The sequence below is a fragment of the Oncorhynchus nerka genome, linkage group LG14 (assembly GCF_034236695.1).
Source record: "Oncorhynchus nerka isolate Pitt River linkage group LG14, Oner_Uvic_2.0, whole genome shotgun sequence".
NCBI lineage: Eukaryota > Metazoa > Chordata > Actinopteri > Salmoniformes > Salmonidae > Oncorhynchus > Oncorhynchus nerka.
The window spans coordinates 40074012-40146100 of record NC_088409.1 but is presented as its reverse complement, the minus strand read 5'-3'; the positions used below and the strand labels follow the sequence as shown (position 1 = coordinate 40146100).

At 45.5% G+C, this 72089-nt stretch overlaps 2 protein-coding genes and 1 pseudogene across 8 annotated transcripts in view; all 3 read right to left on the bottom strand.

The window, feature by feature from the left end:
* LOC115141045 (sterol regulatory element-binding protein cleavage-activating protein-like) overlaps positions 1–16271 on the bottom strand; it is a 28203-nt gene extending 11932 nt beyond the window's left edge. Inside the window, 12 exon segments of the mRNA XM_029679623.2 lie at positions 1–354; positions 831–1043; positions 1400–1498; positions 1664–1758; positions 2566–2678; positions 3435–3561; positions 4888–5166; positions 7951–8171; positions 8282–8439; positions 8687–8807; positions 12100–12294; positions 15983–16271. The exon segment at positions 1–354 is cut by the window's left edge and continues 41 nt beyond it. Of these exon segments, the coding sequence (XP_029535483.2) occupies positions 1–354; positions 831–1043; positions 1400–1498; positions 1664–1758; positions 2566–2678; positions 3435–3561; positions 4888–5166; positions 7951–8171; positions 8282–8439; positions 8687–8807; positions 12100–12294; positions 15983–16050 (2043 nt within the window). The 5' untranslated portion in view covers positions 16051–16271.
* A 7905-nt stretch (positions 16272–24176) lies between these two features.
* Positions 24177–27800, bottom strand: LOC115142235 (elongator complex protein 6-like; annotated as a pseudogene).
* Positions 27801–35793: 7993 nt separating this feature from the next.
* LOC115141044 (chondroitin sulfate proteoglycan 5-like) lies at positions 35794–71559 on the bottom strand. Of its 7 annotated transcripts, XM_065000067.1 has the most exons (7): positions 69471–71559; positions 60217–61195; positions 46262–46450; positions 41485–41563; positions 39302–39358; positions 37802–37903; positions 36551–36639 (listed from the first exon to the last, which is right to left on the bottom strand). In XM_065000067.1, the coding sequence occupies exons 1-6, from the start codon at positions 69565–69567 to the stop codon at positions 37817–37819; spliced, it is 1488 nt and encodes a 495-aa protein (XP_064856139.1). In that variant the 5' UTR covers positions 69568–71559; the 3' UTR covers positions 36551–36639; positions 37802–37816. The 7 variants fall into 7 exon arrangements, with proteins under 7 accessions (XP_064856137.1, XP_064856141.1, XP_064856135.1 ...); XM_065000065.1 differs by lacking the exon at positions 37802–37903 and having other exon boundaries at positions 35794–36639; positions 69471–71549; XM_065000069.1 differs by lacking the exon at positions 37802–37903 and having other exon boundaries at positions 35794–36639; positions 41485–41560; positions 69471–71548.
* Positions 71560–72089: the final 530 nt, after the last annotated feature.

The window sequence follows — 72089 nt, the reverse complement described above, 5'->3', positions numbered from 1 at the left end:
CCAGTGTCTGAAAGACAGCCTCCTCCAGCCCTCCTCATCCTCCGCCCCCCAGCTGATCTGGGGCACCAGGGGTGGGGCCTGGTGGGGTACTCCTTCCCTGGGAGCCCCGTGGTGACCCTGGGACTGGTTCTCTGGAAGTGGGGTGGGTTCAGCGGGGGCAGGGAGGACACTGAGGGTGCTGGCGGGGTCCCCTCCTGGTCCAGGGAAGACCGAGGCTACTCCCAGGTGGGGGGGCAGACCCCCGGCCCCGCCCTCCCCCAGGGGGCTCTGTTCAGACACCTGGGCTGCCAGGTAGGTACGGAGGCCAGCGGGGTCCGTGTAGGCCAGGATGCCAATCCAGATCACTGTACCCACCTACAACAATACAGGGATAGAGGGACATGTCAATGCATACAGAGAACTACTTCAAGGAAGTACTGAAAACGTTCACACAGTCATACAGAGACAGACAAATACTGACAGGCGAGACAGAAGGTAACACACACAGACACGACGGCCCAACAGGCAGACTCTCTGTGAAAAGGCCTTGAGACAATCACCCTCAAGGCTTTTTCACACTGCATGTTCTTAGCCCAGTGCTAACTCACCCTCCTTTCACATAAGCATTTGTTAACACTGGACTATGTGAAACTGGGGTCGGAAGATTCCGGTAACTTTCCCCAAATTCCCAGAAAATCCAGTTGGGAAGATTCCCGGAATCAGATGGGAATAAGCAGGAAAAATCAGGAATCTTCCAATCCTAATTTCTGAAAAGCCTGTGCATTTAGCAAAATAATCGTGCAACCCTAACTTAAACTGTCTTTTCAGGAAGTGCCTCTAGCCAGTCTCACCATGATGAAGCGCTGGGCCAGACGTGTGCGGGCCAGGAAGTAGACCACACGGAGCCTCTTGGGCAGACGCAGGTTCCTGAAGGCGGGCGTCTGCAGGGTGATGGTGTAGGGCGAGGGCCGTGGGGGAGGAGGCGCCTCCCGAGGGCGCAGGGGGCCCGGTTTGGGAGGGGGCATCCCCGCCTCGGCCGGTAGACGGCGGTTCAGATCGGCCAACTGTGTGTGTGAGAGGACAGTTTTAGGGTGCGCGGGTATGTGGGAGAGTGTAACATGTATGAGAGTACATGTGTATGGTACATGTGTATGGATTAGTGTTAGAGTATGCATATATCTATGACTGTAACAGAGGAACAAGGTGGATAAGAGGAACAAAGGTGGATAAAGAAAGACTGTCAATATTTTACTGAGCACTATATAGACTGAGGAAATGACTCATGGATCAAGAGACCTCGCCATCACATGGCAAATGTGTGTGTGTGTGTGTGTGTGTGTCTATGACCTCACCTCCATGCTGTAAATTACTAAGGAAAGCACTGTTGACAGTGTGTGTGTGTGTGTGTGTGTGTGTTCACCTCCATGCGTCGGATGTCAATGGAAAGAACTGTAGTGAAGAAAAACATCTGAAGGAAGAAGTCAGACACCAGTCCCACCACAGCAAAGAGACAGAACTCCTGGAAACACAGAAATAAACATCAGGCCGCTCATAACATGCACAGTAGAAGTGTGTGTGTGCATGTTCTGTGGCAGTACGATCTACTCTGTCTATGTGAATGAAAGTGTGCGTCGACCTGTGTTCATACGCCAGTGTGTGATAGATGTGTGTGTGTGTGTGTTACCTGGATAGCAGGCACCAGGGTGAAATATCCTATGAGGATTATGCACAGCTCTGTGGCCATGTTCTTCATGATAGACCAGCTCTCATTACTAAGGCCTGGAGAGGGACAACACAATACCACATTAACAAATGCTTGGATTTCACGCACACACACATTTTGTTCTTATATCCTCGTGGGGATCTAAAATCAAATCCTATTTTCCCTATCCCTAAAACTTACCATAACCCTAAACCATAACTCCTTTTACACAAATTATTATTTCATGGTACTTTTTTACCCCTTTTTCTCCCCAAGTTTGTGATATCCAATTGGTAGTTAAAGTCTTGTCTCATCGCTACAACTCCCGTACGGACTCGGGAGAGAAGGTCGAGAGCCATGCGTCCCCCGAAACACGACCCTGCCAATCCGCACTGCTTCTTGACACACTGCTCGTTTAACCCGGAAGCTAGCCGCACCAATGTGTCGGAGGACACGGCAAACAGCTGGCGACCGAAGTCGGCGTGCATGCACCCGGCCCGTCACAAGGTGTCGCTTGTGACAGGCCGGGTGCATGGGTCGAAAAATGCCCCGGAAATTGTAGTTTTTCTAGGTTTTTCTAGTTAAGCTTTATTTTGACATATTGCATGTGTATTTTCAAGAATGTTAAACATTTACAATTCTGTAGTTTGAATTTGGCACCCTGCACTTTCACTGGATGTCCGTCCCATCTAGCCTAGAGAGGTTAAACCGCTGCGCCTCTCAGGAGGCCCCCTTGCACTAATTCTAACCTTAAAATAGCCTTTGTCCTCATGGGAAATGTCCCTACAAGGGAGAATTTGCCTTGCTTTTACCATCCTCGTGGGGACTTTTGGGGATTGTAGGTCCCCACAAGGATAGAAGAACCAGCCCACACACACTCTTACCCTGAGCGATGCGTAGTTTGACCTCCAGGTCAACAGGGGTGGACACCACAGACTTGGTGAGAACCAGGACGTTCTCCAGCCCTATCACCACCACCAGATATGGGAAGATCTCACTGACAGAGAGAGAGACACAAGCAGAGACAACATGATTACAAAGCTGTTGTGAATAATACTTCATAATCTCATTTGAGTAACCAGTGCTCTCAGAGCGCTTATTCGTGGATCAGGTGATAGATGCAAGTTTGGATGTTAGGGTGGGAGAGAGGTCAGGTTTTTCAATTTGATAGTCGTCAAATTGTCGCACAAATAAAAAACAGGTTAAAAATAGAAAAGGGGATATTTAGTAGACAAGAGTACAGATGATGAAAGAGAGAAGGGACGATTGAAGACAGACAAACCAGAGATATGCTATCATTACACGTGAAGATAAGGGTTGGAGGTCAGTACGTAACAAAACTACGCCACAGAAGATAAAGACCAAACACACGTGTTATTACTTCAACAGGCTTTATAGTGTGGCCATTGTGTCAATATGCACGACAGTGGGTATGTAGGTCTGTGTGCGTGTGGACCCTGGAATCTTGATTGATGGTTGGTGAGATTTGGATGGTGTGAGATGGTCACGCCATCCTCTACATTCCAATAAGCTGGGTGTGATTGGCCAGGTACGCCACATCAATATCTATCCCCGCCCTCTTAAGAATCCCTCCTCCCCTTTGAGTCCACATCTGTTGCCCTTGGTAACACAGTCCCCTGTCACTCACTGTACATTAATGTCTGCAGTCCCACAGTAGTCCATACAGATCAATGAGCAGGAGAGGGTCAGGGGCTTTTAGGATATATGTAGAGTGTGTGTGTGTGTTTCTTACCCTCCATTGAGTGTGGGCGTCAGGCCGAACAGGGTGCAGAGCCCCACAGACATAAGCAGAGAGCTGAGCACTGTTACCACGGCAGCCAGCGCCAAGCCCCATTTTGACTTCACCATGTCAATCTTACCTGGAGAGAGGAAGAAGTAGAGTTAGCATAGACAGAGTTTACACACACTGGGAGGAAAGAGTTAGCATAGACATAGTTTACACACACTGGGAGGAAAGAGTTAGCATAGACAGAGTTTACACACACTGGGAGGAAAGAGTTAGCATAGACAGAGTCTACACACACTGGGAGGAAATAGTTAACATAGACAGAGTTTACACACACTGGGAGGAAATAGTTAACATAGACAGAGTTTACACACACTGGGAGGAAATAGTTAACATAGACAGAGTTTACACACACTGGGAGGAAAGAGTTAACATAGACAGAGTCTACACACACTGGGAGGAAAGAGTTAACATAGACAGAGTTTACACACACTGGGAGGAAAGAGTTAGCATAGACAGAGTCTACACACACTGGGAGGAAATAGTTAACATAGAGTCTACACACACTGGGAGGAAATAGTTAGCATAGACAGAGTCTACACACACTGGGAGGAAAGAGTTAGCATAGACAGAGTCTACACACACTGGGAGGAAATAGTTAACATAGAGTCTACACACACTGGGAGGAAATAGTTAACATAGACAGAGTCTACACACACTGGGAGGAAAGAGTTAGTATAGACAGAGGCTACACACACTGGGAGGAAAGAGTTAACATAGACAGAGTCTACATACACTGGGAGGAAAGAGTTAACATAGAGTCTACATACACTGGGAGGAAAGAGTTAACATAGAGTCTACATACACTGGGAGGAAAGAGTTAACATAGGACTCTGTCTAACACCCACACTACAAAGAAGAATGTCTCTCAGTATGAGAGTTTATGCAGCTTTTAGTTGAAATGAGGTTTGTGCACTGTACATATTGCATGTGGTGTGTATGTGTGTGCATGCCAGCATATTGTTTGTGTTGGCACACATTGGTGAGTCTTATCATGGTAGATTATTATGGTGGACTACAGTGTTCCTGTGTAGGAGATTATCCCTGGACGAGACAGGACCAGCCTTGGCTAGGACTCAGTCACACACACACACACACTAATCTGGACCTTGGCTCTGTGGCCTTGACTGGGCACCTGGGAAGAATATCCCAGTGAAAACGAGACGCCCACAAAGCAAGACATCCGACTTCAGCATTTCTTTTGAAACCAACCCCCCCCCCCCCCCCCCCCCAGCTTTAGTAATGGGACACATTACTTCAAGGAAGAATGGATGGAAAGAAGGATGCATCTTTAACTAAATGAAACTAAGCCAACTCTTTCAGATCAGTGCAGATGAAGGGAAGCTCTTTAGACTATTGAGATGCCCCCGTGGCGCCCAGACTCCAGTCAGAGACTTACGTGTGGAGAAGTAGATGTAGGCGAAAAGTATGATGTAGGTGGTGACCAGGGGGATGAGCTCGGCCATGCCTATCTCCTCCTTGAAGTGCACGTGCACCATGTGGTCCTCGCGTAGGCTGCAGTTCACCGAGGGGTGCAGCTGGCGGAGACGTGCCCGCAGGCTAGACAGGAACCTGGCGTCGTAGCTGCCCAGGACCATGGTGATGGTGTAGGTGACCACCCTCTTCCTGCTGTACAGACTCACCCCTGTGTGTTTCACCGGGACGCCAAACAGCAGGTCTAACACACACACACACACACACACACACTTAGCATTGAACAATATCAGCATTACCAGTCTGCCTGACATTAGTTGGGGCCAGAATATGTGAGCAGTGAGGAGCGTGCCCAATTTGACTGGAACACGGAGCGAGATTCCCAAAAGGCTGGAGCGTCAGCCATCTTGCCCGCTCCAAAAAAGTAGCGCTCACTTCAGGAGCTCAGGGCATGTCCATCCCAGCATGCATTTGTAGTCTACTTGTGTGCTGCTATAGCCCCATGCTTTAGCTACAGCCACGGAGTTCACTAAATATTTTTTTATAAAGAAACTGATAAAACACACAGGTGCAAAATCAAGTTGACTTACAAAGATGAAGAGCAAGAGAAGGAGTTTGTTGATGTAGTGTCTACAACTAGAGAATCATTGTGGAATCTGAAAAGATGCGTATCCCGAAAGCATGACCGTATACTACATCCATATGCTAAAAGAAAGGAACAAGGTTTGTAAATAACTAACTGTGTCATTGTAGCAAAGTATTTATAAACAAAAAAATCTGATCCCTTAATAGAGATAAATTAGGCCACAAATATTTTGGCCCAACAGGCCTGGTACATTCCCACTTTCAAGGAGCTTTCTGTTTTGATTGGGTTAATTTGCCTAAAAACCTTTAGGCCTACCTATAGAACATTTTTAAAACAACTCTACATCTCAGCTCAGCCTGGCAAGAGTGGCCAAAGGGGTGTTTAGCTTCCCCAGTTGCTTTGCAAGTGTGGAGAGGATATTCTCCGCTGCTGGCTCGCTCTCCAGGCACCATCGCATGAGCCTGAAGCCACAGACTGGCGTGTATTCAAAACATTTATTAAAAGGCACTGTAGACAGACTAATAAGGCATTTTTCATTTCGTTTGCATTTAATTCTAAGTAAGTCACAGCCTAAATGCCACATTTATAGACTACAATGATTTAATACAACTAAATGTTGTTTAAATGCTGAGCACTATGTTCCTACCAGCCTGGGGTTGCATTCACAAATGCTTCACAATGTATTTCTTTGTAGGCTGCAGCCTTGAAATAATTGAAATAATAGCCTAAATAATTAGTTCCTTCATAGGCTCCATGTCTGGCTCCTGACCTGTTTAGAGTGTTTATATGCTGTTTAATATGACATGTAGCTTATTTGGAATGATGTTCACTTCTTACATTCATCTTCACATGTTTATTCAAACAGCTTTCAGTCAAATCCATGTGGTTTGGTTTCAACACTTAAAAAACAATTAGTACACCATAGTGCCCCCAAAGCTCATCACTAAGCTGAGGAGCCTGGGACTAAACACCTTCCTCTGCAACTGGATCCTGGACTTCCTGACGGGCCGCCCCCAGGTGGTGAGGGTAGGTAACCACACATCTGATCCATGCTGATCATCAACACGAGGGCCCCTCAGGGATGCGTGCTCAGTCCCCTCCTGTACTTACTCCCTGTTCACCCATGACTGCATGGCCAGGCACGACTCCAACACCATCAATAAGTTTGCAGACGACAGATGTAGGCCTGATCACCTACAACGATGAGACTGTCTATAGGGAGGAGGTCAGAGACCTGGCAGTGTGGTGCCAGGATAACAACCTCTCCCTCAACGTGATCAAGACAAAGGAGATGATCGTGAACTACAAGACGGGGCTCTAGTGGAGCAGGTTGAGCGATTAAAGTTCCTTGATGTCCAATTATCATGATCCAAACACACCAAGACAGTCGTGAAGAGGGCACGACAACCCCTATTCCCCTTTGGAGACTGAAAAGATCTGTCATGGGTCCTCAGATCCTCAAAACGTTATACAGCTGCACCATCGAGAGCATTCTGACTGGTTGCATCACCGCCTGGTATGTCAACTGCTCGGCCTCCGACCACAAGGCACTACAGAGGGTAGTGCATATGGTCCAGTACATCACTGGGGCCAAGCTTCCTGCCATCCAGGACCTCTATACCAGGCGGTGTCAGAGGAAGGCCCTAAAAATTGCCAAAGACTCCAGCCACCCTAGTCATAGACTGTTCTCTCTGCTACCTCACGGCAAGCAGTACCGGAGTGCCAAGTCTTGGTCCAAAAGGCTTCTTAACAGCTGCTACCCCCAAGTCAAATGGCTACCCAGACTTTTTGCTTTGAACCCCCCACCACTACCACCTTTACGCTGTTCCTACTCTCTGTTTATTATCTATGCATAGTCACTTTACCTCTACCTACATGTACATATTACCCCAATTACCTCGACTAACCTGTGCCCCCGCACATTGACTCTGTACCGGTACCCCATGTATATAGGCCATCACTGTAAATAAGAATTTGTTCTTGACTGACTTGCCTAGTTAAATAAAAAGGTTAAATAAAATACAAATAGGTCAAATATAGCCTCGCTACTGTTATTTTATTGTTGCTCTTTAATTATTTGTCAACATTTATTTTTCTTAAAACTGCATTGTTGGTTAAGGGCTTATAAGTAAGCATTTCACTGTAATCTGTTGTATTCAGCGCATGTGACAAAAACTATTTGATTTGATTTGTAGATCCAGGTAGTCACAAAAATAGACGGGTGTTGGTTCAATTGTGATTTTAATGAATGGAGCGAATTTGGCGCGGGTCTTTAGTGGAAACTACATGGAGCGCAAGCACCACTCCATTAGTGATGAGTGGCTCTGCTCACACGCTCTGGTTGGGGATCAATGAGCATTAGCCAAAGGGATACAAAAGGATGATTCCTTTGCTCTGCCCTCCATTTACCTCACCCCTCCCGGCCCTTCCTCCCCTCTCTACCTCTCAGTGTGGCGGAGGTGTGCAGTCCTTTGGGTTCGTGCTGGTGGACGGTCTTCAGCAGGTCGGGGTCAGAGTCAAACAGCTCCCGCTGGTTCTGCCAGTAGTTGCCGGGGGAGACCAGCAGACAACCGTGCTCCGGAAGCACTGTCTGCATACGCCGTAACCCCGGCAACAGGTCCGTCACCTGCAGGCAGAGCGCCTCCAGGCTCCTGACCCCAGAACTGCAAAGAGACGAAAGGTAAGTCCGGTCAAGTCAAGGTGCATTTTAAAACGGTAGAGAAAGCTTGAGGTGGGGGAGAGACATCGGATGTGCGTGTGTAGTTTCCCATACCCGTCGTTGTGTACATGGTTGCGGATCTCCTCCAGCAGGCTGAATACGCGGCCCAGTGGGGAGCGGAACACGTCCACAGGGACCAGCGTACTGTCCCAGGGAGACACAGCTGCCTTCACCAGGACCTGCTGGATGTAGGCCACCGGAGGACCCCGATACTGGAGGAACAGAGCCATAGAGGGTTTTGAAAAACATGACAGAGAAGCGGATGAGTTTGTTATTTTACAGTCCCTTTTTCAGCTGGTATTTCAAACACTCAATGCAATTGGTAACTACCTGGTACCAAATGGTACTTAGTGGTGTTAGGTTTATTTTTTAAAGATCATGATATTACAAATGTACCATGTAAACAGTCAAGCCATGTGGGTACTGTAAGTGGGGTGATCTTTTGACCATGAGTCTTACCCAGTCAGGCCGCTCGCCGAGGTCTCCCTGGGGCTCATGGGAAGGGACGGTATAATCTCGGACCCGTGTGGTGAACTCCACCGGCCCGGTCCCCGGCAGAGGCAGCCGCAGCAGGGGGTAACTGAGAGAGGGGGGAGAGAGCGATGACTTGGGAGAACATGGGAGTGGAGAATAAGTGACAGTGTGGTCTGAATATTAGTTACAGGCTTGAGTATTGTGAATTATTATCCCAGCACTAAAATACACACCCTCTACCAAAATGATAATTTCCTTACAGTTAAACGTACACTGAACAAAAATAAACGCAACATGCAACAATTTCAAAGATTTTACTGAGTTACAGTTCAAATAAGGAAATCAGTCAATTAAAAAAAATTCATTAGGCCCTAATCTATGGATTTCACATGACTGGGAATACAGATATGCATCTGTTGGTCACAGATACCTTAAAAGAAACGGTAGGGGCGTGGATCAGAAAACAAATCAGTATCTGGTGTGACCATTATTTGCCTCATGTAGCAAGACATCTCTTTAGCATAGAGTTGATCAAGTTGTTGCAAAGTTGCTGGATATTGGCGGGAACTGGTACAAGCTGTCGTACACATCGTTCCAGAGCATCCCAAACATGCTCAATGGGTGACATATCTGGAGAGTATGCAGGTCATGGAAGAACTGGGACATTTTCAGCTTCCAGGAATTGTGTACAGATCTTTGCGACATGGCGCTGTGCATTATCATACTGAAAAATTAGGTGATTGCGTCAGATGAATGGCACAATAATGGGCCTCAGGATGATGTCACGGCATCTCTGTGCATTCAAATCGCCATCGATAAAATGTGATTGTGTTCATAGTCTGTAGCTTATGCCTGCCTATACCATAACCCCACTGCCACCATGGGGAATTCTGTTCACAATAGCAAACCACTCGCCCACACGACGCCATCTGCTGGTACAGTTGAAACCAGGATTAATCCGTGAAGAGCACACATCTAATGTGAGCATTTGCCCACTGAAGTTGGTTGCGATGCTGAACTGCAGTCAGGTCACGACCTTGGTGAGGACGACGAGCACGTTCCCTGAGATGGTTTCTGACAGTTTGTGCAGAAATTCTTCAGTTGTGCAAACCCACAGTTTCATCAGCTGTCTGGGTGGCTGGTCTCAGACAATCCCACAGGTGTAGGCTAATTGCACGCTCCCTCAAAACATCTGTGGTATTTTGTTGTGTGACAAACCTGCATATTTTAGAGTGGCTTTTTATTGTCCCCAGCACAAGGTGCACCTGTGTAATGATCGTGCGGTCAATTAGCTTCTTGATATACCACACCTGTTAGGTGGATGGATTATCTTGGCAAAGGCAAAATGCTCACTAACAGGGATGTAAACAAATGTGTGCACCAAATTTGAGAGAATTTCGGGGATCTTTTATTTTAACACATGAAACCAACACTACATGTTGCGTTTATATTTTTGTTCAGTATAATAATACATGTATGTGTATATAAGCATCCCTGAGTGTGCAAGTGTGTGAATGTCTGTGTAAGTGAAAAAAATAAGTCGGTGCCACTGCCTCCTCTGTTGGCAGATTTAGCATTAACTAGAGACCGACCACCCGTTTCCCTGGGAAGAGGTTGGCTCTTACGAAACACACTGAGATTTACAAGATTTAGTAGACCGATACACTCGCACGTGCACAATTGCATGCCCCACACACTGACACAGGAACGAACACACACACTTAATGAGAAAAGGATTGAAGGGGTTTAGCGTTTAATATGTATGCCGATACCATATCCACTCATGAATGTGTGTTTGTAAAACATGAGTCTACTAATGCTCACTAATTCCACCCTAATGCAAGAGTAAGTAAGTACAACCTTTCATCCCAGGTTGTCATCGTCTTCACTCAACCATTCTCCTAGAAATGACCACTTTCTAGGGCCCATTTGCCCTGTGAACAAACTCATTTTAAATGAGGGAAAAAAACGAAGAAAACCAACAAGTGCATTAAGTTCAAGGGCGCCTCCAAAATTCATGGAAAGCTACGAGGCTACTGAGGCTAAGACAAACAGCCAGAGTGACAGTGCTGCATTTGTCTGTCTCTGTTAGGCCATTGGGTACACTTTACCACGACTGGAAATGATGGCGACAGCCTGGCAATACTGTAGCAAAGGGATGAATGTAGGTACAAATTTGGAGGACGCCAACCATAACCAGTTAAAATCTCTTAAAATCTTATTACCCCTCGTGAGGAGACTACCCCACTGTGAAGGGTATAGGCCTTGCTCTGTTGCCTTCGAAGTTGAAGCCCACTTCCATAGACGAGCAAAAGCATTTCAAACCTCTTGAATAATTAACTAAAGATTCCAACAGGGCATTGGGAAATTGATTTTCAGGTGAGGACTGAACACACTGAAACGTTTATGGGTGTTCTATACACTAAACACTGTCAATACTGACTCAGTATCCCTGACCTGCACCACATCAAAATGTGCAGTTTGCATAGTTCCAAAGTATAGTACAATAAATACAATATTTTTGGTCACATACACATATTTAGCAGATGTTATTGCGGGTGTAGCGAAATGCTTGTTTTTTTTAATAGTGACGTGACTGACAGTGTTGCTCAGTATCTAAGTGCTTGAACACTCTTTCATCCTGGTTCTTTGGCAGCCTGTCAGGCCACGGGATACAGATTTCTCTTTGAGGACACTACACCCTCTCTCCCTCTCCCTCTCTCTAAGGTCACTGTACTGCCACAAAGGGCTTTTGTTTTGCAGCAGGAGCCCCCACCTCCTGGGAGGCAGATGGAGGGCCAGGAACACACAGATAGGCCTATTCTCCAGGGGTCACTTTCTCACAGCCCTCTGCTGTGTCTCTCTTTTTAACTCTGCTTCCACCCCTTTAATTCCCTGCACTCAGTGCAGCCGTCAGCCAGCCGTGCTTTTGGCAGTGCACTGCTGCCTCCACGGTTCCATGCTGTACCGTATTCGTTCCATCCTGTCCTGACTTCTCATCTGTGACCTTTCAACTGTGACGGGGTTGACCTCTAATGTGGAACTCTGAGGTGGAAAAGTGTGTGTTCTGTTCCGAGTGCTGATTTATGTGTATGGCTATGGCAGTTTCATTTAGTTGACTGGGTTTTGCAGGGCCTGCTCCTTTTTCTCCCACCTCTGTTGTTGACCTCTTTTTTTATTTTTTTATGTTCATCCATCTGCTTCTCTTCTATTTTACTGACCTACCATCTCACCTCTGCCCATGTGGATAGACAAAATACATACAATCCTTTCAAAACCTGCCAAAAACATGTTCAGAGAAACCAGTACAAGAACTCTCACATATAATCTCTTGAAGATGCACACGCCCATCCCCAGAACCCGCTTCCCTCATAGACACTCCCCTTCCTCAGACGTACCAGCAGGCGAGAATACTGGCAGAGGTGAAGAGGATGATGGGCACCGGATAGGAAGCGCAAAGCAGCCCATGGCGGTAAAACGCCGCCGAGATCTTCTCTCGCAGCCGCTCTCTCACCGTCATCCTGGAGGGCGGGGTCAGCTGCCGGCCATCGGGAGGGCGAACGAGGACGGAGTGCCGTGGGGCATCCAGGGACCTAGGGAACCACAGAGACGAGAGGTGTGGGTTAACACAAACTCAGAGATACCATGGTTGGGGTCAATTCAAATGGAATGCAGTCAATTCAGGAAGTGATTTGAATTGAAAATTAACAAATGGAAAAAGCTTTGAATTAAAGCATAGAACATAGGTGCCCTTTTTAAAATTATTGACCTGGAATGTCAGTTTACTTCCTGAATTGACTGCCTTAATTTTGAATTGACATCAACCCTGGAGGATACTCGGCACTCACCACATAATCAGCTGCTGCTGAATGTAGCCTGTGTTCATGTTGCTTTGGACGAGTCTGCCTTATTACCAATTTATTACACAAAACACCTCAAACCTATATATGGTCACACACTGCAGAAACCAAAGAGAAGCCCTCACTAACTCCCTGTCCCATCAGAAACACCATAGATATCACGTCCACATTTCCCATCCCTAACACCACCACAAGATATTTGGTCTTACCGGTACGTCCCATGTACAACCTCCATTTAGCGCCAACCTTCCCAGATTGGCTAGGCTACATCACAGTATCTTCTACCCCCCACCCTCAGACAAATGCAGCCCTGCCACAGCATCTATCTAGCTAGTTGAGTTACTGTCCCAGACAAACTCAGCCCTGCCACAGCATCTATCTAGCTAGTCTAGTTACTATCCCAGACAAACTCAGCCCTGCCACAGCATGTATCTAGCTAGGGTAGTTATTATCCCAGACAAAATCAGCTCTGCCACAGCATCTATCTAGCTAGTGTAGTTATTATCCCAGACAAACTCAGCCCTGCCACAGCATCTAGCTAGTGTAGTTACTATCCCAGACAAACTCAGCCCTGCCACAGCATCAATCTAGCTAGTGTAGTTACTAGAGGTCGACCGATTAATCGGAATGGCTGAATAATTAGGGCCGATTTCAAGTTTTCATAACAATCGGAAATCGGTATTTTTGGGCGCCGATTTTATTTTACATCTTTATTTAATCTTTATTTAACTAGGCAAGTCAGTTAAGAACACATTCTTATTTTCAATTACGGCCTAGCAACGGTGGGCTAACTGCCTCGTTGAGGGGCAGAAAGACAGATTTTCACCTTGTCAGCTCAGGGGATCCAACCTTGCAACCTTACAGTTAACTAGTCCAACGCAATAACGACCTGCCTCTCTCTCGTTGCACTCCACAAGGAGACTGCCTGTTACGCAAATGCTGTAAGCCAAGGAAAGTTGCTAGCTAGCATTAAACTTATCTTATAAAAAACAATCAATCATAATCACTAGTTAACTACACATGGTTGATGATATTACTAGATATTATCTAGCGTGTCCTGTGTTGCATATAATCTGACTGAGCATACAAGCATACAAGTATCGAAGTATCTGACTGAGCGGTGGTAGGCAGAAGCAGGCGCGTAAACATTCATTCAAACAGCACTTTCGTGCGTTTTGCCAGCAGCTCTTCGTTGTGCGTCAAGCATTGCGCTGTTTATGACTTCAAACCTATCAACTCCCGAGATGAGGCTGGTGTGACCGAAGTGAAATGGCTGGCTAGTTAGCGCACGCTAATAGCGTTTCAAACTTCACTCGCTCTGAGCCTTGGGGTGGTTGTTTCCCTTGCTCTGCATGAGTAACGCTGCTTCGATGTGGTGGCTGTTGTCGTTGTGTTGCTGGTTCGAGCCCAGGGAGGAGCGAGGAGAGGGACGGAAGCTATACTGTTACACTGGCAATACTAAAGTGCCTATAAGAACATCCAATAGTCAAATGTTAATGAAATACAAATGGTATAGAGGGAAATAGTCCTACAATAACTACAACCTAAAACTTCTTACCTGGGAATATTGAAGACTCATGTTAAAAGGAACCACCAGCTTTCATATGTTCTCATGTTCTGAGCAAGGAACTGAAACATTAGCTTTCTTACATAGCACATATTGCACTTTTACTTTCTTCTTCAACACTTTGTTTCTGCATTTAAACCAAATTGAACATGTTTCATTATCTACTTGAGGCTAAATTGATTTTATTGATGTATTATATTAAGTTAAAATAAGTGTTGTTGTAATTGTCATTATTTAAAAAAAGTTAAAATTAAATCGTCCGATTAATCGGTATCAGGTTTTTTGGTCCTCCAATAATCGGTATCGGCATTGAAAAATTATAATCGATCGACCTCTAGTTACTATCCCAGACAAACTCAGCCCTGCCACAGCATCTATCTAGCTAGTGTAGTTATTATCCCAGACAAACTCAGCTCTGTCCCAGTTGCCTTTCTTTAAATCGGAAAAGGTGCCTTTCTGTCCCAGTACCTGTTCAGGGGGAAGTCTGGCTGCCTCTCACGCTCTCTCGTGCCTGTTTGGCCTAAGTCCTCCAAAAGCACCGGATTTTAAAGGTTTCACGGAGATCCCTGGCTTAAAACAACAGAGCCCTATTTCAGGCACCACAGCCAAAGTGTGACTGACTGGCTCAGCTCTACCCCCTGAGTACTCTGGAAACATTCCTGGGGGAATTTAGCCTACCTCTGGAGCGGCTTGATCTTCCACTATAAATACTCTATATACAGTAAACACAGCAGGCAGCAACACACACACATACCAACAAATGGGTAGAGGGTAAACCGACGGTTGAATTGAATCAGAGGCCTCGAGTGCCGTGACTCACCCCATTTCTACGTTGCTCTACATTTTGACCTGATATCTAGCCTGTAGGTCCCATTATGCCCTGTGCGTCCATCTCCTCAGTCCTTCCCTGGTGTTGTGGTGCAGGAAAGCGAGGCCTAAGTTGGCAGGTGCTCAACAACATCTCCGTCAGTGAGTTAATCCGGGATAGGAAACGCCACAACGAGGCTCACAGGTCTACGCCCCCACCCTCTCTACCTCTTTTTCCCTAGTCTCTCCATCCTGCAGCTACACGGGTGAGGAAGACTTAACAGGTCTGTACACACGTCAGGCAGGCAGTCAAGTCAGTCTGCACATGACAGTGAGTTTATTTTAATTTTACCTTTATTTAACTAGGCAAGTCAGTTAAGAACAAATTCTTATTTTCAATGACAGCCTAGGAACAGTGGGGTAACTGCCTTGTTCAGGGGCAGAAGGACAGATTTTTACCTTGTCAGCTCGGAGATTCGATCTTGCAACCTTCCGGTTACTAGTCCAATGCTCTAACCACTAGGCGACCTGCCGCCCCAGTCGCCAGTGCATACCTCAGACTAAGGCATTTTAAGACAAAGAAAACGACTGACCCAGCCAGCAATACCACAGAGACTTTATGATGCCAAGTCTTGAGACATGTGCCACTATGGATTCCAGTAGCCCAGCTCAGGGAGGGGGCAGCAGTTTACCTTCAGTAGGCCTACCTGCTTAACCACTCATACAGCACACAATACAGCTTCTGACAAGACAGAGCATGTCATTATGTTCCAAAAGCACTTTTGCGAGAACATCAGGGACCAAAATGCCTCCCAAAACTATCAACCTCTTGCAAGTTCCCAGGAAATGGAAATACGATTATAATTTAAATGGTGCGTACCGGTAGGCTACATTTTCCCAAAATTTTGCACACGCTTCTCTCAGAAACATGTTTGTTAGCTCATGGAGGAATTGGTAACAGAGTTACACAAGACTAGGCTTAAGATTTCATCATATGCTGCTCGGAAGAAGAGTGTGCCTGAAGAATAATAAATAATAAATGCTTACCTCCTAACGATGCTTCCTAAAATCCCCAGTTTGAAGGCATCGCTGGATCCTATACAGTCCATTGCCATGATCCACACCTGTGTAAAGGGTCTTAAAACCCAATGTAAAAAAGCTAAGACTCCTGGCAAGTAGCACCATAAATGCAGGGATTTTAGGCTGCATTGAGAAGCAGCACGATTGTATTTCAGATCCCTTCTCCCATAGTGAACTGAGCACTTGCTCCTCAACTCTAATGCACCATAACTGTACAGACCATTCTTGAGTCAATGTCAGCTGGGACTAATGCCTGCAGGCTTTATTGCGACAACTCATTTACAGCCACCCATTTACAAACACACAGGGAGCAAATTGGCCCAGTCAATCAGTAACCACTATTATGTCATCGAAAATGGCAAAAACCCGGTCCAAAAACTACAATGAAAACGTTGAGTGACCCGTCACAAAGGCTTTAGTGATGAGACACAATGAACATTTAAATGAGAAAAATCAGTGGGCCTATGTGTATTGTGCACAAAAAAAAACTCCTTAACATTCACATACTGAGTTGAATTAAATATCAGCTTTTTTTTTAAAGAAAATTGTATGTAACGTGAATGTGTGGGCGTGTGTGGCTTGAACATGCATGAAACATACAGTAGGTGAATGAATGTGAGAAGTGTAAAAATGTGAAAGTGCACAGAGTGTCAATAAGTCTATATTTGACTTTGAGTTTCGAATTTGGACGGCAGATGGTTTGACTTCAACTAACCAAGTTTTAAGCAAAGATATAAAAATATAAAAATAGATAGCGCTTGATTGTCTTTGCGACTACACTTGAAGAAACTTTCAAAAGTTTTTAACATTTTCCATATTGACTGACCTTCATGTCTTAAAGTAATGATGGACTGTCGTTTCTCTTTGTTTAATTGAGCTGTTCTTGCCATAATATGGCCTTAGTCTTTTACCAAATAGGGCTTTCTTCTGTATACCATACCTTGTCAAGAGACAACAGATTGGCTCAAACGCATTAAGAAATTCCACAAATGAACTTTTAACAAAGCACACCTGCTAATTTAAACGCATTCCATTCCAGGTGACTACCTCATGAAGCTGGTTGAGATAATGCCAAGAGTGTGCATAGCTGTCAAAGGCTAAGGGTGGCTACTTTGGAGAATCTGAAATATAAAATATATTTTGGATTTGTTCAACACTTTTTTGGTTAATTCATGATTCCATGTGTTTTTTAATAGTTTGGATGTCTTCACTATTATTATACAATGTAGAAAATAGTAAAATAAAGAAAGAAAGAAAAACACTTGAATGAGTAGGTGTCCACCCCAAACGTGTTACTAGTACTGTGTATACACACACACATACACACAGTTGAAATCAGAAGTTTACATACACTTAGCTTGGAGTCATTAAAACTTGTTTTTCAACCACTCCACAAATTTCTTGTTAACTTCTCTAGGGTAGGGGGCAGCATTGGGAATTTTGGATGAAAAGCGTGCCCAAATTAAACTGCCTGCTACTCAGCCATAAAAGCTATAATATGCATAGAATTTGTAGATTTGGATAGAAAACACTGAAGTTTCTAAAACTGTTTGAATGATGTCTGTGAGTATAACAGAACTCATATGGCAGGCAAAAACCTGAGAAAAAATCCAACCAGGAAGTGGGAAATCTGAGGTTTGTAGTTTTTCAACTCTTGGCCTATCAAATACACAGTGTCTATGGGGTCATATTGCACTTCCTAAGGCTTCCACTAGATGTCAACAGTCTTTAGAACCTTGTTTGATGCTTCTACTGTGAAGTGTGGGGGGGGGGGTGAGAGGGGATTGAGTCAGAGGTCTGGCAGAGTGCCACGAGCTCAGTCTCGCGCACTCACGTGATAGTTAGCTCTGTTCCATTGCAATTCTACAGATATAGGAATTCCACGGTTGGAACATTATTGAAGATTTATGTTAAAAACATCCTAAAGATTGATTCTATACATCGTTTGACATGTTTCTACGGACTGTAACGGAACTTTTTGACTTTTCGTCTGCTCCTAGTGATCAGAGGTATTTGGACATAAATGATGGACAAATATCGAACAAAACACACATTTATCGTGGAACTGGGATTCCTGGGAGTGCATTCTGATGAAGATCATCAAAGGTAAGTGAATATTTATAATACTATTTCTGACTTCTGTTGAATACACAACATGGTGGATATCTGTTCGGGTTGTTTTGGTCTCTGAGCGCCGTACTCAGATTATTGCATGGTGTGCTTTTTTCCGTAAAGTTTTTTTGAAATCTGACACAGCGGTTGCATTAAGGAGAGTGGATCTAAAATTCCATGCATAACAATTGTATCTTTTAGCAATGTTTATTATGAGTATTTCTGTAAATTGATGTGGCTCTCTGCAAAATCACCGGAAGTTTTGGAACTACTGAACATAACGCGCCAATGTAAACTCAGATTTTTTGATATAAATATGAACTTTACCGAACAAAACATACATGTATTGTGTAACATGAAGTCCTATGAGTGTCATCTGATGAAGATCATCAAAGGTTAGTGATTAATTTTATCTACATTTCTGCTTTTTGTGACTCCTCTCTTTGGCTGGAAATATGGATGTGTTTTTCTGTGACTTGGCTCTGACCTAACATAATCGTTTGGTTTGCTTTCGCTGTAAAGCCTTTTTGAAATCGGACACTGTGGTGGGATTAACAAGAAGTGTATCTACAAGTGTAAAATACATGTACGTTTGAGGAATTTTAATTATGGGATTTCTGTTGTTTTGAATTTGGCGCCCTGCAGTTTCACTGGCTGTTGACTAGGTGGGACGCTACCGTCCTCTGTACCCCAGAGAGGTTAACAAACTATAGTTTTGGAAAGTCGGTTAGGACATCTACTTTGCGCATGGCACAATTCATTTTTCAAACAATTGTTTACAGATTATTTCGCTTATATCTGTCTCAAAATTCCAGTGGGTCAGAAGTTTACATACAGTCAACTTAGTGTGCCTTTAAACAGCTTGGGAAATTCCAGAAAATTATGGCATGGCATCATTTGAGTCAATTGGAGGTGTACCTGTGGATGTATTTCAAGGCCTACCTTCAAACTCAGTGCCTCTTTGCTTAACATCATGGTAAAATCATAAGAAATCAGCCAAGACCTCAGAAAGAAAAAGTCTGGTTCATCCTTGGGAGCAATTTCCAAACGCCTGAAGGTACCACGTTCATCTGTACAAACTATAGTACACAAGTGTAAACACCATGGGACCACGCAGCCGTCATACCGCTCAGGAAGGAGACGCGTTCTGTCTCCTAGAGATGAATGTACTTCGGTGCGAAAAGTGCAAATCAATCCCAAAACAGCAAAGGACCTTGTGAAGATGCTGGAGGAAACAGGTACAAAAGTATCAATATCCACAGTAAAAACAAGTCCTACAGAGACATAACCTGAAAGGCCGCTCAGCAAGGAAGAAGCCACTGCTCCAAAACGGCCATAAAAAAAGACAGACTACGGTTTGCAACTGCACATGGGGATAAAGATCGTACTTTTTAGATAAATGTCCTCTGGTCTGATGAAACAAAAATAGAACTGTTTGGCCATATTGAGCATCGTTATGTTTGGAGGAAGTCGCTCTGGATAAGAGCGACTGCTAAATGACTTTAATGTAAATGTAAATAAGGGGGAGGCTTGCAAGCCTAAGAACACCACCCCAACCGTGAAGCACGGGGGTGGCAGCGCCATGTTGTGGGGGGGCTTTGCTGCAGGAGGGATTGGTGCACTTCACAAAATAGACGGCTTCATGAAACAGGAAAATGATGTGGAGATATTGAAGCAACATCTCAAGACATCAGTCAGGGTTAAAGCTTGGTCGCAAATGGGTCTTCCAAATGGACAAGCATACTTCCAAAGTTGTGGCAAAATAGCTTAAGGACAACAAAGTCAAGGTATTGGAGCGGCCATCACAAAGCCAAGACCTCAATCACACAGAGAATTTGTGGGCAGAACTGAAAAAGCGTGTGCGAGCAAGGAGGCCTACAAACCTGACTCAGTTACACCAGCTCTGTCAGGAGGAATGGGCTAACATTCACCCAACTCATTGTGGGAAGCTTGTGGAAGTACCCAAAATGTTTGACTTAAGTTAAACAATTTAAAGGCAATGCTAGCAAATACTAATTGAGTGTGTGTAAACTTCTGTCCTTAAAACAAGTCAAAATGAGGCTCAGTAGTGTGTGTGCCTGTATGACCTCCCTACAATGCCTGGGCATGCTCCCTGATAAGGTGGCGGATGGTCTCCTGAGGGATCTCCTCCCAGACCTGGACTAAAGCATCCGCCAACTCCTGGACAGTCTGTGGTGCAACATGATGTCCCAGATGTGCTCAATTGGATTCAGGTCTAGGGAACGGGCGGGCCAGTCCATAGCATCAATGCCTTCCTCTTGCAGGAACTGCTGACACACTCCAGCCACATGAGGTCTAGCATTGTCTTGCATTAGGAGGAACCCAGGGCCAAACGCACCAGCATATGGTCTCACAAGGGGTCTGAGGATCTCATCTCGGTACCTAATGGCAGTCAGGCTACCTCTGGCGAGCACATGGAGGGCTGTGCAGCCCCCCAAAGAAATGCCACCCCACACCATGACTGACCCACCGCCAAACCGGTCATGCTGGAGGATGTTGCAGGCAGCAGAACGTTCTCAGAACTTATTTTCCACCATAATTTGCAAATAAATTCATTAAAAATCCTACAATGTGATTTTCTGGAATTTCTTTTCTCATTTTGTCTGTCATAGTTGAAGTGTACCTATGATGAAAATTACAGGCCTCTCATCTTTTTAAGTGGGAGAACTTGCACAATTGGTGGCTGACTAAATACTTTTTTGCCCCACTGTATATACATACATACATACATACACATATATACACACTGAACAAAAATATAAACGCTACATGCAACAATTTCAAAGACTTTACCAAGTTATAGTTCATATAAGGAAAACAGTTCATTTAAATAAAAGGATTGGACCCTAATCTATGAATTTCACATGACCAAAGTATCTGGACACCTGCTCGTCAAACATCTCTTTCCAATATCATGGGCATTAATATGGAGTCGGTTCCCCCTTTGCTGCTATAACAGCCTCCACTCTTCTGGGAATGCTTTCCACTAGATGTTGGAACATTCCTGGGGGGAGCTGGGGACTTGCTTCCATTCAGCCACAAGAGCATTAGTCAGGTCGGGCACTGATGTTGAGCGATTAGGTCTGGCCCGCAGTCTGCATTCCAATTCATCCCAAATGTGTTCGATGGGGTTGAGGTCAGGGCTCTGTGAGGGCCAGTCAAGTTCTTCCACACCGATCTCGAACAACCATTTCTTTATGGACCTAGCATCATGCTCGGAGGCATTGTCATGCTGAAATAGGAATGGGCCTTCCCCTAACTGTTACCACACAGTTGGAAGCACATAAGCGTTTAGAATGTCATTGTATGCTGTAGTGTTAAGATTTCCCTTCACTGGAACTAAGGAGACCTAGATCATTATTCCTCCTTCACCAAACGCGTGTGGCTGAAATAGCCAAATCCAGTGATGTTAAGGGGTGGCCACATAGTTTGTATATATAGCGCACCTTTAAAAAAAAGTTATGGTGTGGATCAGAAAACTGGTCAGTATCCGGTGTAACCACCATTTATTTGCCTCATGCAGCACATCTCCTTCTCATAAAGTTGATCAGGCTGTTGATTGTGGCCTGTGGAATGTTGTCCCACTCCTCTTCAATGGCTGTGCAAAGTTGCTGGATATTGGTGGGAACTGGAACACGCTGTTATACACCTTGATACAGAGAATCCCAAACATGCTCAATGGGTGATACCAATACCATAACCCCATCGCAACCATGGGGCACTCTGTTCACATTGACATCAGCAAACCACTCGCCCACATGTGGTCTGCGGTTGAGGCCGATTGGATGTACTGCCAAATTCTCTAAAACAGAAATTCTCTGCTTATGGCAGAGAAATTAACATGAAATTCTCTGGTAACAGCTCTGGTGGACATTCCTGCTGTCATGATACCAATTACACGCTTCCTCAAAACTTGAGACATCTTTGGCATTGTGTTGGGTGACAAAACTTGCATTTTACATTTACATTTACATTTAAGTCATTTAGCAGACGCTCTTATCCAGAGCGACTCCCCGCACAATGTGCACCTGTGTAATGATCATGCTGTTTAATCATCTCATTGATGATTACTTATTACTGTCAGGTGGATAGATCATCTTGGCAAAGTAGAAATGCTCATTAACAGGTAAGTACATTTGTGCAGAACATTTGAGAATTGTGTACATATGGAACATTTCTGGATTTTTAATTTCAGCTCATGAAACCAACACTTTACATGTTGCATTTAGATTTTTGTTCAGTGTGTATGCTCTTTCAGATCTGGAGGAGAGGAGCTGTTCAAAACATTGAGCCTGTTTATGTGAAGAGAAGTAGATCTTACAGAGTAGGGGTAGGCAACCCTGTTCGGTTTCAGGCACCACACCTGACCAACTGAGCTGATTGATCAGTTCAATGATTGCCTAAATTCAACACACCTGGTCTTTCAGGTCAGTTAAATTACAAACATGAAGTGCCTGCAGCACTCCAGGACCAGGGTTGTCGAACTCTGTTCTAAAGGGTGATGCTTTGTTATTAATGTTTCTGTGCGATCACTGTTTCCCTCCTCTACGGCTGCTCAGATGGCACAAAGTAGGACAAAAAAAACACCCCTCCCCACCAAAGACATAATCGCCCCTCATCCCTCTCAACATCCTCCTGGTCAATCTCCATGGGCAGAGAAATCCCAAATACTCAAGTTACTTAATGTGTAGGTGTTGACCAATCAAATTGCATTTGGTCAACGTTAACCAACTGGTGTGGCGCAGCTCTGTAACAATATAAATTCCCCAGACAGAAAAAAAGTTTACATTTTAATTTCACAATTTGGTATCAATTACAGATAGTGCTAATACATCATTCAGAAACAGAGTCACCCTCGTCTGTGCACACAGTAGGGAAGGGTGGTGATGCCACGCCGTAAATATCCCTACACGTGATCTCATTCAAATCAATTGTGTAACATTTTGCCCAATGCTTAAATTAATTAGATAACAGAAAACAATTTTCACCCGTGCGAACAAACTTTTACAGGCCTCCCGAGGGCGCGCTGTCGGCTGTCAAACGAGTCACCAGTAGCGTTAGCTTTAACAGATGCTAACGTTCCTTAGCGAGCTAACGTTAACGAACACGGGGCAACTTCACTTGAATTCCACTACCTAGCCACCAGTTAGGCGCCATTTACTTTCGTATTAACATATACACCTGATTCGACCAAAAACAATGTTAATCCATAATTCTGCAACATGGAACGTTGTAAAATCAGCTTGAATCAAGCATAACGTCGTTAGCTAGCTTCTACTGTTAGCAGATATGGTAAATGCTTGTTAACACATTGCTGAATGATGCCAACCAACGTATCCATGACAGCAAGACATGGTTGTTGACCTTACGCTGATAATAGGGCAGGCAGCTAGCAATTAGATAATCACATTAGCGTTGCCGAGTAATGCCAGTGACATCGTCTGTCAATAGCTATTAGTTAAGCGAACTTAACTGGCTAGCTGCTACCACCAAAAACACCTAACCGCGAGTCCCGCGTTCATCTGCCCCGCCAAACCCAGAGAAGTTCTACTCTAGGTCGAAAAAAATATCTTCAACCTAGGTTCTTCGCGTCTAACTTCGTTAGCTAGCTTAAATTTGATTATGGTCCGCTTTGCTAACTAATCGAGTAAATTAGCTACCTAAATTAACACACACCAAAGCTAGCGTTAGCTAGTTGACTAGCTAGCTACTACGTTACACTTGCCTGGCTGAATAACTTTCTTGTGTCTTCGTCGATAGTGCTGGTCCTGCTATCGAGGAGCTAGTCGTGTACAGTCTTAACCTCCTTATTCTAGTAGCTAAAATTGAGCTAATTTAACTGGAAAAACTGACTGCATCAACAGAACCATGTCACTACTGTTTCAGCAGCAGCGTGAATTGTCGACCTCTCACCCTTCATCCAAGAAAAGAAAGCGTGAGGATATAGCGACACGCGCTGGCTAGATTACTGTAAACCACAGTATTTTACCTCCATGATCAACAACGCCCCAAAACGCACACACTGGTGTTTGATTTAAATGTGCTGTTTATTGTTTTTTTTTTTTTTGTATAACACAAGTCCAACTTAATTAGGTCAGTTCCCATGTCACTTGAGAAATTACCTATTCACCCAGGTTGCCTATATCAGCTTTGCAATGCATGTGTCCAGTTGGTTCTAATGCAGTAATCCAATGTTCAATTCAATACCACATCTCCAGTTCAAAACTGATCCCAACCTGTTTCATGACCATAATCCAGCACCTTGATTGTCCTAAATTGCAAACTTCCTGCCTGTGTGTTGAGCCCATAGAGATAGACGACTCATCTTTCTAGCTGTGCCATTACAACATCTATCACAGCATTGGCAATCTCCATTTTAAAGTAGTCCATTTTCTTCTTCACGGTTGGCTGATCCCTCCTGATGATCCGGTTGGACATGATTCCAACAGAGTCACCAGGAGGGATCAGCCAATGAAGTTGGAAATTCCATGAGGTTGACTACTTCAAAATGTTGGAAGCTTTATAGCTGCCCATGCTAATACAGCCTTTTGGCCACTAGAGGCCTCTATCATTCTCTGGTTGAGCTCAGAGAGCCATGTGACTGAGATGTGAGGGACTGGATCGACACTAGGAAGGGAGGCAGAAAGGATCCATTGAGGGCTTAAAGGACTGCACTGGATGTCCTCCTGACGAAAAAGGAAGCCCCCTTGTCGTGGACCTTATACTGGAAGAGTTTCTTCTGGGTCTGCTGCCTGTCACATTGTCCTCGCCAGCACACTTCCACCTGAAACACACACACAGTACGGTTCAGCTTAATGCGTTTAACAGTGCTCTTTCACTCTCTCTCTTTTTCCACTCTCACACACAAATAATCTAATCAATCTGACTTGTCTGTGGATGTCCCTGCAGTAGCCAGTGGGGAGACCCTGTACTTGGAGTGTGAGGCTGCACTGGTGTATAAGGCCCCTCAGGAGCCACTGAGCGTTCATCACTCTCTTCTTCTGCCTCACATCGCACCAACATCACCATGCTGCCCAGCAGATAAAAGAGAAAAGGGATAGTAGATAGAGGAATGTGTGTGATTATTTGAACAGACAGACGAGAGACAGTGAGCTTGTGATACCGTGCGCCTCCCATGTCACACCGCTCATCCGCCAAAGCTCGCATCCACTACAAAATCATGGTACTTGCCTACGGAGCAGCAAAAGGAACTGCCCATTTTTACCTTCAGGCTATGATCAAACCCTACACCCAACCCTGTAAATAGCCCATCCAATCTACCTCATCCCCATACTGTATTTATTTATTTATCTTGCTTCTTTGCACCCTAGTATCTCAACTTGCACAATCATTTTCTGCACATTGTACCATTCCAGTGTTTAATTGCTCTATTGTAATTATTTGCGACCATGACCTATTTATTGCCTTACCTCATTTGCACATGCTGTATATAGATTTTTCTACTGTATTATTGACTGTATATTTGTTTATTCCATGTGTAACTATTGTTTTTGTATGTGTGGAACTACTTTGCTTTATCTTGGCCAGGTCGCAGTTGAACATGAGAACTTGTTCTCAACTAGCCTACCTGATTAAATAAAGGTGTAATATTTTTTTTAAAATAAACCTGAGCTCTCCGTTCAGCCTCCTCTGGTCTCTTGGCCCTCCCACCCCTACGTGACAGCAACTCCCACTCATCCCAGTCCAAGCTCTTCTCTGTCCTGGTACCCCAATGGTGGAACCAGCTTCCCCCTGAAGCTAGGACAGCAGAGACCCTTCCCATCTTCCAAAAACATCTAAAACCCTACCTCTTCAAAGAGTATCTTAAATCATCCCACAGCCCCCCACCCTTTCAACTTTGAGGAAAAATGTACTTACTATGACTGTGTAATGTGGTTGTCCCACCTAGCTATCTTAAGATGAACGCACTAACTAAGTTGCTCTGGATAAGAGCGTCCGCTAAATGACTAAAATGTAACTGTAAAATGTGATACTGTATTATCTGACCTGCAGCTCGGAGCAGACAGTGGCTCTGCAGTAATAACTGAAGTCCAGCGCTGCCCCAACACTGACCCCCAGACTCAGGACCACACTGAGGGCATCCACCAGGATCACATGGGGGACCCCACTCCTCACCTCCACCTACTGCCGACCTTACATTGTCCCGCACAAAGTCATATAGACCCCGCAGGCCGGAACTGGGATCTCTGTGGAGGTGGAGGGGAACAGAGAGATGGAGAAAGATTGAGGGGGCGAGGAATGAGAGACAAAGAAAGAAAGGGGACATAGAGGGGGAGATAAATGAAGGGGGAAGAGATATTTTCATTATTATTATATTTTCATATTATCTATGATATTCTAGGACCAAAATGCACTTTCAATGGAGCTTCTGCACTGAATGAACATGCTTTTTAGACCAGTAGGCTTGATCAGAGTCAACGCTACAGACAGGTACCTGAGGAAGTCCAGTGCCTGGGTTCCTTTGCTGGCCTCCCCCTGAAGCAGTACCCCCAAGGATTCCTTTAGTCCCTCTAGGAACACCAGCTGCCCTTTCTCCCTTGCCTGGGCCAAACTCACACCCTGATTAACATGGAACACAGTGAAAGAACCCATACAAAATGTAGTTAATACAGCTCCACCAAGCAACAGCAAACCATACACAACTGTAAAGAGACATTTACTTGCACAGTATGTATAAGAGTGGCTGGGGGAGGTTTAACCCAGCATTTTGGAGGATAAGTATACTCACCAACCGTTGACTGATTGCACTGTAGTGACTGAAGGACTGCACAAGACCCAGGAAACACCTTACATCTGAGCACATCTGGCCTCACCAGATTTCATTTTTGACCACTTATGAGAGTGCATCAAAGTAGTACACAACTTGGCCCCATATGTTCCCTCTATTACTGACTGTCAATGTTTTTCACCTGACACTACAATCAACAGCAATAATAGAGGGAACGGTGTTACGCACACGTTTCAGTCAACTAGACATCAGTCCACTCACATAAATCCTCACCTCGTAAATAAAAGGAGAGGAAATGGTGAATGAGGAAGGACCCATCTGTCTGTTTGTCAGACACCAAGATAAACTCTCCCTGCAGAGACCAGACATAAATCCACAGATGTTAGGATTAGGCATAGGGATTTAAATTGGTAACGGTTAGGGTTACCGGCTTGAATTTGTCGGGACTAGTATTGAGAATATTGTTGAGTACTGCAAACATATTGAGAAGGGATGAAGACTTATCTCATACGAATATTTGGAATGTCTTCTGGTGAGTTTGTAACTTATAGCTACCTAGTTAGCTAGATAAATACTAACATCGATTGATATAACTTGATTAATAACTAGCTAGATATTAACCAATGACTGTATATATATGAACGCTTAACACTCCCAGGAAAATACATTTAGCTAGCGCAGACTGCCGAGGGAGGCTATGAAGCTGGCTAGATTGTTGACACGAATTTTAGCGTTATCCAGGACAAACCCCAACAGCTCAAAGTACTTATGTCAATAATAACCACATTGTTTAAAACAATTGCGCATTCATAGCTATTTCATTTTCCGAATGTTTGTTGTGAAAAAGAAGCATGGGTACAAGATCGTAGTTTCTACTGCACGAAGAGAGGGACAATCTGAGCATGTGAAAAGCGTTTCGACTTCTTCCTTGATGAGGTTTAACGGCGGTTGGCATCCGATAAATGTTGCATTGCCGCCACCTACTAGACTGGAGTACAACTCCCTTATACTTTGAAAAAATAAACAAATACCTTACCATCTAACACTACACTCACAAAAAAATCCCTCTACTCTACTATTTAAATCTATTCAGGCCAACAACCTGAAAGGATGGGACACCACCACGTAACACACCCTGTAACTCTTCTGATGTCAAGTCTCGCACACCCAAATACCTCTCTGCAGCTGCCACCACAACCTCCATTTTCTGCAGCTTACGTTCCATCCCTGCAGTACAGTTTATAACCATTGGTATAAATGCTAAAAATCCAATCTTACTGAAACATATATCATTTGTTGGCCTATTCCTCTGTGCTGGTACAGATCTACTACTCACACCACTCCTCTCAGGATCCCTCCCCCTTGACCCATCTTCCTCTCCTTTCTTCACTGCCTCAGCATATGACAACTTCTGCACTACTCTAACCCTGTAAACCTCAACCTGCCTCTCTCGCACGGGACATTTCTGATCCCCAGCCCCATTGGCACCCATACAATTAACACATACCACTACTTTCCCCAATGCTACACATTCCTTTGTCTCATGCCCTTCTGCACACTTCTCACACCTAGGAACCTCTCTCCTACACACTGCTGACACATACCCATAAGCTTGACATCTGTAACAACATAATGTATTCGGCACGAAAGCTCAAAGACTCAACATCAAAACTCAAAAGAACAGACAATGACACTTCTGTGTTGCCACTCAAGCCACCCTGTCTGCGTCGTATCAAACGATGAGCATCACAAACACCGTCAATCTTCCCCTTCAGTTGTTCAACTTTTACATTTACTGCTACCCCAGTAATCACTATTTTCAATGACGTCCTTTGCTTGAGAGCAAAACAATTCACATTTCTTGCTCCCATTTCGTTAAACGCGGAGTGCCTTCTTCCTCTGACCAGCAGAAATATAAACAATTATCACAAGACCACTTCTGGTTACCCTCGCTGATTCAACAGCACCCAACTCTGTTTTCACCCACCCTGAAACCACAAATGGATCAGCCAAAAGGCAAGGGTCTACTTTTTCCAAAAACGTCACTCCTACTGTCACAGACTCATCTTTATCATGACCCTTGGTGCAAGGCTCAGGCTCCGAGAACTTCACCACACCGACCACCTCAGATACTTCCACCTCATTCACTTCCATTTTGCCTCCTGTCTTCAGCTCACTCTACTTACGCTTTTTACTATTCTTCTTTAAGGGAATGGTTAGGTAAAATGGTTAGGGTTTGTGGAAGGGTTAGATAACATGCTAAGTAGTTGCAAAGTCGCTAAAAAGTAGTAAGTTGCTAAAATGCTAAAGTTTTCCGTGATAAGACCTTTGGGTTGCTCGACGTTTGCGTTATACACCTACCCATCCTCCCCTACCAACCACCCTAGTTTAGTTTTTGCCTTAAGTAACAATATGTCTTCTGGAACCTACAAAACATAACATATCATACTCATTTGAGTGTTGCATATTTTCAGTTACTATGTTTTGTCTAGTCTATGAAACCAGGCTGCAACTACACATTTCTTTGTCTCATGCCCTCCTGTACACTTCTCACATCTAGGAATCTCCCTCCTACACACTGCTACAATATGACCGTAAACGTGGCACCTAAAACACCGTAATAGGTTCAGGACTAAAACGCTCATGGTGCTTGTTATTCTAACAACCGCTAACTAGCCATACCTCTGGTTTGTTCAACCATTTCTATGGGGGAGATTCATGCGTAAAAGAATGGGGTTTTGGGATAAACGCTGAAAATAAGGTATGAGGTTAACACAGGTTTAGGAGATCTTATAAATGTATATATATCAGTCCATTAACATGACCTTTATGATTTATGAAGCCTTTGTGCTTGTTTAGATTACGGGAATGCAAAACAAATCTCTAAAAACTGATGAAGATTATCTCCAGTGGCGTGTAGTTTAATAAATAATCTCATGCGATTCTAACATTTGTCCATGAGGCTGAGAGAAAATGTTGCTGTTTTAAAGCTAATCTCCTGCAATTCTACACATATTGTCACATACAGTGGGTAGAACAAGTATTTGACAAATTACAGACCTCTACATGCTTTGTAAGTAGGAAAACCTGCAAAATCGGCAGTGTATCAAATACTTATTCTCCCCACTGTACATCGCTGCATGTAGAAAATTAAGAAAAGTAAACTTAGATATGTGTTTTTGGTTGTAGAGTTAACTACATCATGCCAATTTCAAAAATATAAAGTTAGTTCAGAATATTTATGCAAGATACAGTAGTTGACTAACTGATCTTGCTTTGTTGTATACCCTCTGAGCCAGGGGAGGCTGAGTAAGAAGCTTGTGGGAATGTCAGCATGGAAAGATCCACCCATGAAATAATGTTTTTTGTTGTTGTCTTAAAGACAACTGAGGAAGGTTTCGATCCATCGACCTCTGGGTTATGGGCCCAGTGCGATTTCTCTGTGCCAATCAGCTACAAACCACTCAGATTGACCCAAACCCACAATCCATGGCTTAGAAAGAAAGCACTGGGGCTTGATGACACAAGTACAGACTGTATGAACTGAAAGAAGCAGTGAACCTGTGATCCCCTGTTCCATATGCTTCCCATGCCGTATGTCTTCGTCCTGTGGTTATGAATAGAAAAGTCATCTTTAGATAGCCACACAGAAACCCACACGAAACAGTTCATGTTAACAGTGAAATTGTTTTACTTTATTGTATAGAAACAATTATTTTGTTTATATCATAAAAATATAAGCATTGAGTATAATTTCACAGTTATTATAGTGCAATCGAAAATAATTCAGACCCCTTTACTTTTTCCACATTTTGTTACGTTATAGCCTTATTCTAAAAATGGATCTAAAATCAATCTACACACAATGATAAAGCAAAATCAGGTTTTTATAAAATTTTGGATATTTATAAAATGTTTAAAACTGAAATTAACATTTGCATAAGTATTCAGATCCTTTACTCAGTACTTTGTTGAAGCATCTTTAGCGGCGATTACAGTCTGGAGTCTTCTTGGGTATGACGCTACAAGCATGGCACACCTGTATTTGGGGAGTTTCTCCCATTTCTTTTCTGCAGATTTCAAGTTCTGTCAGGTTGGATGGGGAGCGTTGCTGCACAGCTATTTTTAGGTCTCTCCAGAGATGTTAAATCGTGTTCAAGCCATGGCTTTGTCTGGGCCACTCAAGGACATTCAGAGACTTGTCTCGATGCCACCCCTGCATTGTCTTGGCTGTGTGCCTAGGGTCGTTGTCCTGTTCCTGAGCGTTCTGGAGCAGGTTTTCATCAAGAATTTCTCTGTACTTTGCTCCGTGCATCTTTCCCTCAATCCGGACTATTCTCCCAGTCCCTGTCACTGAAAAACATCTCCAGCATGTTGATGCCACCACCGTGCTTCACCGTAGGGATGGTGCCAGGTTTCCTCCAGATGTGACACTTCGCATTCAGGCCAAATAGTTCAATCTTCGTTTCATCAGACCAGACTTGTTTCTCATGGTCTGAGAGTCCTTTAGGTGACTTTTGGCAAACTCCAAGCGGGCTGTTATGTGTCTTTTACTGAGGAGTGGTTTCCGTCTGGCCACTCTCCAATAAAGGCCTGATTGGTGGAGTGCTGGTGAGATGGTTGTCCTTCTGGAAGATTCTCCCTTCTCCACAGATGAACTCTGGAGCTCTGTCAGAGTGACCATCGGGTTCTTGTTCACCTCCCTAACCAAGATCCTTCTCCCCCGATTGCTCAGTTAGGATGGGCGGCCAGATCTAGGAAGAATCTTGATGGTTCCAAACTTCTTCCATTTAAGAATGATGGAGGCCACTGTGTTCTTGGGGACCTTTAATGCTGCAGACATTTTTTGGTACCCTTCCCCAGATCTGTTCCTCGACACAATCCTGTCTACGGACAATTCCTTCGAACTCATGGCTCGGTTTTTGGATGATCAATGGAAACAGGATGCATCTGAGCTCAATTTATTTAGAGTCTCATAGCAAAGGGTCTGAATACTTATGTAAATAAGGTATTTCAGTTTATTTATAATTAAGAAATTGGCAAACATTTCTAAAAACCTATTTTCGCTTTGTCATTATGGGGTATTGTGTGTAGATTGATGAGGGGAAAAAAATGTTTTTTTTTTAAATAAGGCTGTAACAACAAAATGTGGAAAAAGTCAAGGGGTCTGAATACTTTCCAAATGCACTGTATGTGTTCAATATATCCATGGTGAAATAAGATTTTTGTCCTTTTACAATGTTCAATGGTAGCTGCTCGAGTGACTGTTTGTTTTAAAATCAAGTATCCTCATTGTGTCTGAGACTACACACTTGAGTTGTGTCACATTCATTTGCCAGTGTTCAAGTTTGCCGCGCATTTACAGCCACTGTTACGTAACTAACTATAGTATCCACCAGATGATGTGAGGTAGTATGAAGTCACGGCGACCAGTAACCTAAATAGTCTGAAATGGCTTACTCTCCCAGATCAGCGCAATAGATGAAGGAGAAGAGAAAAGAAAGCCATTTTGGACTATTGAAATACAGACCAGGGTTTTTGATGAATATTTCAGCTGCACTGTTATGGAAGAATCCACCTTTTTATGTTTTGCAACTCGCCAACAACCCACTGACGATGGATAGAAAGTTCAGTATGACTCTGTCCACATGAGTATTATTTCATTGTTTGTCAGGACATTCTTTCAGTCTCCAGTTCCAGTACATTGCAACACTCTGTTTTAGCATGTATACTGTATGTCAGTATAGTCCTGTACAGTGATAGAGGTGTGGCGATGTTTGACCCTGGGCTTAGGGAGTGCACACCTTCGCTGTCCGTGGTCGTGTCCTATAACCACGGGGGTCGATGGTCGGTAAGGACCGTGTACTAAGGGGGCTGTACATAGGACAGGGTTGCGAAGGGGGGTACATGTCATCCTCCCACCTCAGTACCTTACCCCTGGGCCTGGCCCCTATCCGGTTGACAACAGGTGCTTTGGGCACCTTGTAGAGGTACACATCATAGTGGATCAGGGGACTGCAGGGGGGCCTTGGCTTGGCATTTTTGGGACGGTAGAGCTCCATCTCGATGGTCACCTCGCCCTGTAAGAACACACGCACGCACACATACGCACATACACACACACACACATACAGTACAGGGTTGGGGAGGAACTGATTACATGCAATCAGTACATGTAATCTCATTAAATAAAAACTGTAACTGTAATCAGTTACGTTACAAGAAATATATTCCACTCAGATTACAGATATATATTTTTTAAACTAGATGATTACTTCTTGGATTGCTTTTATATCAGAAAGGATGCAAAACAAATACATTATGACACCTTTCTGTTTACTCAATGACATTCAATAAGCCTTGAAAAAAGGTGAAAGTTTAAGTTTGTTCCACCTGAGCGAGTCTGACTACAAATCAGAGACCACTATGATAACACACTAAAATGTGTTTGATGGATACTTTTTGTCTCTTCTAATGCCTCTTAAGGGGAAAGTAATCCAAAAGTAACTGAAAGTAATCCGATTTATGTTATTGAGTTTGGGTAATCCAAAAGCCGTACACTGATCTACACAGGATAACACATCAGAGAAAGGCCAAAGGCCAATCATTTAATCGTTTTCCCCTCCCTCCTTTCTTCGGGGAAAGGGGGAGTAGGATTGGCCTCAGTGTGGTAACGTATGGGCACATTTCCATCAGAAAGGCTTCTCTGATGATCGTCTGCATTCCAGACGTCCTCATTAATAAACCAGAGTAATGGCAAAATGGTTCAATCACCCTGCCTTTAAGTTTCAACACTTGCTTCCCAAGCTGCTCTGTGAGCTTTTCTGCAAGTGTGTGTGCGTGTGTGCGTGACTGCGCGTGCAGGCGTGCATGCTTGTCTGTGCATATATGTGTTTGTGTTGGCCAATCCTGAGGCTCCCTGTGGAATTCACACACCATCGTTCCACCACATCCTCAGCCAATGACAGTGTGCGGATGAATCCAACATCCCAGCAGGCTTTGGGAGGCAGAGAAAAATCTTGACACGCCCTATTTGTGCCCTCTCTTCATCCCCTGCCCCTCTCTCCTTACCTGAAGTGTGCCCTTCCTCTCTCCTCTCCAGATAAGGTGAGCAGGAGTGCATTCATTGTCAGAACATTGTAAAAGCGCTATAAGAACACAAAGTGGTATTTAGGTCAGCTAAAGAGAGAGAGGGAGTAATGTAAGAGGGTTATGTGGAATCAGAGTGTATTTAACATCAACATTTCATGTTTTCCTTAGATGACATTAAATCTGCATAATGCATTCTGATTTTATGTATCTATTATACATAATTTTCTGAGTCTCAGTACAACGCGAAACAGTCTGGCTGTTGTGTGTGTGTGTGTGTGTGTGTGTAAGAAAGAAAGAAAGGAATAGAGGTCCTCTCAAGCTTGGACCGTAGCGACATAATTGGTTTCCATGGCAACGGCGCCTCCTCTGTCTGAGGCTGCATTTGTAAAGACCCTCCAGCAACAGGGAGGAGAGGAGCGATAGGAGAGAGATAGGACTGGTGGAACGATGTGAGGAGAAATCTAGAGAGTGGGAATAAGCCAGAAAGAGAGGGGGAGAGGTTGATGCCAGAAAGAGATATAGAAAGAACAAAAGGGAGCAAAAGGGAAAGAGGGAGGGGTGGGGGGGTGTATGAAAATATATTTAGAAAGGGTGACCGGGTTTTAGAGGAATAGTGATAGACATCTATCTCAGTGCCCAGCTCTCTCAACCACACCGTCACCTCTTGTCCTGTGGTGTGATGGACACTGTGCTCTCTCTTCCCAGAGACAAGCCTGAACATACACACATACACACAGAAACACACACACAGTCAAACCCAGAGTGGCCCCCAGGGAAGGGAGGCTTTCTGGTTGAGTCCTCAAGTGTCATTGGTGTTGATTGGAGATAAAGTGGAATATTAAAGAGATGAGGGTAGAAACATAACAGATTCATTGGAGAGTTCTTCGGTCTGCTAAAATGCCAAAGTACAATCCTTAATGTAACGGACGTCAAGCTCTTACTTAGGAAGTACCACTTTCTCCTGATTGGTCTCACACCAAGGCTCGAACCCAGGCACAATTGAGGAGCAAGTTGCTTAGCTATAGCTCATGCAGGCTAATTGATTTTATATTCTCTGTCCATCTCAAGGACACACAAATGTTTCAGAGTGTGAGTGTGTGTATTTGTGCAAAGCCGTTAGGTTTTCTCCTTTGAACCATGAGTGCTATGTGGTGTCTTGCATACCGGCAACATAACAGAGACTAATGTGTCAATTGCTGTTGTAGCTGCTTGCCTGCTGTTCATTCCCATAGCCAAACTTTTCCTCTGTAGTGGTTTGAATGTTTCTGTTCCTATTGATGGGAAAGGGGTCCTCCATCCCCCATCCACCCAACCAAAGGCCCCAACAGCTTAAGAAGGGCCCTACAATACCAGACTCTGTCCAATCAGTCTAGAACTCTCTCAATGATCACTCCGACAAAGGCATCGCATCGGAGAGGCCTTCTTCGAGATTCATTGAGAATGCAGGGCAAGGTATGAAAAATGATGTGTGAACGGGGAATGTAACAGAGGGTGGGTGGGTGTGTGTGTGCGCGTGTGTAAGAAAGAAAGAGTTATGTGTGTGTTTGGCCTTCTGAATAAGGCTCTTTCTGAAATGAGTGGTGAAAGAAGAGTTTTCATTTTGTGTGTTTCAGCTGCAGTTTTGTGAGAAAGCAAACTACAGGATCCATGCAAGCTGCAGGTAGTGTGTGTGTGTGTGTGTGTGTGTGTGTGTGTGTGTGAGAGAGAGAGTGCAACCCAAGGAGCTACCAAGCTGTAATAAGCCATGCAAGAGTTTGAGAGGGAAAGGGACAGTCTTGTTCAGGAAAACACAGGGACAAAGGTGTCATGTTAAAAAGGTTTATTTCAACAATTGTTAGATTTTGTTCTCTGTTTTGAAGTCTGTATTCCCAAAAAAGTACAAAATAAAACAAGTACATCAAAGGATTAGAAATCACATCAATGAAAACGAAGACACATTGTGTTGTTTCTTTTATATCAATCCAAGCATTTTTTCCATATATTTATACACACTCACTTAATTAGTCAGACAAACATCAAAACCTCTCAGTAACTTTTATATTTTTTACAATGTTTAACTTCTTTTTTTAAACTCCATATGATTTTTTTCTTTTTACAAAATACACCAATGCAGGCAGGGGAATATGAGTGTATATGTGAGTGTGTGTTTGTACATATGTGTGTTTGTGTGTTTTGGTGTGTCTGTTTGTGTTTTCTGGTGTGTGTGCGTGCGGGCAGGGGGTAAGGGGGAGCAGAGTGACAGCAACGAAGGGGCAGGGCAGCGAGGCGGGGGAGCGTGATTGGGCGTAAGGGGTCGCTATAGGCGGTGGCAGGTCGGGGAGGAGTTTCAGCTGGGGTGGTGCGTTTTTTTTTCCAGCGGCGTTGCCCGCTTGGTGGCAGTGTTGCCGTGTTGTAGACGGTGGTTGGCTGGTGGTAGCAGTTGTAGGCGTGGTGGCTGGGATAGAGAGCAGGACTGGAGCTCTCATCCCAACCCAGGCTTCTACATCATGTTGTTCTGCAGTGAGTTTACCTCAGAGGAGTTCTCCTCGCCCAGTACCTTGTGGTTCTCGTGTTTGGGGGTCAGGGAGTTGTGGATGTTCAGGGAGTCGTCCTCCTTGGGCACCGGGGCCTTCACGGGGTCCTCCAGCTTGTTCTGGGCATTAGGATCATCCTGCCAGGGACGGACGGACAGATGGACGGAGGGAGGAGAAAACACGGTTAGGCCCACCCAGTCAGACCGCCCAAAACTGTTATAAACCCTCCCTCTCGTCTACCATGTGGTCTTTTGTTGCATCCTGTCATAGGGACCGTCACAGCATTAGCCAATAGATGGCCTTCAACCTCTGAAAATATAAATTTAGAGCCCCTTATAGACAGACCACTGCTATTGCATAAAGTCATTCCCCTTAAAGAGATGAGAATATCTGAAATATCACCTTAACATCTCAAGATATTTGAGCCTCTAACTCCACCTCTTACCACCCCTCTCCCCTCCATCCCTCTCTTTAATCCGATTTAATATATTGTTTGGATATAAATATCCCAAAATCCCATATTATCCTCACACTACCTGACTATCCATCAATGGAAGAGAGCTGCTAACCGTTTAAACAAGACCCATTGTACAGTGGCTATCCAATTGTTTCAGCATCATGCTCACTTTGCACATTTGTTTTGGTTGAAGGGACATAGAGGTGATTGGAGAACTGTATGAGCGACTCCCTCCCACCCTTCATAACCCACCAACAAGCACCCCATCCAGGCCAACCAGGAAGTGCATGCATATCCACATGCAAGAACCTCCCCCCCATCACTCATCCAGCCCCCTTCACCTCGCTACTGTCCCAATTAAAACACAATGAGCTGTGCCCCCATTGGCATTAAACACATTGTCTGTGGAACCACCTTCATACATACCTACAGTACAGCTGGAGCTGGAAAAACAATGCATTAGGAGACAACTCTGTTTCACTTCAATTCATGCTTTTGGCTGCATTTAATTAAGGTCAAGAACAAGAATGGATTGGCATTCATTTGAATCTGTTTTTCCCAGCCTGTTATCCTCATGAATATTGCATAGCTTCATCGACCCTGCTGTGTTGAGGTAGAAGTGTCTGTCTGTGCTCAAGCTGACTGACAGACACACGCATGCATACACACATACATACAAACACGCGCATATACACACATGAGCACGCACGCACACACACACATACACACGCAAGCGCACACGCACGCACACACACTGCAGACCCTGAGGGCTGTGCCATTACGAAACAGAGCTGAATGCTTGTTATTTAATGGCACACAAAAGGGGTGGCGAGAGCATTTACCCATTGGCTGATGGCCTAGATAGTAACTTCGGGCAGGACGTGGGGATACGTCACTTCCATGGTTACAGGATAGGGGCCATCTTTCCTTCCGTCAGCGTGAAACTGGAAAATGTGTTTGTTTGTTTGCTGTTGTTTTCCATTGTATTGGGGAACGAGGGTGAGAGGGACTTTGTGGGGAGTTTTTGGAACAGAGATATACGGGGTGTTGAGATGAAGATGAAACATGGACAGATCTTTGTATCCTTCCCGCTTTGTGTCTGTGTGTGTGTGTGTGTGTGGTGTGTGTGTGTTCAGAGTTGATGTGAGTGTGTCTGGATCTGCATCTTTGTATGCATGATATAAAACGTGTGTGTGTGTGTATCTGTGTGTGCATCGTGGAGGAAGGACACGAAGAGGGTGGGACAAGACTGAGTCAAACGATTTGTTACAGATAGAGAGCCTCAATGCTCTTCACTGGCATGGCACAGTACAGTATGGCTCAGCACAGCACAGCAAAGCACAGCCTACGGGGCAGGACTGGACAATAGGGACACCGGTACTATACATCCCGGACTTTATTCCACAGGACTGGCAGTGTTATGAACACATGTCACTATGTATCAGTCTAACCCTTCCATAATCACTTCATCAATTTAATATTCATTCAATCAATACAGAGAACATACACATATACATGTATTAATTACTCTAAATATAGACTTTTACTTATCCTCATTATCATTTTGTCAATTGACTGAGTTAGAATGGAATTGACACAAGCCATAGTTAAATATATGCTGTAAACCAGCATGGTCCATAAAAGGACAAGTATTAATGTTGATAGGAGATTAAGGGTAAACGGATACAATCCACTGTACTCGGTCCATGTAATGCTGAAAATAGAGAAACTATTCTCCCTACAACAATATTTCACTCTCTAGTTGTATTATCTGTGTTTCTGCATATATTATAGTGTTTTTATGCATGTTGGAGTGTGTACCGTTTCTGACCGTGTGTTTATCTGAAGAGAGAGTTTCTGTCAAGCGAGATTCCTCTGGTTTCAGTCTACTGCAGTGTTTTCTCTTCTGCTAAGAACTCATGTGGGAAGGGTCGATATCCCCTTTCTGAAGGACCCTACAAGGACAACAGCGTACTGCTACCAGACTGCTACAACGTTTATCCCTGTGTCATTTAACCTAGATAAAAGTGTACATTTCATATTTTAAATTATGTTTATTTTGTAGTTGTTATTTTAAGAGCCCACAATATGTAAAGATATGGATCATGTCTAAAATCAGCATTTACTCGAACCTCTTAATGGATCATTTCCGAATAATGGCTAACTTAATTTATAAACAAACTTTAGATATATATATGAGGAACAGCACTAGGTTCTGAATAGCCAAGTTTGGGGCTGTGGATTGGTCCGTTGAGTTGAGAGAGGGTGACTGACAGGGTCACAGTACAATGAGAGCCGTTTAAGGGAGAGGGGGGCGGGCCATCTGAGGGGGTTTATCTTACCTCACTGTCGGGCTCCTCTTTGGTCTTACACTCCCAGGTGTATCTGCTCATGGTTTTCTGGGGGGGGGGGGGGGCAGGAGGAGAGGGTTATACTCCTCAAAGATACATAACATCCTCAAACAGAGAGAGCGAGAGAGAGAGAGAGAGAGAGAGAGAGAGAGAGGGAGGGAGACAGAGAGAGAGAAAAACAGAGAGTGACAGAGAAATAGATAGTTGGATAGAAACCAAGAGAGTTGGCGGTAGAGAGAGAGAATGAAAAAGCAGAGAGAGAAGACCTACTAAGGGGAACTTCCTAAGGATGATATCTGATATTCCCAGCTCACATTGAGAGGTAGAGACTGTCTTGCCCATATAAGGACACTGAAGGATTTGTCTCAGTAACTATGGTGCTTTGTGGCCTTGACATTACCATAGTAAATATTGAGTGAAATATTTCTGAGGGTAACGTGTTGACATAGAAACACAAGGGTTGTAGTTCATGAACTAGACGGAGGGATTTGAGGTATTGTTATTATTAGTTTATGTTTTCTGAGCTTTTTTAGTAAGAAGTACGTCTCTATGGTGTTGGCTGTTCTCTGCAGATGAATCTACATAGTATTTTAATGGACCTTTTCTCCAGATACTCTGTACTGGTGCTCTAAAATCGACTCGTATGGATAGAGAGATGTACAAACACACTGACTGTGGACCTGTGGATGTAAACTGCGAACCCAGGTTGAGACTCAAAGAGCAGAGCTATCCTGTTTCAGAGATCAGAAGATGTCTGGAAGATGGGGGTGTTGTATGGTGTTTTATTTGGTCGTGGATGGTGTCGGGTAGCGGTTCTGGTTACGGTTAGTAGTGTTCTGATAGGTGATTCTGCTAACTGTCTCATGTTATGAAGCACTGCAATATGATGCCCCCCAAGTTAGCACTATATTATATTTACGGAAACATTATCGCAACTACCCAGAAGGAAGAATAACGCAAAAGAAACTAACTACAGACAAACAAAGAAACGAGCAAAATAAATCTAAGTGAAGCAATTTGCTTGTGGTTATACCATGTATGATGACCAGAACTATTTGATGAGTCGTGAGAATGTGGCACCACATCTTATGTCGTAGCACTACTTCTACTCATGCTGCTACAACCATGTTAGCGCTATGCTACCCCCATGCTTCCGTTAGTTGTGCAGCTAGGTCTATGCTCTCCACCGCCACCTACAGGCAGCAGGGGGACGTTGCATCTCAGATGTTTATCCTGACTTCATAGCCCCGCCCACCTTGCACACATCTCGCACACCATCCTCTACCAACCTGATAATAACCCCATAAACAAAATACATTTCATGCCCCCAGATTCCCCGCCCCCCGCAAAGCCCTATTATCGACCAATCAAGAGACCTTCTTCACTTTTCCAACCTATCCAGCCCAAGTCAGGATAAATGAGTGCAACGGACGGACAGAGATGCGGAGACAGAGCGACAGACAGGCTGCTGCAGTGGCTGACATGGCCACCAGGGGGGGCCACCATGTGAGCGATAGAGCAGGCATGCGGTGACATACCAATGCACAGGTGATTAAAGGGAGAGCAGATCAGGGATAGATGGGGTGGAGGGGGTAACAGTGAGGGCTATAGGAGTTCTCTCTTGGTCAAGTCTTAGCCTGGACAGAACTGACCACACCACACCAATGGGTCAGGCAGGTGTATAGGTCAGATAAACTTATTTCCTTGCTCCATCTTTCACATTTATAAGCATTTCGCTACACTCACAATAGCATCTGCTAACTGTGTGTATGTGTATGTGTATGTGACCAATACAATTTGATTTGATCTGCAGTGTGTGTACATGCGTGTGTGTGTGTCACCTTCAAGTACGATCAATAGCAAACAAAAAACTCAACCAATAACTGACAATGAGGCAATACACAGTAAAGACTTTACAGCCACGCTGTTGCCATGGTAACAGTATTGCCTGCCTATCTGGCTGTAGACTTGTCCCATAGCGAGAGAGAATGCCCCCACTGTAACACCCCGCCTTGTAACCCCGGAGAGGTGACACTCAAGCCCATGCGGAGGAGGGAAGGAAGGAAAGGGTGAGAGAGAGACGAGAACCACGTTACCTGACAGATAATGTTATCATAGTAAGCCAAAGCACGGGCATGAGGGACGTTAGGAGGGGTGTCGCACAGTTTCCTTACATTTGGGTGGGAGCCCTCAGCGATGGTGGACAGGGAGAAATTATCATTGTGCTGCTCCGATGGAGGCCGGTACTTACTGCTGGGAAGAGGAGGAGGACAGGGAGGGGACCAGAGACGAGAGGAAGGGACGACAGGGAGGGGACCAGAGACGAGAGGAAGGGAGGTCAGTGAGGGGACCAGAGACGAGAGGAAGGGAGGACAGGGAGGGGACCAGAGACGAGAGGAAGGGAGGACAGGGAGGGGACGAGAGACGAGAGGAAGGGAGGACAGGGAGGGGACCAGAGACGAGAGGAAGGGAGGACAGGGAGGGGACCAGAGACGAGAGGAAGGGAGGACAGGGAGGGGACCAGAGACGAGAGGAAGGGAGGATAGGGAGGGGACCAGAGACGAGATGAAGGGACGACAGGGAGGGGACCAGAGACGAGAGGAAGGGAGGACAGGGAGGGGACCAGAGACGAGAGGAAGGGAGGACAGGGAGGGGACCAGAGGAAGGGAGGACAGGGAGGGGACCAGAGACGAGAGGAAGGGAGGACAGGGAGGGGACCAGAGGAAGGGAGGACAGGGAGGACAGGGAGGGGACCAGAGACGAGAGGAAGGGAGGACAGGGAGGGGACCAGAGACGAGAGGAAGGGAGGACAGGGAGGGGACCAGAGACGAGAGGAAGGGAGGACAGGGAGGGGACCAGAGACGAGAGGAAGGGAGGATAGGGAGGGGACCAGAGACGAGATGAAGGGACGACAGGGAGGGGACCAGAGACGAGAGGAAGGGAGGACAGGGAGGGGACCAGAGACGAGAGGAAGGGAGGACAGGGAGGGGACCAGAGGAAGGGAGGACAGGGAGGGGACCAGAGACGAGAGGAAGGGAGGACAGGGAGGGGACCAGAGGAAGGGAGGACAGGGAGGGGACCAGAGATGAGAGGAAGGGAGGACGGGGAGGGGACCAGAGACGAGAGGAAGGGAGGACAGGGAGGGGACCAGAGACGAGAGGAAAGGAGGACAGGGAGGGGGGACAGGGAGGGGACCAGAGACGAGAGGAAGGAGGACAGGGAGGGGACGAGAGGAAGGGAGGACAGGGAGGGGGGACAGGGAGGGGACCAGAGACGAGAGGAAGGGAGGACATTGAAGGGGGGACAGGGAGGGAACCAGAGACGAGAGGAAGGGAGGAGGGAGAACAGGTAAAAGAGGATTAAATGAGGAGGAAAGTAGGAGGGGTCACATTGTGGAGGAAAAGGAGAGTGTCGATGGGGAGGGGGAAATGGAAAAAGAGGGATGCAGTGAGAGGTGGAGAGAAGAGAAAAAGAGAGATGAAGAGAGAATAGGGAGGGCAAAATCAGGATTCAAGGATGAGGGGAAAGTATGTGAAAACGTGGGATAAAGGAGGTAGAGAGAGGAGGAAGGAGGGAGAGAAAAAGCAAGAGAGAGCAGCGTTAGTTACAATATAGTGCAAGTGTAAGGCTTCAGTTTGCAGATGACAGACAGACAGATACCCTCTGTGATGCAACAAATCAGCTGTGAATCAAAACTTGACTACAGCTGTGGCCACTTTGACACCCAATCCTGGGTTGCATTCAATGGGGTACACTGTTTTGCAACTGAAAACAAAAATGAAAGTTACTTTCCAAACACAACAATGACTCACCATTGACCTACCATTGAAGCACTGTGATTCACTTTGTGTAACCAATTAAACACTTGGAGAAACTTGATATCCAAAACAGACTTCCCAAACAGTCATTTGTCATTTTGTGTTATTCCAGAAACATCTGCTGGCTGGAAAGAGTTTCTCAGTTTCTCTGTCTCTTCTCGACCTCCTTCTCTCCCTCTCCTCATCATATCCATAGTTAAACATCTTCTGAACTAGACCCATCAGTACAGCCCCAGCACTTCCTACTACTGTCTGATTGAGATGCCGCTCCAACATTTATATTTAATGAGTTCATATGACAGGCCAATCAAAGCTCAAGTAATGAGGAGGGAGGGTGTGCTAGAGAGATGCAGTAGAGAAATAAATAAATAAAGAGACAGAAAGCAGTTGACAATATTGATTCAAATTATTTTAATTATGGTAGTATTGTAAATCTCCAAAGTAAGCTTCGGCAACATGTGCATTGTTAAGTCATGCCATTAAAGCAAATTGAATTGAATTGAAAGGAGGATACTGCAGGGCTTGGATACTGATTGTATGTGTGTTATTTATGTCCATAATTGAGAGAGAGAGAGAGATATGTGTGGTTTCTACGCCGTGGTACAGGGGAAAAGGGACTCAAACCAGGATGTGTAAGTTTAAATCTGCCACTTCAGCCAGAACACACACTCTCCTCTCTGCAAAGATCACGTTACCTGCATCTCTCTCTCTCTGTCCTCTGCCACTTCAGCCAGAACACACACTCTCCTCTCTGCAAAGATCACGTTACTTGCATCTCTCTCTCTCTGTCCTCTGCCACTTCAGCCAGAACACACACTCTCCTCTCTGCAAAGATAACGTTACCTGCATCTCTCTCTCTCTGTCCTCTGCCACTTCAGCCAGAACACACACTCTCCTCTCTGCAAAGATCACGTTACCTGCATCTCTCTCTCTCTGTCCTCTGCCACTTCAGCCAGAACACACACTCTCCTCTCTGCAAAGATCACGTTACTTGCATCTCTCTCTCTCTGTCCTCTGCCACTTCAGCCAGAACACACACTCTCCTCTCTGCAAAGATAACGTTACCTGCATCTCTCTCTCTCTGTCCTCTGCCACTTCAGCCAGAACACACACTCTCCTCTCTGCAAAGATCACGTTACCTGCATCTCTCTCTCTCTCTCTGTCCTCTGCCACTTCAGCCAGAACACACTCTCTCCTCTCTGCAAAGATAACGTTACCTGCATCTCTCTCTCTCTCTCTGTCCTCTGCCACTTCAGCCAGAACACACACTCTCCTCTCTGCAAAGATCACATTGCCTGTATCTCTCTCTCTCTCTCTGTCCTCTGCCACTCTTGTCACCCCTCTCTCTTTCCCTCCCTCAATCCCTACTATTTTCCCTTCCTCCCATTCATGACCCCTCTCTTTCTCCCCCTTCCCCCAGCATCTCCCTCCCTCCATCTCTCTCTCACTCCATCTTTTTCTCTGCCTCTCTCTCTCTGACAGGGAAGCAGACCCCATCTTGACTGCGGCACAGACACTGTGCAGCCCACCCGCAATTATCTGCAGCAGATGGAGGGAGAGAGCGGTGGGCGTTTCATGTATACATGAGCCTCATCAGCAGTGCCCTATACACGCGCGCACATGCACACACTCTCTCTCCCTCCAACAACATGTCCTTCCAACAACAACTGAGTTTTTCTCTTGGTAAAAGCTCTTTCCTATTCCTGCCCTCCCTCTGCTCACCATCCTCTACACATTTCCACTCTCTCTCCTTCACTCTTCCCGCCCCTCCGTTTTCCTGTTTCATTCTGCTCTCTTCTACTCTTCTGTTTCTCCTTCCTCCTCTTTGATTTTTGGCTAACCACTTGATGAGGCTGTGGTGTCTCTCCTACACTGCATGCTGTCCATCCCCACCCCCCGCTCCTCACACACACCCCTCAGGTCGCACAGCTGTATGTAGGTCAACTTCGCCTCCCCCTCCCCTCTCATACACTCCTGATCAGACTGCCCTACTTTCAGCTGGAACCAGAGCAGCAATGACATCACTATTTTCAGCTAGCACCGCGCGCTAGCCATTAGCACGCTATCCCCCGCACTGACTGCTCCACTTTTCTTCTTCATCATCATCATAATGCTAACATCATCATCCTCAGCTAAGAAATGTGCACTGCTGATGGAAGCATCCACACTCATCCACCCTCCTACGTGACTTCACTGTTGCTAGGCAAAACGACAGGCGAAGGCACAACCGCATCTCATACAGCACTCGTTCTAGCTATCCTCATCCCGTTCTCTCTCAATGCAAACTCAATCCCTCCCTTTTCTCTCTCTCTCTCTGCTTTATCTCTTCTCTCTTTTTGTGTTTCCTCTCTCATCTATCTTGTCATCGTGTTTTCCTCCCCCTCCCCCTCCTCCGCATTCCTTCATTGTCTCCTTCGCTCATTTAATATCCTCCCCCCCTTCTGATCCATCCAATTCTCCCCTCTGTTTATCCTATCTATCACCTCTTCTCTTTGTCACCCCCCCCCATCCTCCTCTTTCCAGTCCAGCCTCCCTCACTTCCCTCTCTCAGCCTCTTCTCTCTCTAAAGTTATCCACAACCTTCTCAGGTATCTCTAGCTTCAGCTCTCTTCCTCCTCCTCCATCTCCTGTCCTTTGTCCTGATCCTTTGTCCCCCCCCACTACTCTCTCCACCAGCCCCGGGTTTCCCCCTGAACGGAGGTTTTCCTGATTCTTTGTCCCCCCCCACTACTCTCTCCACCAGCCCCAGGGTTTTGCCCTGAGCGGAGCTTTGTTTCAATGGAAGTAGTTGTAATGTCGTTGTAATTCACAGGTCCACACATGTCCAATACTCATGTAAAACTCCAGTCGAATACTAAATATGTTCATTTTCAATAGTGCTAGAAATGCTTATTTCGCATACATATGCTGTGAGAATACAAGAGGTCAAAAACCTGTCTATCTGCTGCCTGGTTTTTCTAGTCCATAAGCTCACCTGCGTTTGCGCAGCCAGTTTCCCATGGGTTCTATGATCTCTGGTTTCACTGCCTGGTTTTTCCTGGTTTTCTTACACCTTTGTGCTAACTGGTTTCATCTGGTCCATAGACTCCCCTATATTTGTGCAGGTTTCCCCAGGCCCCTGCCGTAAGTTTACCTGCGTTTGCGCAGCTTGCTGTTCTCGGTCTTGAGCACGTGGAGCTTCTTGGCGAAGCAGACGGTGATCATGAAGAGCAGCAGCACCATGAGGGCCGACGCCCCGATGGTCAGACACAGCACCTGGAACTCTGTCACCACCGACTCACAGCGGGAACCCTTGTGCCAGATGTAGTCCTGGACGTTACACCTGCATGGAGAAGGAGGGATGGAGAGAGAGAGAGGGGAGCAAAAAGGAAAGGAGAGAAAAAGAAAACCAAGATGAAGAGGGGAAGTAGTAGTAGTGGAAACAATGAGGCATGTGGAATGGAATACGGAGAGGAGAGAGAGAAGAGCAGCCAGGGGAATACAGATGGGTGACAGATGAAATGGCCAGATAAGGGAATAGTGGAGAAAGGCCATGAGAGGAGGGTAAAGGGAAACAAATTAAGGATGGAGAGAAAAGAAGGGTGGGTGAGAAATGGAAAAGGGTTTATTCACCAAACATAACACTTTAACAAAATTGTGTGTGTGTGTGTGTGTGTGTGTGTGTATCTCTGTCTGTGTGTATCTATGTCTGTGTGTATCTCTGTCTGTGTGTGCGTGGGTGTGCAAGCTCTAAATGATTTAGATTAGGGTGAGGCCAATACCACTGTGTCATTCATAGTTCAAGCTTGAATGGTTGGCACACATTTCAATCCAGATTGCTAGGTTTAACCTGTTGATCCTACCCCCTACTTTTTCGAACATTCTGTTAAAAATCGCACAACATTTCAGCGCCCTGCTACTCATGCCAGGAATATAGTATATGCATATGATTAGTATGTGTGGATAGAAAACACTCAGACGTTTCTAAAACTGATTAAATCACGACTGTGACTATAACAGAACGTGCGTTTCATCGAAAAGCGCAGGAAAATCTGATCACTGAAAATGGGAAAATATATCAATGCGCCACTTGAACGTATTGTTGAATAGAAACCACATTAAATGGGGCCGAGCTTGCAATACCTACAGCTTCCACACAATGTCAACAGTCTTGTCATTTGCCTGGGCTTTGTTTCTTGGTCAAACGTACAAGAGACAGCCCATTTCTTCCGGTCTCCGACCGGATATTTTGGTTGAGATTTACCCGGACATTATTTCAAGACGTACAGCTATAGAATATACATCGCCTCGTGATCAATTTGATCGATTATTAACGTTTACTAATACCTAAAGTTGCATTACAAAAGTATTTCGAAGTGTTTTGTGAAAGTTTATCGTCGACTTTTTTTATTTAAAAAAATGACGTTGCGTTATAAAACGCTGTTTTTTTCCTTTCCTTGATCACACAGTCTTCATAGATCGATATCTAGGCTATATATGGACCGATTTAATCGAAAAAAAGACCCAATAGTGATGTTTATGGGACATCTAGGAGTGCCAACAAAGAAGATTGTCAAAGGTAATGAATGTTTTATATTTTATTTGTGCGTTTTGTGTAGCGCCGACTATGCTAATTATTTTGTTTACGTCCCCTGCGGGTCTTTTGGTGTGTTGCATGCTATCAGATAATAGCTTCTCATGCTTTCGCCGAAAAGCATTTTAAAAATCTGACTTGTTGGCTGGATTCACAACGAGTGTAGCTTTAATTCAGTACCCTGCATGTGTGATTTAATGAACGTTTGAGTTTTAACGAGTGCTATTAGCATTTAGCATAGCGCATTTGCATTTCCAGATGTCTAGATGGGACATCTGCGTGTCGGGGGGACGCAAGAGGTTAAGAAAATCAAGAATTTCTGTTTATAATTATCCCAAGTGCTTCATTATGTGAGCCTGAAAGCTTTCAGGGCTGGATTCAATCCGTATCGCAGAAGTATCGTGGACAATCTCAATTTAAATCGAGCTATAACGCGGATCTTCCACGATACTTCTGAGATACGGATTGAATCCAGCCCTGAGTGTGGGGGCTAAAAAAATGCTATTCAACATCCCACATACACTGCCCCAGTGTATATCATTTATGGAAGTGAAATTTCATCTCCTGGTCTAAAACAGACTGAAGTGTCACCAGCAGGCTTTCAACATGGCTCTATTTGAAGGGATAATGTGATCATTCTGTCTGAACAGAAAAAACAAAAACTGAAAACCAGAGGCTGTTTTACACACACACACACACACACACACACACACACACACTTGCCGCCATCTGAGCCCTAGACTCTTTTTGCTCCAGGACAAAAATGACAGAGGCAGATGGCTTCGTCTGCTGACTGGAACAAGACTGGAACCTTACTAATGAAATGCTTGAAACCACTACGAGAATGAATGGTACTGCATGTAGAATAAGAAATAAGACTATAAACTGGGTCCATCACACTAGTTAACAAGATGAAATGGTAATGACTGGTCTCATAGTAACCCGATACTATGTATATTTCTGCTAATATCTAGAACCTAAAAGGATTCTTTGGTTGTTCCCATAGGAGAACCCTTTGAAGAACTCATTTTGGTTCCAGGTTGAACCCTTTTGGGTTCTATGTAGAACCCTTTACACAGATTTTTACATGGAACCTAAAAGGGTTCTCCTATGGGAACAACCAAAGAACTCTTTTGAAACCTTTTTTTCTAGTAGTAGAAGTGTGATCACTGAGAATAAAACAGGCTGTTTAAAGAGACTGAATGTGTGAAGTAGTTGGAACTCGGGAAAGCATGTGAATGTGAATGAAACTCACTCACTGAGAAGAGCCCATACAGGCTAAAATAGGTACGAGAATGCAAAGGGTCACACTCACTCCTCAAATGTCTGCATGTGGATTTTAGAGGGAAATCACCACTTATGGAAGGACACAAATTCACCTGAAAGAATTTGAATGTGAAGAGCAACATAAATGCAGCTCTCCCTTCCCCTGTTCCCCAAACACAGGCCAAGAGACCTACAGACTCACACAGATGAATGTAAATGTGTAGAATGAATGGAGGTGTGAGTATGGCCTTTCAGATTCACAGTTTCAATTCAGCCCAGTAAGTGGGTGATGGGAGGCTCGGTTCCTTTCAGTGCCGCTTCCTGCATCCTGCCCCCTTTGTGCCCGTGCCGAAAGTGCCAACCGAGGGGCGTTGGCTCCGTGCCAGGGGGCATTCTCTAGCAGGAGAAGGTGTGACTGGACTACTGATACGCCATTCGCCATTTTCAAGGGGACTTGAATACGCTCTCCCCCTCTAAGGTACTGTATGTTGGTCCAAAGAGGTAGTTTATATAGCGAAGAAAGAGAGAAAGAGAGCACATTTAAGGAGAGGGTAAGGAGGATGGCTGGTTGCCATGGCGATCCAGCTGAGCCGCACAAGAAGCAGATGCAGTACCGACATGTCATTCCATCACACACACACACACACACACACACACACACACACACACACACACACACACACACACAGAGCTCTCATGAGACTCTCTCTCGCTTAGTAATCTCTTTATTTTTCATTCTCAATGTCCTCTTACTCCCTCTATCACTCTGCCCCTTGAGTTTCTCCATCGCTCTAATTTATCACTGATTTACCACCTCTTCTTCTCTTCCTCCCACTATCCTTATGTCTCTCTCTCCCCTTCCGCTCTCCTGCTCTTTGCCAGCTGCCTCCAGGAGAGTGTAATCTTGTTTCCATTTAGCTGACTGACTTTGGTTTTGACATTGTATAAATGGTGTCCTAAAACAGCAGTCCTAAAAACTCTACAATTTGACTTGAAGATTTTGGTTGCAAGTTTTCTCAAGTGTTAAAATCAAACCGAAACAATCCAACCAATTCATTAGCCTTAAATCGACCACATTGTGTTCCACCCTGAAACCTGTAATCCTACAATCCAAAATGGCTGTTTGTTTGTTTTACCTTAAAAGGCTTGGTTCTTGCTAGGCTTGGTTCTCTCTCTCTCTCTGAGCTCCTCGTTTAAACACTCACGACTCCCACAGCTTTACCCTAACCAGTTACCCAGTGTAACCACAGAGCCTTCCCTCCCTACCCCATCATTAACTCAATCAAGGTTTACCACCACAACCTCCAATCGCCACCAAATACAGCCCTCTAACCCAGCGACACAATGGAATTACCCGAGCCTGGGCCACTTCACAAATCCCCTCAATATTTACTTGATTAGGCTTGTAAAGGCTGCTCGACTGCCAACTCCCCCGGGATAGATACGCTAACCTGGCCAAGAGGAGGGGGGCACTGAGTGGGTTGGAAGGTAGAAGGGGGCACAGACGGGACATACTGGGAGGCCCCCCACAGTGGTGTGGGGTGAGGTCGAAGGGAGATGAGGGTAAACGGGGGATGGGGTGGGGGGTACTGTACAAAGGGAAGGAGAACGAGGGATAATAAAAGGGTAATGGAGGGTCAGATCAGCAACGTTAATCAGAGCCCAGCGTGACTGTTACAACATTGAGCAGTGTTTCCCCTAGTTTTACAACTAGAGTCCCAGCCTAGTCAGCCCCCAAATAGACACTAAAATAATCCATTGAAACTCATTTAAGAGACAAATGAAGGTGTGGGAAGTCATTAGGTGGGTGGCACCATGATCGGGAAAATGTTATCGGTAGAGGAAACAAATCAGTCAAACTATCACCCATATACCTCCTCTGGCAATACAAAGCCCATTACCCTGCTGGGTAACACTTTACCTGACACCTAGCATCATAACATGTCATAACAGCTGACATAACTTGTCATAATATGGACATAACACTGTCATTACACATATTCAGACCAGTTGTGACATATATAGCATTAATTTGTGGCTGGTTATGACACCTACATAAGAGTGTCAAAACTCCATTACACCATAGCCAACTTGTCAACGGTATTTTTATGTTATATAACATTTTCAGAAATTGTAATTGCGCACACATTGATGTCAAGACGTGCACCTACACCAATGCTCTGTTGCTGATGACTGGGATGAATGCATAAACAGATTTCAGGAGCAGGACAAGACACCCTCTTTTTGACTGATGACTGACATAAGGGCATGTACGTGATAGGTCTATCTGGCAACATGATTCTGATGGTTATAATTCTTAGTCCAAGTAAAGTGACACAGTATTGTCATAATGCTTCATGACAGTGTCATAAAGTGTATTTTCTCCAAGTTCTATAAAATACGATGAAAAAAACATGACTGTAAAGAAATCAATTACTAGAACAACGGATTTAAGAAACCAACTTCCAAACGAAAGGAAACTTCTTGGCAGGGAATAACACATTTGAATAAATGTGGGTTTTGACACTCATAATATACACTACATGACCAAAAGTATGTGGACACCTGCTCGTCGAACATCTCATTCCTAAATCATGGGCATCAATATGGAGTTGATCCCCCTTTGCTCCTACAACAGCCTCCACTCTTCTGGGAAGGCTTTCCACTAGATGTTGGAACATTGCTGCAGGGACTTGCTTCAATTCAAGAGCATTAGTGAGGTCGGGCCCTGATGTTGGGCGATTAGGCCTGGCTTGCAGTCGGTGTCCCACATCGATCTTGACAAACCAAAATGTTATTTTTTTTAATTGTTTTTTTTACCCCCTTTTTCTTCCAAATTTCGTGCGATCCAATTACAATCTTGTTTCGTCGCTGCAACTCCCCAACGGGCTCGGAAGAGGCGAAGGTCGAGTCATGGGTCCTCTGAAACATGACCGGACAAACCGTGCTTCTTAACACCTGCCGTTTAACCTGTAAGCCAGCTGCACCAATGCGTCGGAGGAAACACTGTTCAAACACTGTTCAACTGATCGAAGTCAGCCTGCAGGTGCCCGGCCCACCACAAGGAGTCACTAGAGAGCGATGTGCCATGTAAAGCCCCCCCGGCCAAACCCTCCCCAAACCCGGACAACGCTGGGCCAATTACGCGCCGCCCTATGGGACTCCCAGTTACGGCCGGTTGTGACACAGCCTAGGATCAAACCAGGGTCTGTAGTAACGCCTCAAGCACTCCGGTCCAGTGCCTTAGACAGTTGCGCTACTCGGGAGGCCTAAACTAACCATTTCTGTATGGACCTTGCTTTGTGCACGGGAGCATTGTCATGCTGAAACAGGAAAGGGCCTTCCCCAAACTGTTGCCACAAAGTTGAAAGCCCAGAAAAGTCTAGAATGTCACTGTATGCTGTAGCTTTAAGAATTCCCTTCATTGGAACTAAGGGTCCTAGCCCAAACCATGAAAAACAGCCCCCGACCATTATTCTTCCTCCATCAAACTCTACAGTTGGCACTATGCATTGGGGCAGGTATTCTTCCGTCAGACTGACAGATGGTGAAGTGTGATTTATCATTCCAGAGAATGTGTTTCCACTACTCCAATGGCGGTGAGCTTTATACCACTCCAGCTGACGCTTGGCATTGTGATCTTAGGCTAGTGTGCGGCTGCTCGGCCATGGAAACCCATTTCATGAAGCTCCCAACGAACAGTCAGTGTGCTGATGTTGCTTCTAGAAGCAGTTTGGAACTCGGTAGTGAGTGTTACTACCAAGGACAGACCATTTTTACGAGCTTCGCGCTTCAACACTCGGCGGTCCCGTTCTGTGTGCTTGTGTGGCCTACCACTTCGTGTATGAGCCGTTGTTGCTCCTAGACGTTTCCACTTCACAATAACTACACATACAATTGACTGGGGCAGCTCTAGCAGGACAGAAATTTGACGAACTGACTTGTTGGAAAGGTGGCATCTTATGACAATGCCACGTTGAAAGTCCCTGAGCTCTTCAGTAAGGCCATTCTACTGTCAATGTTTGTCTACAGATATTGCATGGCTGTGTGCTGAATTGTATACACCTGTCAGCAACGGGTGTGGCTGAAATAGCCGAATCCACTCATTTGAAGGGGTGTCCACATAGCAGGTGTAAATATATGGGTCATGACAGTGTTATGACCATATTATGACAGGTTATGACCGTGCCATAACAGGTTGTGACGCTAGATGTCAAGTAAAGTGTTGATGAACCATGAACCCTAATTAGATATACATGTAGTACACCTGCCCCATGTTCCATTTAACTGATGTGCTCTTCCTCCCGGGGAAGGACTGCCCGTTCCATGATCTCGCCATCACGGTTGACAACTCCATCGTGTCCTCCTCCCAGAGCGCTAAGAACCTTGGCGTGATCCTGGACAACACCCTGTCGTTCTCAACTAACATCAAGGCGGTGGCCCGTTCCTGTAGGTTCATGCTCTACAACATCCGCAGAGTACGACCCTGCCTCACACAGGAAGCGGCGCAGGTCCTAATCCAGGCACTTGTCATCTCCCGTCTGGATTACTGCAACTCGCTGTTGGCTGGGCTCCCTGCCTGTGCCATTAAACCCCTACAACTCATCCAGAACGCCGCAGCCCGTCTGGTGTTCAACCTTCCCAAGTTCTCTCACGTCACCCCGCTCCTCCGCTCTCTCCACTGGCTTCCAGTTGAAGCTCGCATCCGCTACAAGACCATGGTGCTTGCCTACGGAGCTGTGAGGGGAACGGCACCTCAGTACCTCCTCCAGGCTCTGATCAGGCCCTACACCCAAACAAGGGCACTGCGTTCATCCACCTCTGGCCTGCTCGCCTCCCTACCACTGAGGAAGTACAGTTCCCGCTCAGCCCAGTCAAAACTGTTCGCTGCTCTGGCCCCCCAATGGTGGAACAAACTCCCTCACGACGCCAGGACAGCGGAGTCAATCACCACCTTCCGGAGACACCTGAAACCCCACCTCTTTAAGGAATACCTAGGATAGGATAAAGTAATCCTTCTCACCCCCCTTAAAAGACTTAGATGCACTATTGTAAAGTGGCTGTTCCACTGGATGTCATAAGGTGAAAGCACCAATTTGTAAGTCGCTCTGGATAAGAGCGTCTGCTAAATGACTTAAATGTAAATGTAATGTAAATGTACGTAGTATGCAAACGCTTACAGTACACACATACACAACAGGACATGGCTTTTGTCGGTAAACCCCAGAAAGAGATATTGAGGGCAGACCCAACCAACTACTTGTAGGAGTGTGTTATAACAGAGGGCAGAGCCCTTTGCATTCATCCCACTGTGATTCAATTGGGCTGGTGTATGAATCAGCCTCAGTTCACCATCACACACAGACACACACAGACACTTGTGCCAGAGCTCCACTGACCCATATTGCCTCTTAGCCCAACCTCAGACAGAACTTGGACTGTCCCTCAGTGTAACACAGATCTTCACTGACACTGACAGTGTCATCTAACATGGACTTCTCACAGATATCAAAATCAATGTACGTAGTGCATTGTTTACTGTTTGTTTATGGTTTACTATGATCTCTTTAAGCCCACCAAATACCTTGTCTTATAGTGATAAGCATTTACATTTGAGTCATTTATCAGATTCTCTTATGCAAAGTGACTTACAGGAGCAATTAGGGTTAAGTGCCTTGTTCAAGGGCACCTTATCAGACTTTTCAACTAATCGGCTCAGGGATTTCGAACCAGCGATGTTTCATTTATTGGCCCAACGCTCTTAACCACTAAACTAGCTACCTGCAGCCACATTGCTGTAGTATCCTAGTTAAGTTTGATGGGAGTGATTTGCGATATTGCTCTTGGCTTGCCTACTCTATGGACTGTTGCTCCAATGATTATAAACCAGTATAAAGGATAAGACCAATCTCTGCAAGGATCAGGCATCTGCCATCTCAATCACACACCTCATCTCTGGCCATTAGGCCTGCTGGGAGATTACCTACTGCTGGCCTGCAACAGGAAACTGTCAGAGTCAAGAGGTCAGCGTCAAGATCACTGAACAGTTTAACTGTATAGCTGCACACTGGTGAGAAACTGTGTGTCTGTAGGGGGAGGAGAAGACCGGGTCATTATGCCATGATTAGGGCCTTGAGTTGGGAGAGGTTCTATTGGGCTCATGGTAAAAGCAAAGCGTGTGTGTGTTTTTGTGTGTATGTGTGTGTCACGCCCTGACCTTAGAGAGCCTTTTTATGTCTCTATTTGGTTTGGTCGGGGTGTGATTTGGGGTGGGCATTCTATTTTTTGTTATCTATGATTTTTGTATTTCTATGTTTTGACCGGGTATGGCTCTCAATCAGGGACAGCTGTCTATCGTTGTCTCTGATTGGGAACGATACTTAGGTAACCTGTTTTCCCTCCTTTCTTTGTGGGAAGTTGTCTTTGTTCATGGCACGTAGCCTTTAGCTTCAAGGTTAGTTTTTGTATGGTTTGTTGTTTTTTTGTCAGCGTCATTCTTAAATAAAGGAATATGTACGCCCACGACGCTACACCTTGGTCCTCTTCCTTCAACAGCCATGACAGAACTTCCCCCCACCAAGGGACCAAGCAGCGTGGTAAGGAGGAGCAGCGTGCTCGGGACTCCTGGACATGGGAAGAGATCCTGGATGGGAAAGCGTTATGAGGGAACACGGCTGGCAAGGAAGCCCGAAAGGCATCCCCCAAAATATTTTTTTGGGGAGGCACACGGGAGTGTGGCAGAGTCAGGTTGGAGACCTGAGCCAACTCCCTGTGCTTATCGTGGCGGGGGTCGTACTGGTCAGGCACCGTGTTATGCGGTGGAGCGCACAGTGTCTCCAGTACGTGTTCTTAGCCTGGTGCGCTACATCCCAGCTCCGCGCATCTGCCGGGCTAGGGTGAGGATCCAGCCAGGACGGATGGTGCCAGCCCTGCTCTCCAGACCTCCAGTACGTCTCTACGGCCCAGGATATCCTGCGCCGGCTCTGCGCACTGTGTCTCCAGTGCGTCTGCACAGCCCAGTGCGTCCTGTGCCTGCGCCCCGCATGTGCCGGGCCAAAGTCGCCATCCAGCCAGGACGGGATGTGCAGGCTCTTAGCTCGAGACCTCCAGTGCGCCTCCACGGCCCAGTGTATCCGGTGCCTCGGCCAAGGCCTCCTGTATGTCTCCCCAGCCTGGTGAGTCCTGTGCCTCGGCCAAGAACTAATCCTCCTGTATTTCTCCCCAGCCTGGTGAGTCCTGTGCCTACTTCCAGAGCCAGGCCTCCAGTGATGATCCATGGCACGAAGCCTCCAGTGATGATCCATGGCACGAAGCCTCCAGTGATGATCCATGGCACGAAGCCTCCAGTGACGATCCATGGCACGAAGCTTCGAGTGATGATCCATGGCAAGAAGCCTCCAGTGATGATCCATGGCACGAAGCCTCCAGTGATGATCCATGGCACGAAGCCTCCAGTGATGATCCATGGCACGAAGCCTCCAGTGATGATCCATGGCACGAAGCCTCCAGTGATGATCCATGGCACGAGGCATCCAGTGATGATCCATGGCACGAAGCCTCCAGTGATGATCCATGGCAAGAAGCCTCCAGTGATGATCCATGGCACGAAGCCTCCAGTGATGATCCATGGCACAAAGCTTCGAGTGATGATCCATGGCACGAAGCCTCCAGTGATGATCCATGGCACGAAGCCTCCAGTGATGATCCATGGCACGAAGCCTCCAGTGATGATCCATGGCACGAAGCCTCCAGTGATGATCCATGGCACGAAGCCTCCAGTGATGATCCATGGCAAGAAGCCTCCAGTGATGATCTATGACAAGAAGCCTCCAGTGTTGAGACATGGCACGAAGCCTCCAGTGTTGAGACATGGCACGAAGCCCAGTGATGATCCATGGTAAGAAGCCTCCAGTGATCTATGACAAGAAGCCTCCAGTGGTGAGACAATGCACGAAGCCTCCAATGAGGGCCTCCAGTCCGGAGCCTCCGGCGACGCCCTCCAGTCCGGCGCCCGTGGCAATGGCCTCCAGTCCGGGGCCCGCAGCAACGAGGGTGCCCAGTCCGGGCCCGCAGAAATGAGGGTGCCCAGTCCGGGCCTACAGAAATGAGGGTGCCCAGTCCGGGGGCATCACCAAAGCGGGGTGAGCCAGAGGTGGAGCGGGGTCTGCGCCCCGCACCTGAGCCACCACCGCGGATAGATGCCCACCCAGACCCGCCCCTATAGGTTCAGGTTTTGCTGCCGGAGTCCACACCTTTGAGGGGGTACTGTCATGCCCTGACCTTAGAGCCTTTTTATGTCTCTATTTGGTTTGGTCAGGGTGTGATTTGGGGTGGGCATTCTATGTTTTGTTATCTATGATTTTTGTATTTCTATGGCCGGGTATGGTTCTCAATCGAGGACAGCTGTCTATCATTGTCTCTCTTTGTTCATGGCACGTAGCCTTTAGCTTCACGGTTCGTTTTTTGTATGGTTTCTTGTTTTTTGTCGGCGTCATTCTTAAATAAAGGAATATGTACGCTCACCACGCTGCACCTTGGTCCTCTTCCTTCAACAGCCGTGACAGTGTGTGCGTCCGTGTGTATGTGTAAATGCGTGTGTGTGTCTCAATTTGAGCATATGTGCACACATACATTTGTGTGAGCTCTCCTGTTGTGTGAACATAATCACTTTGGCATGGGGACCCTGTCTATTTGATTCATCTGCGCCAGCTCTCATTGCCATCATCATCTCCATCAGCGCCAGTCAGGAGGCGATGGCCATCCAGGGACTTGCTACCACGCATACATTTGCATGCTAATCCACACAGATGTTTGCTGATTTCTGATCTCTCCCTGCTGATTGGTTCGTTTGGTTAGTTACAGGATAAAGGGAAATAAATATCTTAGCATAGCTCTGCATAATGATCCGAGGGGTTTTATAACAATGGGTTGGATGAGTTTGGGGAAGGGATTTTTCCTTCTCATGTAACCTGGCTTACACTTTCTCCTCATGGTGACCTCTATAAATATCTGTTGGCCAGGTATCAATGCACCAGGAACCTTGTAAAACACACAAAATCACAGTAAATTTAAAATAATCTGACAACGACAAGATCAGAGGTATACTGTATCTAATGCATCCCCTATACTGTGAACATACATAAGGAGAACAAGTATTTGATACACTGCCGATTTTGCAAGTTTTTCTACTTACAAAGCATGTAGAGGTCTGTAATTTTTATCATAGGTACACTTCAACTGTGAGAGAGAGAGAAGGAATCTAAAACAAAAATCCAGAAAATCACATTGTATGATTTTTAAGTAATTAATTAGCCTTTTATTGCATGACATAAGTATTTGATACATCAGAAAAGCAGAACTTAATATTTGGTACAGAAACCTTTGTTTGCAATGACAGAGATCATACGTTTCCTGTAGTTCTTGACCAGGTTTGCACACACTGCAGCAGGGATTTTGGCTCACTCCTCCATACAGACCTTCTCCAGGTCCTTCAGGTTTCGGGGCTGTCGCTGGGCAATACGGACTTTCAGCTCCCTCCAAAGATGTTCTATTGGGTTCAGTTCTGGAGACTGGCTAGGCCACTCCAGGACCTTGAGATGCTTCTTACGGAGCCACTCCTTAGTTGCCCTGGCTGTGTGTTTCGGGTCTTTGTCATGCTGGAAGACCCAGCCACAACCTATCTTCAATGCTCTTACTGAGGGAAGGAGGTTGTTGGCCAAGATCTCGCGACACATGGCCCCATCCATCCTCCCCTCAATACGGTGCAGTCGTCCTGTCCCCTTTGCAGAAAAGCATCCCCAAAGAATGATATTTCCACCTCCATGCTTCACGGTTGGGATGGTGTTCTTGGGGTTGTACTCATCCTTCTTCTTCCTCCAAACACGGCGAGTGGAGTTTAGACCAAAAAGCTCTATTTTTGTCTCATCAGACCACATGACCTTCTCCCATTCCTCCTCTGGATCATCCAGATGGTCATTGGCAAACTTCAGACGGGCCTGGACATGCGCTGGCTTGAGCAGGGGGACCTTGTGTGCGCTGCAGGATTTTAATCCATGACGGCGTAGTGTGTTACTAATGGTTCTTTGATACTGTGGTCCCAGCTCTCTTCAGGTCATTGACCAGGTCCTGCCGTGCAGTTCTCGGCTGATCCCTCACCTTCCTCATGATCATTGATGCCCCACGAGGTGAGGTCTTGCATGGAGCCCCAGACCGAGGGTGATAGACCGTCATCTTGAACTTCTTCCATTTTCTAATAATTGCGCCAACAGTTGTTGCCTTCTCACGAGCTGCTTGCCTATTGTCCTGTAGCCCATCCCAGCATTGTGCAGGTCTACAAATGTATCCCTGATGTCCTTGTGGAGAGGTTGGAGTCTGTTTGAGTGTGTGGACAGGTGTCTTTTATACAGATAACGAGTTCAAACAGGTAAAGTTAATACAGGTAATGAGTGGAGAACAGGAGGACTTCTTAAAGAAAAACTAACAGGTCTGTGAGAGCCGGAATTCTTACTGGTTGGTAGGTGATCAAATACTTATGTCATGCAATAAAATGCAAATTAATTACTTAAAAATCATACAATGTGATTTTCTGGATTTTTGTTTTAGATTGATTGCGCACGTGTGGGTTGCGTGACTACCACACCAGAACCGGATGGTTGAAATTGATCTGGCAAAACAATTGAAGTTTCCTCCTAAACGTCTCTGTAAAGCATCCAGGAACACGTGTTGCTTTCTATTCTCTAGTCTGAAATCACTGAGCTGCTTCATATGGGAGCCCAATTTTAATTTACATTTACATTCCCTTTCTCTCTTTCTCCGTCTCCCTCTTTCTCCCCTTCTCTCTCTCCCTCTCTCTCTCATCTCCTTCTCTCTCTCTATCTCTCTCTGTCTCCCTCTTTCTCCCCTACCCTGTCTCTCTCTCTGTCTCCCTCTCTCTCTCGCTCACTGTGTGTGTGTGTGTGTGTGTGTGTGTGTGTGTGTGTGTGTGTGTGTGATGGGGAACTGTTTTCCATCCTCCATCTCATTCACTCATCAGGCTAGCTCATACTTTCTAAACACATTGTCCAGGGTGTAGATATCTGTTATTGTAATGCAGACAGAGATAATGGGTTTTATTGGGTTCAATATTTATCCCTGATATGTTAGTAAACTAGATTTCGTCCATCTGGATGCCTTGCCTATGATGTACAGTATGTGTGATGGCTATGTGTGCCAGAGTGTGTGTGTATGTGTGCACTCATTCCATCTCTCACCTGCAGAAGACCCCCATTCCATCCAGTAGGTAGCACTGGCCTCCGTTGAAGCAGTAGTTGGGCAGTGTGTCGCAGGGGGAGCGGCAGGTTTCATTCTGCTTCACGTAGCCCTGGCGGCAGCCACCGGCTCCGTCTGAGCCATCCACGGGTAACGCTGGAGGGGCTGCCGCAGGGCCCTCTGGTGCAGCAGCAGCACCCCCACTGGGCAGCCTCTTGTCTGGGGTGAAGGAGCCGGAACCTGGGGGTGCCCTGGGCCTGGAGCGGGATGGAGGCTCGGCAGTTAGCCTCAAGTCATCCCCATCCAAGGTATCAGTAGTGGTGCTGTAGGAGTACTCATCAGGGGTGGGCGACGCACCCTCCTCGTACGGCGTGAGGTAGTCGTAGTTGTCTGGCATGGCCCAGGAAGTGGGGTCGCCGCCCTGGAGCTCGTGGGCCAAAGAGGAGGGAGAGGGCGGGGCTAGGTCCAGGCCGCGGCCGCGAGAGGCGGGGTCGAAGAAGTCCACGGTGAGGACGTCCGGGCGAGAGGGGTTAGCGGCGGCAGGGGGAGGGGCAGTGGTGGTGGCCAGATTGGCTACTCCTTCTCGGAAGTGCCGGTCCAGGTCGAAGACGTTGTCTCTGGCGTTCAGCCACGGTGGGTCGGTGTGCTCCTCTTCATCCTCTTCCTCCTCCGTGCCACGGGGGTTGCTAGGCAGAAGGAGCTCTGTCTCTGCTGAGTCAGGGCTGATCCTGGGCGGGGCCACCACCTCCTCCTCGGCTGGCAACACCCCTTCTCCCAGCATGCCGCTGCCCTGCTCCTCTTTGGAGCGGGGCATGCGGCCGGCCCTCTGGGTCACCATGACGACGGGGCTGACTGAGGCGCTGACCCCGGTCACCTCGATAACAACATCATTCACTTTGGCCACTTCCTCGACCTTACTGGGCAGGGATGTCACATTGGCTGTGGTGTCCAACTCAGGGACATTGGCCCTCAGAGTGTTCCCTGAAAACATACAAGAAAACAATGTTGTCAGGTCTCGTAACCACACACCGCCATGAGTGAATATCCTTTTATCAATCTGTCCACTTAATGTCAGTCATAATACAAAACACGGACACAAGAACTAGACCTACTCTAAGTGACAGACGTAGGATCTTAATTTGAGCCAGTTTGCTACGGCATGAAAATAATCCTGCAGCAAAAGGAAATGTGAATTATTATGTGCATTGGAACATTAGAACATTTGTTTGTAGGGGTTGATAGATTTTTCGTTAGGGCAAGTCAAGTCTGAGATGTTTTAAATGTAAATTACCAACAGAAGCCTTTTTAAACCTCAGATACACTACACATTTGCATTTCCTGCTGTGAGGGAAATTCTCAGCAACAAAAGAGTGGTCAAATTAACATCCTACCCCTGTAGTAAACAAACACCAACCGAACAAACTATCAGATGACCAGTGACTTTCTTGCATTGAGGCTTCAGCCAAGAATTACGAGTTGTGTCAATTGAATGACTGAACATATCGTGACTCAAGTCCCTAGTCATTGGGCGGTATCTGTCTCCCAAGACGGCTCAGCAGTCCAGCATTGCCCTGAGGCTAAAATGCTAAACAAATTAAACCAAGATGGACTGGCCATATACTTATCCACCGGTCAATTACATCAGCCAAGTGTAGCTCCTTATTCCTCTCCTAAAGCAGCTTTGGCAAACCCCATGGATTATGTGTAATAATTGACTAATGTACTTGAATGGCAAGGAGCTGGGATTAAGGGATTATGGTTTGGGGTTTAGGGTCTCCGGGGCTCCCTGTGGGAGGTGGAGTGATCTGGAGGGGAGACGGTCATATGGCATCTTCAGCCTGCAGTCTCACAGAGAGCAGCGTTGAGAGAAACACAGGGAGACACATTACTTTAACCAGACACACATGTCGTTCAGTGAAAGAGTGTCGGATTTACTTGTCAGTAAGAGATGTTTTCTTCCACAGAAATGACATCATCATACTTGATAAGCGCTGTGCCATTTGTGACGTGGTGTCTAGGTTTCAGCGTGGTGTCCAAGAATAACATTCACACCCACACAAACCAACATCTCATATCAGACAATATAACCATTTCTTCATCAAACGTGGTGCGTGACAACCAAGTAACTCCCAAAGCTTCAACAAAACCAGGCGCTGTTATACTAGAATTATTTGTAGGAAATATACAGTTGGCCTATAGAGTATTACATTACTAAGCAGATAAAGGTTGTTAATGGGGAGCATCCAGGTGGAATCCTAGGCTTATTTCTGCTGCAGTCAGAGAAACAGAGGCTTTTGAAATGAGGGTGAATTTTGGGTTAATCCATCCACCAGAGACACTCATTCTGCTGCTCACACTGCTGTTAACGACGTCATCTGACATTCTGAGCAGCGTCGCTTCTGCCAAAACCACTATGGACCAGCTTACACACATATTCAGGGAATATACTTTAAAAGGAATATACTGTACACACACAGACACACACACACACACACACACACAGAGAGATGCACGGACACACACATGCACGCGCACACACACACACACACACACAGGCATTCCCTCATTAAGTGATGGGCTTTACAGGGAACAGAACAGGCTAGCTAACTGTGTAAGTAGTCCCCGGGGGAGCAGGCTACTCAACAGACAGCTCCGTCTGACGGTAAGGAGACACTGTAGTCACACTTCTGTGTTTGTTCAGCTCTAACAATCACTCAAGTCACTTTACGTCTTTAACAGTTGTATGTCTGGAAAACAAACAGAGACGGAAAGTAACGTTCCAAAGACAAAGGTCTGTCTCGTTGTTTCTGTCAAAATGGCCAAACAGTCACCTTGGCCGAGTCTGGGTTCCCTGTTGTTTTCACCATCAACATCTATATCAGTATCATTCAAAGTGTGGCCAGTGTAGTGGGCTAACAGCCATAGAAATATTTTTGTGATGCACGGCCGTCATTTGTGTGCAGTATAAATGTCTAGATTTCATGGATGTCGGGTTTGTCGGGTTTATTGAGTCAGGAATACTGGAGTTGTACTACATTTGGCAGTAACTAGTTCACTAATTAAAACATTCCATACATGTGGTTCTCTCTTCTAAAAGGTCATATAATCCCCATATAAGCAATGTCACATCATGGAGAATCATAGGCTGTCCAAAATGTGAATCTTCAAGGGATTACTTCAAGATAAAAAACAGTAATCATTTTCAAAGGCTTCTTAAAACCTTTTACTGCAGTGGGCTAAATCAGGGTCACACAGAGTGTTTCTTGGTGGTCTTAAGCAAATCTACTTTTAAACAAAAGTGTACACCTCACACAGATGGTTATGGGCTTAAGACACCTGTACAATGTCAGATATAGAGTTGAAATGTATTACATTTGAGTGTGCATACCAATATAACACTTTATATACTGTACATCACAGAAGACTGACATGTAACAACACCGTTTGACAAAGAAACACCAGATTTTCAGCAGTTTTTTTTAAAAATAATGTTAATTAATTATGAAATTATAAAAAATATGAATAACATTCCACCCATGAGGCCACTAGGGGGCGATTTGGTTATTTGACTGCAGGAAAGGTTATTAATCACTCATCTACGTAGAGACACACTCTCTCTCTCTCAACCCCTTCCGTTTCTCTCTCTCTCTGTCTGTCTCTCTCTCTCTAAGGAGGACACCAGTGGTGCTCTTGAAGAGCCGCTCTATTGGAGAGCTTTGCTTTGCTGATTCTCTGAAGTGAGTTTCAATTAAGAATGTATCCTCACATAGTGTTGTTAACCTAATTGGATTAACAAGGAGACTTTTGACAGTCCGCTGACTTCGCTGGGCACCACCGGCCAGGAGTAGGGTTGTAAAATTCCGTGAACTTTTAATAAATTCCCTGGTTTTCCAGAAATCCTGGTTGGAGATTTCCGGATTCCGGGAATCCTCCAACCGGGATATTGGGAAAACCAGGGCATTTATTAAAAGTTCACTAAATTGTGCAGCCTTAGTCAAGTCCCATAGATTGAGAACCACTGTGAACAGCAGACTCGTATCTCCCACTGGTACACAGCTATCTCCTCATCACCTGACCAAGCCACAAATAAATACTTTTTGATTCAATAAGGAGAACTGAAGTTTAGTCATCGAGACTTCTGCTCACATGCAGGGAGAGTGGGCCTGCCCGTATATGTGCAGCTGTTTCTGAAGTCAAACGAGAACACATGAAGGCACTTACACCATTCTTGGAGTTACTCGAGTTGAGGTTTCCAATGAAAGACTTGTATACACCAGAGACAAATAGCAGTCTCATTCTCTTTAAACAATGTGAAGACACTGATTTGATTTATCCAGTTGCAAGGCAAGACTATTATCACCAGTCTAAAAATACTTCATATTGCAGTTGAGACTGTTTATGATCAGGCAAAGTTTTAGGAGATCAGAGAATATTAAAAACGTTATTTGAGGCAGAAGAACAAAGGTGAAAATGCAGTGTAATTTAACGCCTACCCTGAGGTGGGCCTACATATGCAAAACTTGTGTGTAAATCATGGATTTGATCTCAAAGTGAGACTTGTGTAAGATAGAGGAAGGTGACTTACCTATTCAGTATGAGTAACCCTACATCCTGAACGCCAACCCAATCCCAGCCAACAAGCTACACTGTGCCCACTATGACACAGAGCCTGTCCAACAAAACGGACATTAGATCCACAGGTCCAGCAGGGTGGCAGCCTGGCATGATGCCACAATGGCCTGAATGGAGATTGCCAGGGTAGGGTCAGATCCCTGTTTAGACCTGGTCTTCTCACCGTTCCTGGCCTCCACTGCTGATTGTCCCCCTGGCCCAGATGGAATGAGGCTCACGGGGGCCACAGTGGACCCCCGGCCAAGGTCTGTTGGAGAGCAGTGTGTGGCGGCCTGGGAGGGTGGGGGGGTGGATAAAGTGGTCTTTGTGCTCCCCTTTCAGACGGGACTATCAGACAGTGTTACATAAGGAACCCCTTCACCCCTTAAATAGTATTCTGAGGTGTTTGGGGGGTATGGGGGGGGGTAATGAGAGGTATTTAGCATTGCCAGGGACAACAGGGTTGGTGTTGGCTAGCTGCCGTATCTTTTGTTTCCTGGTTAGTTGGGATGCGTTGCCTACCTCCAAATGAAACGGGGGATTGTGATTGGCTATTACAGACAGTAAAGAGGGCGGGGATTGGTTGTGACAGATTTTAGTTCCCAGGCAGTGTCTGCTGACCCAGACAGAAGGACATAGGGGTGGCCAGAGCAGTGAGATAAAGTACAGCACAGCTGGCTGTAGCTTCAAATAAATATATCTGTTTATATGTCTCTGGGATTATGAGGTTGTGTGTGAGAGAGTGAGCCTGACTGATCACTCGTTTCCATCCATTTTACAGTGAGCTCCCTCTAAACAATCCTCAAGAGAGGACTTTCATACTGTATATAGACACACACATACAGACATATGGCACGCGTATAACACACACACTATATAACCATTATGAATAATGCATGAACCTTTTTCTCTTTACTCAACACCACTCATTAATATCTATGAAAGTGGATATGCATGGGTCTGCATTCAGCCTTAATTGAATACCCCTGCATTGATTTCCACCTACCACTCTCTCCATCTCTCTCTCCCTTCGTCCCTCCATCACATAAAACCTTTCATTTCTGTGCCCAACAGGTGGCAGGCTGGAGGAGGGATGGGTTGCCATGGCAACAGTCTTGCCCTCACTGTGCAGAGGGAGAGTTGATGTAGCGTTGCTAACCTAACAGATCTGCACACAAACACACGCATGCACGCACACACTACAAGGACAAAACGCTAATACTCACATTTTCAGACATAAATATTAAGGGCGTAAGAACAAAGGGTGTGTGTGCAGGTGTGTGGTTTACAGAACACTTGCTATTTGTGTGTGCCTGGTCGTGTGTGTGCGTGTGTGTTATCAAAATGCAGAACAGGGAGCCTGTCCTCTCTAAACATGCCCCTCCGGTGTCCATACTCCATACACTACTCCTTTACCTTCCTGCTTCTACCTGATTGGTTCAAGCCAGTGGTACTAGGACTCCTGGGGTACTTGGCCTATCCATAGAGGGTACTTGAGACTCATGATACCATAAAATGCCCATGAGAGGGTACCACAGGGGTACTCCGGGCAGAGCTAAATTGGGAACTACTGATTTAAGTGATTAGCCTTCGATAAACTCAGAGCTTTGAAAGGCATCACACAGACCACATGAATCCAGCTATCAGTAAGATTATTATCCCTTCTTTCTCTTGGTTCAGCTGAATGTGGTGGATTTCTTTATTAATATATGTCATTTATCCAAAGCGCATACATACATTTTACATATGGGTGGTCCAGGGAATTGAACCCACAACCCTGGCGGTGCAAGCGCCATTCTCTACCAACTGAGCTACAGAGGACCACCTCTTTGACAGGGGGAGGTAGGGGAATGACTGCTAATAGGACAGGGCTCAGCTATGGACGCCGTCTTGGTGATGTAATACACTCCGCTCGCATTGCAGAGCACGGTTCGCTTTGAGGAGGAGACGAGATGTGCGCTGACACATTAGGAGGCGCGTGCACTGACATGAACTCGCTGACACGCACACAGACTACTAGAACGTACAAGGACACAAAGATACACACTTATTCTTAACACTATCACAACCTATGGGAATGCTCACACACACGTTTAAACGGCTGGCCAGGTCAAGCCAACCGACACCTATGTTAATGGTCCCCTGCTGGCAACTGGAGGCAGAACCTTGGAGCAGGGGGGTGCAGGGGGTTGCAGGTGGTAGGACAGAGAGAACGGGATAACACTATTTAGTCTTCTTCTCTGCGTCTCCCCGTGCTTCTCCTCTGATGATGAGATGCAAAGTCACCCCACAATCCCCCTGAAGCAACACCGAGAGGAGCTGCTTGGGAAGGAGGGTGTGCCTAAAGCGGGTTTCATGTTACACATGCAGAGGCGTCTTTGCGCTGAGCAAGCCATTGTTTGAGATGGAAGGAGGTGGAGTGCAGAGGTTCTACCAAGCAGCATGTGAGGTGCTGGGGTTTGAGGTCATCCACCCAAGGTTCTAATGATTTCAGCTCTCCATTGGTGATGTGTTCAACCTAGCAGTGAACAAAGCTCATTGTGTGACTAATGTGAAATGAGTAATGTATACTTACTATTGGGACTAGAGAAAGGAAGGTTGGGACTACACCCATTGGCAGGTGTTTTCTAATGAGCAGACCAATGTAAGAAGGATATGTAGGTAGGCTGTTTTAGCATGTAGGTAGGCTGTTTTAGCATGTGGCATATCTAACCTGGGTCACATCTGCCATTAAACAGAGCACATACCAGTGGCTCATACCAGACAGACAGACAGACGTGCACTATTTCTCCAATTTACTTTAAATTGATTTTAAAATGACTGTTATCATCAAAATGTGTGTTTTTTCCTAAACTGCTATAAAAAAGGCTGGGGGGGATTTGGTTTGCAGATTAACACACTGCGCTTCAAAGATAATCTGTCCGCGGCAGATGTGTGTCAGCAGGCCAGAGGAGAGCTGAGGAAAGAAGGGAGAGGCAGGCAGGAGGGAGAGGCAGGCAGGCGGGCGGGGAGGTCCATCATTCCCAGAGTCCATCACTGTGCACTGTGCTGGCCCCAGGGACATAAATCCTGGAAATGTGGCTGAGCCTTGACTACTATTACCCCCTCCATCACCCGTCCAAACCCGCTCACACAGCCATCATTCTGAGTGGGGGAGGGGAGATGCCTCTACATCCCTCACTATTACCCCCTAACCATCTCTTCACTTCACTATGGATGACTGAAAATGCCACCAAGAAGAGGAGCCCTGACATGTAATTAAGTGTCATTGTTAGGGACACCATTCTTTGGTCACCTCAGTGTTCACAGTAGAAGGAGCAGGTGGTGCCACTGCCACAGCAAACCGGTGAAGCAAGAAAATGAAGGGGATGATGGAGGGCTCACCCTCCCTACAGGAGTATTAAAAGCCTAGTTCACTAATTTTGTGGAACTAATGTTTTAAATTGTATTCTTATCAGAGGGTGCTGCACCCTCAGCCACCCTACTTTCCTTGCAGCCATCATTATATATATTTGGCAAGGCTAATGTTATATTAAATATTCACCCATTTAATCAGGGCATTTTGACATTGTTTGAGCATGTCTTGGTGCATTGGTACCGTCTTCAGTGCCCTGTTGCTGGGCGGTGATGGGCATAAACGGATCCTCTTTTTGCCGGTTGGACAATAGCGCACCAACCCGGACCAGTCTCCAGAGGCTACATAGACGGGTTTTTTTTTATACTGACATATGGATAAATAAATATAACCTAACATCCCATTCTTCCGCAGACTACATTGCCTGTAAGTAGGGAACCAATTCACGCTCCCATTCCTACAATCACTGGACATCATTGTTATGGGTGTCCAAGCAGAAGTGGCCAAACATAAAATCTAATGGTTATGGCGACCGAGTAAGGCAATTTAAATAAAAAATAATCGACTAAATTAGGTAGCCTATATCCCCATGATGTCACATTGATTCTATCCCTGGGCTATTCATAGCCAACAACATTATTAATATGTAAGAAGTGCTGTGATTCAGCATGAGACAAATGAGGATAGAGAGTTTTCAGTGTCTTTTCATGTTTTCTATAAAAGCCAAGGCGCGCTGTATCAGAATGTCTGTTCGGATTGGTTGATGAATAATGCAACAGGGACTCCGACCGTAATCCTGCCTTTGTGTCGCCTGGCTCCATCATTGCCATAGTGACAGCAGCAGCCTCGGGGGAGCAATCTTGGTGCATCGGCTCGCCACTATTACCCCGTAACACCGATACAGAGAGTGGGTCATTGCTGAAAGGCAATTGTGCCATCCGGCTCTCCAAAAACCAATACAACTTCCATGCAATTGCCTCTCTTTGGAATTGACCCATTGCCCGACAATATCCCACTGATAATGTCATCTCATAACCCAAATAAAATATCGGTTAACGTCCTGGGAAAAGATAGCCTATGTGCTCAATAACACTATTCTGAGATTGAGCGCATGACCAGTCGGCTCTAGCCTACAATAGAAGACTCACTGGCCCCCTTTGTTGGACTGACTCTCTGTGCAAGTGTGTTTAGTCACTGGTTTCACGGTGGTCAGCCTATCATACACATGCGAGGGGAAACACAGAGACAACCCTTGCTTTCTTGTGAGTAAAAACGTATACGATGTCTTACCATGTACAAAGAGGGGAATCAAGTGTAGAACCAGAATGATTGACAGCATCATTTGCCTCCAGCATCCCGTGCAAAACCTCGCTTCCTTTCCGTTCATTCCTGCGTGTGATAATGGCCAGAAAATCCCTCTGAAAATCCCTCTGAAAATGAAGTGTTCAAAATAGAAATAATCCGAATTGTAAATCTTTTGATTTGATTTGTGCCCCCTATCCACGTTAGACTCCCGCCTCCCTGCACTTCCCCATAGTAACTTCGTCTTGAGTGGTGTGCTCGTATTTACTTCTCCCGCTTCTTCAATTAGCCACAGTTCAATCGTTCAAGGCCCCGTCGCCACCGAATATCGGCCAGACGGAGACCTCGCACAGCCAAGGATGGACGTTCCGTACTGGAGCTGAGTTGAGCGCAAGCGAAAGCTGCGGCTCTGTTTGTTTTTGATTAGAGCGATGGCACTTCACCATAGGACGACAGGCAACGCTCCGCGGAATGTGATGCTATCCGCACTGCTCTCACCATATGGGAAGGGGAAATAATTGTTGCTGCCCCCCTCCTCCCGTCTCCTACTCCTACCCCTCCTCTTCCCAAGGCTTTTTTCCTTTCAATAATTTGGACCAATTTGCTATTCAACTGAGACTATCGGATTTTGCCAGTGCACACACTCAGCTCGGCATTTCAGCAGCCTTTTAAACACAATTTATCAACGGAGACTTAAAATAAAAAATATATATAATAATTGGCGTGAGTGCGCAGGCGTATGCTTATTTTCCACTGTCAAATGTTTCAAGCATTTCCCTGAAGAGATTGATGCTTTGGCCAAATGTTTGAATAAATCAAGTGAAATATAAATCATGGGTTTTAAGCACTGTGCTCAAACTCCGATTCGGTCCATGGGCCACATGCCACATAACAGTTGGATGAGAGGGAGATTTAAAGTAAAGTAGTGTTTTAATGCTTTAGAAACAACATGTTTTTGGTTAATTGTTTGTTCAGATAAAGAAACAAACAGCAGAGAGGGGGCGGGGTGTGAGAGACTTTGGGATGCAGTGATGAATGCATGAAGGCCCAGAGTACTGACGGTGGGGGTCCCACACATTCTTTCACAAGCTACCAGCTCTCACAGTCTCAGGTCAGAATTAGGCTACACGTTCAACCATGTTTGTCAAACGAGAAATTTCGAAGTTCTTCCAAAAGTGAAATTTCAAGGGTAAGTTTAGATATTAACTGGATTTTTACACTTAGGGTTAAGTTTAGGCATTAACTGGATTTTTACAGTTAGGGTTAAGTTTAGGCATTAACTCTGGATTTTTACGGTTAGGGTTAAGTTTAGGCATTAACTCTGGATTTTTACAGTTAGGGTTAAGTTTAGGCATTAACTGGATTTTTACAGTTAGGGTTAAGTTTAGATATTAACTGGATTTTTACACTTAGGGTTAAGTTTAGTTATTAACTGGATTTTTACAGTTAGGGTTAAGTTTAGATATTAACTGGATTTTTACACTTAGGGTTAAGTTTAGTTATTAACTGGATTTTTACAGTTAGGGTTAAGTTTAGGCATTAACTGGATTTTTACAGTTAGGGTTAAGTTTAGATATTAACTGGATTTTTACACTTAGGGTTAAGTTTAGTTATTAACTGGATTTTTACAGTTAGGGTTAAGTTTAGATATTAACTGGATTTTTACACTTAGGGTTAAGTTTAGTTATTAACTGGATTTTTTACAGTTAGGGTTAAGTTTAGATATTAACTGGATTTTTACACTTAGGGTTAAGTTTAGTTATTAACTGGATTTTTACGGTTAGGGTTAAGTTTAGATATTAACTGGATTTTTACACTTAGGGTTAAGTTTAGATATTAACTGGAATTTTACGGTTAGGGTTATAAGTTTAGGCATTAACTGGATTTTTACGGTTAGGGTTAAGTTTAGATATTAACTGGATTTATATGGTTAGGGTTAAGTTTAGATATTAACTGGATTTTTATGGTTAGGGTTAAGTCAAATCAAATCAAATGTATTTATATAGCCCTTCGTACATCAGCTGATATCTCAAAGTGCTGTACAGAAACCCAGCCTAAAACCCCAAACAGCAAGCAATGCAGGTGTAGAAGCACGGTGGCTAGGAAAAACTCCCTAGAAAGGCCAAAACCTAGGAAGAAACCTAGAGAGGAACCAGGCTATGTGGGGTGGCCAGTCCTCTTCTGGCTGTGCCGGGTGGAGATTATAACAGAACATGGCCAAGATGTTCAAATGTTCATAAATGACCAGCATGGTCGAATAATAATAAGGCAGAACAGTTGAAACTGGAGCAGCAGCATGGCCAGGTGGACTGGGGACAGCAAGGAGTCATCATGTCAGGTAGTCCTGGGGCATGGTCCTAGGGCTCAGGTCTCAGAGAGAAAGAAAGAGAGAAGGAGAGAATTAGAGAACGCACACTTAGATTCACACAGGACACCGAATAGGACAGGAGAAGTACTCCAGATATAACAAACTGACCCTAGCCCCCCGACACATAAACTACTGCAGCATAAATACTGGAGGCTGAGACAGGAGGGGTCAGGAGACACTGCAAGTTTAGATATGAACTGGATTTTTACGGTTAGGGTTAAGTTTAGGCATTAACTCTG

Excerpts from the sequence above, each read along its gene's own strand:
- LOC115141044 (XM_065000063.1), bottom strand. The coding sequence starts at position 69,567 with ATGAACGGAAAGGAAGCGAGGTTTTGCACGGGATGCTGGAGGCAAATG. Across the intron at positions 61,196-69,470 it reads GATTCCCCTCTTTGTACATG|GGAACACTCTGAGGGCCAAT; the intron begins GTAAGACATCGT and ends GTATGTTTTCAG. Across the intron at positions 46,451-60,216 it reads GGAATGGGGGTCTTCTGCAG|GTGTAACGTCCAGGACTACA; the intron begins GTGAGAGATGGA and ends TTCTCCATGCAG.